Below are 72,089 nucleotides of genomic sequence, written 5' to 3'. Positions count from 1 at the left end.
TATCCCAAAAGTTTGAAAGTTAGCAGCAACAGACTTGGTTTCTATTGAAGTGGAAATTTTTGGGTTGTCACAATCCTCCATCCTGAATTCCCAACCAGTTACTAACCATCTTGATTACATGAACTAACTGTTGGGAAGTTTCTCAAACTCCTAACCCTGAACTCCTCAATCCATCAATCGTTATGTTACTTTCTTTCCTTCTCAGAGGTCGTGTACTCATTCCGAATCTGCGTGCTCTTACCCTTGTACACTCAGAGGGTTCTCCCCCACTTTGATCCTACTTATTCCTTACTGCTCAATGCTTGAGAAGAACTCCCAATCTTTTCTACCATCCCGCAATCAATCCGCTGAAAAAAAACCCAAGTTTGTCGCAGCTAGGGATCTAACCAATCCGTCACTGAGAGATTAAGGAGATGTAAATCGCTAGTGTTAATGAATGTAATGTCTATTTATGCTTATGTTTTTGTATTGATGATGACATTCCAATGTTTTAAAAATGAATAAAATACATTTTTTTCATAAGCGCTTTGATAATGTAATTATCATGTTTTTCTGGGAACAATTCCGCAACATTTTCTTTAAAAAGGATACTCTGATTTTCAAATAAAGCATAAACAAATCGGTCTTTTTCTGGCCGTGAGATTGGGGATGTCACAGTTGGTATCTGTGTATTTAGAATGATAAGCGATGATTGTGAAATGAGTGTCTACTATATTTTAGACACGAGTACTAGTTTATTATAAGGAAGATGCCTAAAATATTTTTATGTGCTAAATGAGTTATGTGATAGCTATAAAGATGCCTTATATGCTATTATTTGTTCGGATCTATGGTTTATTGCCGACCGGATCTTGAAACCTTACGTGTTCAAGATTCTAAGTGTTCGACTACGATATTAGAACTAGCATGTAACGTTTCGGGGTGATAAGGAGGATTTAAACATCTATTGTAAATAAAGATCTAAATTCACCTACTTTGGTGTATAGATCAACATAGTGAGAACCCAAAGTGGACTCGGAAACATAGATAGGAACAGAAAGCAGCAGCCTTATCCCCAAGGGATTGAGCAAGTGTCGATAGTAGAAGCTGCACCTGAGCCAGTCAGGATGGCTGGAGTACAAGCTATGATGGCCGAACAGAGGGAGGAAATGAGGCAACTATTGCTGAATAATAGGGGTGAACCTACGATGCCTGTTGAACAACCCGAACTGAATGATAGATAGTCGGAAGAAGGGAACTATAGTAGGATTATTGTTCAAGCTGAACCGCCAGTGGTTAGAAGGAATAACCAAGATTGAGGAAATGACAGATGTGGATGCAAGTAAAAGGATTTCATGGCATCCAAACCACCATGTCTTTCTAGAATCCCAACATCAATGCAAGTTATAGAATGGATCTCCGAGATGGAGACAATGTTTGATAGTTGCGAATGTAGCAACAGACAGAAGACCGCTCTTGCAAATCCCCTGTTAAAAATCTAGAGTACTGAGCTGGTGGAAGCTACTAGCTGATTCGATGCCCAAGGGAGAATCTAGCAAGATGTCTTGGGAAGATTTCCTAGTGCAACTGAAAATGCAGTACTGCTCTGAGCAGGATCCTCTGGAAATCAACAATGAGTTTTAGAATCTGAAGAAGGGGAGAATGAGCATCACTGAGTATGCTGCAAGTTTTACAGAGAAGATGAAGCTTGTTCCTTACCTAGTTCCAACCGAACTCTCCAAGGTCAACAATTTTGCCCACGGATTACCAGCGGACTTTGGTCCGATGGTCAAGCAAGCAACCATTTTGAAAGTCGACATCTGGGGTTCTAAGAGTGTTGAGACCCATATAAGAGAGAAGGGTTTGGAAAGAGCAGAGGTTGGGGAGAAAAGGAAGTTTGAAGGATCTTTAAGGTCCAATGAGAAGAGAAAATTCTTGAAGTATGGAGGGGGGGGATGAAACAAGATGGTGCGATAAGTGCAAGAAGAAACACTTTGGAAAATGTGGCGAGGAGGTACCATGTTTCAAGTGTGGAAAATTTGGACATCACGCCAATGAGTGTACATCCAGCAAGAGGGTGTGTTATGAATGCAACGAAGGAGGGAATATTTCGAAGAACTGCCCAATGAAGAATAAAGCAGCAAGGCCAAATGCACTGCCACAGCCAAGGGCATTCCATATGATCCTTGACGAAGCAGCTGACAATGCAAGGAATCAGGAGTGAGGACTGATATCCGAAGATCAAGTTATGAAGTAGCCATGTGGATATCATCATGTGGCGTAGCTTATTAGAGTCATAGTATAGGATAACTTGAACATCAATGTAATCGTTTCAAGAAATAATATAAAACCTTGATTTTGTTAACTGATGTGTTAAATGATTATGTGAAATTCTTGAATGGTTACTTGGAAAACTGCGAGACAATACTTGGGACGGGTATGATTAGGTGTGAATGGTAGCAAAGGCCTATACTACCGGAAGCACATGACTCACTGTGACAATAGTCAAAATCGGGTCAAGTCTAAGCCGGACAAGGTCAACGAGTCAAACCGGTCAACTCAATTAAAACCTTGTATGATAGGGTTTATATTATGTAAATACTATATAACTCACTATTTTAATGAGAAAACACCACTTGGAAAGTTCATGTGTTTAAATTTCCTTAGCATTAGTGCTAAACAATGAACAAAAATAATAATACAATGTTGCATACTCATAGGGAGTGCGTAAGATCCTAAAACATGGCACAACGGGGTCTAAGGACCTTGCATTGCGAAGCCGGACACTCTCATTCATCACACACGAAAACACTCTCAATCGCTTTCACTCTATCTCTTTGTATGTGAAATCTCTCCAAGTATGTCAAATCTCTCCCAAATCTCTCTAAGTAAGTGAAATCTCTCTCACATATCTCTTTGTATGTGAAATCTCTCCAAGTATGTCAAATCTCTCCCAAATCTCTCTAAGTAAGTGAAATCTCTCTCACATATCTCTTTGTATGTGAAATCTCTCCAAGTATGTCAAATCTCTCCCAAATCTCTCTAAGTATGTGAAATCTCTCTCACATATCTCTTTGTATGAGAAATCTCTCCAAGTATGTCAAATCTCTCCCAAATCTCTCTAAGTATGTCAAATCTCTCCCAAATCTCTCCCAGTATGTGAAATCTCTCCCAAATCTCTCTAAGTATGTCAAATCTCTCCCAAATCTCTCTAAGTAAGTGAAATCTCTCTCACATATCTCTTTGTATGTGAAATCTTTCCAAGTATGTCAAATCTCTCCCAAATCTCTCTAAGTATGTCAAATCTCTTCCAAATCTCTTTAAGTATGTGAAATCTCTCTCACATATCTCTTTGTATGTGAAATCTCTCCAAGTATGTCAAATCTCTCCCAAATCTCTCTAAGTATGTCAAATCTCTCCCAAATCTCTCTAAGTATGTGAAATCTCTCTCACATATCTCTTTGTATGAGAAATCTCTCCAAGTATGTCAAATCTCTCCCAAATCTCTCTAAGTATGTGAAATCTCTCCCAAATATCTCTCTGTATGTGAAATCTCTCCAAGTACGTCAAATCTCTCCCAAATCTCTCTAAGGATGTGAAATCTCTCTCAAATATCTCTTCGTATGTGAAATCTCTCCAAGTACGTCAAATCTCTCCTAAATCTCTCTGAGAACGAGGAATCTCTCTCAAATCTCTCTCGAAATCTCTCCCAACTTTCTAAAATCACTCGGGGCATCCCGACCCTCGAATTTGGCGAAAAATAGCCAAAGAATGGAAGTCTACGCGAAAAACGGACTTAAGGAAACGAACCCTCCGAACCGAAAGTACTATTCATCAACCGAACCGAGAGTATTGTTCATGAACCGAACCGAAGTCACTGTTCATCCGAACCGAACCCGGCATTGAAGGAGGTCCGAACCGAACCCGGCATAGAAGGAAGGTCCGAACCGAGAGCACTGTTCATTACTATTCACAACAGCTCCTTCGGTTCTGGCCTCACTTCGGACCGAACCCACCCGCCTTCGCTTCTCGCCTTCGCTTCGGACAGCTTCTCAACGGACCGAGCCATCGCTTCGCGTCCCGCCTCCTGACTCAGCCTATCGCATCCGAACCGAGCACCAACTGACCGAACTTCGGCCCAGAGACCGAGCCTCGGCCGAGATCCGAAGGGTCTCGCTGGGAAAGCTCGGATTTCACCCATTTTTGCGTATTTTTGCGTTTTAAACCCATTTTTAATTATTTTAACATAGGATTTTCACCCAAAACTTTATTTTTAATTATAAGACCCCTAAATTAATGATTTAATCACATTTTAAGGATAAAATCTTATTTAAAAAGGAGTTGGTAAAGTACAAAAAGAAGAGTGTTGACCTTACCTTAGTTATGACGCAAGCAACCCCCACACCCACTCCATGACAACCCACACTCCTCCCCACAATACCTTGTACCTTTTACTCTCATTCACAAGTCACCCCCACAATCTAAGGGCTGATCATACACCCTCTCTCCTCATTCTCTTCAAACACTCTCAAATTTCACCAAGATTGAACTCCAACTCTTTCTCTCCAACTTCTCTCTCTAACTCACGATTTCAAGGCTAATCATCAAGTGTTCTTCCACTCTTGGTAAGTGTAATCCACCCTCCTTGTGATTCTCACACTTCGTTCTACTCAAATCATTGATAGCTCATACAAACTCCATAACTATCATGCTAGATTCTCGAAATCTTCAAGACATTCCAAGTGTCCTTGAGTTAAGCACCTCCATTCTTCATCAATCATCTACTGAAAACACTTAAGGTGAGTTCATACCCCTACATTTTCATGTTTTCTCAAGTTTTTAGGGGGGGAATACAAGCCAAAACACCAAGAACATATCTAAATTCTTCTAACAGCTTTCATCAGAAAAGTTGGACTCCATTCACGGACTGTTTTGGACACCCTAAACATTTTAGTTTTCAAAACTGTTTTAGGTGCATGTAGTTCCACTTCTTAGCTTTAAAATGACTACTTGCACATCTCCATACGATTTTTCTACAATTTATGGTGATTTTTACAAAACTGCCTATCATTTCAAACACCAATCCGGACCAGTCTGTGATTATGGACTTTTTCACCTAAGTTGCAGGTCATTAAAAATCATGATAAAAATTATGAGTAAACTAGACACATTTTGGGAACTCCCAAAATTTACGGATTTAGTTTTCGACTTCGTATAATTTTTCTATGAATTTCCAAAAACAGTGTAGAAAGGCTGAAAATTTGTTAATAGCTTGTAATTCTTATAACACTTTGTATTATGTTGAGCAAAGTGTATAATGTCAAGTTCTAAGTATTGAATGTGATACGTTGTAAATCTTCTCATCCTAAACTGAAAATAGGTCATTCATGATAAGATTATTCATCTATTTAGAACACGCAAATATATAAACTATAATAAGCATAGTTTAATGGATTTCATAATCCTAACGCTTTTTCATAAAAGAGTTCTTACATATTACAAACATTTTGGATAAACTATAATAGGTATAGTTTATGATACATCACATGACACACACGTACGAAAATGGTACATTCATACAGAAAGATTTTACACTCCCGCATACAACTTGTAAACTTGTTAACCTAAATTGTGAGACATTCTCTTTCCGTACGTCCGAGTGCGGGATATAAAATCCTGTTCGTTATAATCAGAGTCTCCTAGAGGGAGAACGTGATAGTTGTATATAGATCTATATTGGGTTTGACACCCCACACCTTGCTGCTAGCTACAGTTGGACCTGCAGGTCTACGGGTGACAAATGTCATTTCAGTTTTATTCGACGCCTGAGAAACGTCGTGGCAGGTTCATTTAGTCTTAAGTATGATTATAGCGGCTCACATAAGGATATAACAATACATAAAGTTTACGGGATTTTTATAAAACTTGAATGAGTTTTATGTCGATTTTAAAATCACTTTTATCTCAATAAATACAGGTATTACTGTACGTTTCCGGTTTTGGTATTTATGACTACACATCATGTGATACCACATTTATAACTTTAAGTATGGACAATACTTATTATTTTCTTGGTCCTGAGATTTTGGACTACTCGTACAGAAAATATTAACAAATTTAAGAAATTACGAGAGTTTCACTAATATCATATGCGTTTAAATTGAAATAAACATACATTATTTTCTGTAAATAAGGAAGATTACTCATACATTACAGTCTTTGGATACAAGACTACATTATTCATTTTAAGAAAAATATCGGATTTTTCTGGAACAACTAGGCCATTACTTGACGAGCTTTTTCATAAAGATATACAAAAACTTATGAACTCACCAACCATTATGTTGACACTTTTTCAAACTGCTTGTATTCTCAGGAAATCGCTAAACAGGTAACAAAGTACTTTTGAGGATGGGACGTTGAGGCGTCAAACTTATCATATTTTGTCAACATATTGTAATTGAATTTGAAACATGTAATTCATACAATGATGTAACTTTTTCAATTATATATATGTTGGTTGTGTTTACTTTCATCACTATTACCATTGTTGTTATGATACTACACATGAAGTCCTCCATCCTGGACGTTTCCGCCATCCTTGGTTCAGGGGTGTGACACTCACACTTGGATCAAGGAAAGTCACAAGGTTATCAAAAAGCTAGTAATTGATTTCGTTTTGTTCATGTCCGTCATTACCATCGTTTCGGTAATGACTAAGAAGATGATTGTTATTCTGACCCTAGTGGTCATATCAAATTGAGTCCCACTAAGATGAGTATGTTATGTGGTTCATATAACTAAGTTCGATGTAGCATCTGACTTAAGCCAGAAGATTGAAGTGAAAGATAATCGAATCAATCAATAAAAGTTTCGCGATCGTTGTTAAAGAAAAGAAGCTTGTAGCTAGAAATGCTATCTGCTAGAATGTGATTATATCATATTATAACATGAAGGAAGGTATATCCTGTTCTGGAATTTAACTCTAAAAATGACCTGAGTCTAAGCGTTGCATCATACGATCAGAGGTCATTAGAACATGACCCATCGGTCCATTATGGTAATCAAAGAACTTATCCTAAGTTTGTTAAAAAAGAGTCTCCGATAAAGATCGAGATTGTAACATGAAGGTCATGATCAAAAGTCTAACATAAGATAGATAACGGGTGCAAGGTTGAGCACCGCCTGCGGTTAAGAAGACCAAGAGTTAGATACCCATTCAAAGGAACATAGAAGTTTCAGTTATTACCTAGGATGAAGAGATAAAGTATGGAGTCAATATACAAGCCCTGTTTCGTTGATGATTCCGGGACGTAATCATCCTAAGGGGGAGATAATTGTAACGCTCGCAGATTTAGGCTAGTCAATTTAGAGACAATAAGTGTCAATAATGAATTTTTGATAGAAGATTATTTAGAATAAATAATGTTAACTAAGCTGTAGTATATGTTACAAGGGTTCCGTACATATAAAGAACATCGAAATCCGAGTTATGACGAAGAAGTTATGGCTCGTCGAAGTCTCGCAACAAAACCTGCACAACGCTGTGTGACGTAAAAAGTGAGTTTAAGATAAAATACTTTTAGCCTTGGTAAACTAAACAAAATTCATAGTATTCATTAAACCGAGAGCATACATGAAAAGAACGCCCAAATTTTACTTCGTATGAGAAAGTTATGAATTTTTCCAAGTTTCGGCACAACAGTGTGCAACCCGGAGTTCGAATTTTAGATCGACCAATTTTTACCGAAACGATCTAAAAGAGAATCGAATCTCGTTAATAGTAGCTCAAAGGTAAAAAGATTGACGAAAACGAACGTCGGATGACAAAGTTATGAATTTTTAACGGACTTTTCCTGTCCCGGCCTGTTAACAATATAACTTTAAAAATAAAGTCAAAATTAGCTGACGGGGTCTAAACGAAAGTTGTAGAGTACGATCCACCTACACGTGTGTGACATCCTAATTTTCAAGGCCAAAAATTTCATTTTTAATTATGAGATTCATAACATAGTTTACCAAACATTGCCAATGTCATATCAATTTATAAAAATAATAACAACGTGTCTGAAAACCATATCATCAAAAGTAACAAAAATCAGAGTACAATCCCAGAAATCTCCACGCGGAATCCATATGAGTGTGTGTGTGTGATGCGTTGCTACACCGCCGACTCCTTCCCCTTAGATGAAGAGGTACCTGAAACCAAAACTAAAACTGTAAGCACAAAGCTTAGTGAGTTCCCTCGTCATACCCATACCAAAAAATGCATAATCTTCGGTATCTTTCAACCGGTAACTGGGAACTACCCTCCTTTTCGGTATCTTTCAACCGGTAACTGGGATACTACTCTCCCCTTCGGTATCTTTCAACCAATAATTGGGAGTTACCCTCCCCGTCGGTATCTTTCAACCGGTATCTGGGAACTACCCTCCCCTACGGTATCTTTCAACCGGTAACCGGGAGCTACCTTCCCCTTCAGTATCTTTCAACCAGTATCCAGGGATGTGACAACCGTCAATCTTCGGTCAAGTCAAAGTCAACAAAAGTCAACAAGTCAAACCGGTCAACTCAATTTGCCGTGAGTACTAGAGTTTACGTTATGTAACTTCTAAACAACTCTCTATTCTAATGAGAGATCATAAATTGAAAAGTGCGTACATCTAGACCTCCTTAACCTAAAACGGTGGTACGTAGAGAGCCAAACCGATAAAACAATGTTACATACTCATCGGGAGTATGCAAGATCCCTAAACAAGGCTTAGCGGGGTTTACGGACCTTGCAGTGCGTAGCTGGACACTCAAAAAGGTCACCAATGAAACCTCTCCCACATATCTCTAAGTATGTGAAATCTCTCCCACATATCTCTAAGTATATGAAACCTCTCCCACATATCTCTAAGTATGTGAAATCTCTCCCACATATCTCTAAGTATGTGAAACCTCTCCCACATATCTCTAAGTTTGTGAAACCTCTCCCACATATCTCTAAGTATGTGAAACCTCTCCCACATATCTCTAAGTATGTGAAACCTCTCCCACATATCTCTAAGTATGTGAAATCTCTCCCACATATCTCTAAGTATGTGAAATCTCTCCCACATATCTCTAAATATATGAAACCTCTCCCACATATCTCTAAGTATGTGAAATCTCTCCCACATATCTCTAAGTATGTGAAACCTCTCCCACATATCTCTAAGTATGTGAAACCTCTCCCACATATCCCTAAGTATGTGAAACCTCTCCCACATATCTCTAAGTATGTGAAATCTCTCCCACATATCTCTAAGTATGTGAAATCTCTCCCACATATCTCTAAGTATGTGAAATCTCTCCCACATATCTCTAAGTATGTGAAATCTCTCTCACATATCTCTTTGTATGTGAAATATCTCCAAGTATGTCAAATCTCTTCCAAATCTCTCCAAGTATGTCAAATCTCTCCCAAATCTCTCTAAGTATGTGAAATCTCTCTCACATATCTCTTTGTATGTGAAATCTCTCCAAGTATGTCAAATCTCTCCCAAATCTCTCCAAGTATGTCAAATCTCTCCCAAATCTCTCTAAGTATGTGAAATCTCTCTCACATATCTCTTTGTATGTGAAACCTCTCCAAGTATGTCAAATCTCTCCCAAATCTCTCCAAGTATGTCAAATCTCTCCCAAATCTCTCTAAGTATGTGAAATCTCTCTCACATATCTCTTTATATGTGAAATCTCTCCAAGTATGTCAAATCTCCCCCAAATCTCTCCAAGTATGTCAAATCTCTCTCAAATCTCTCTAAGTATGTGAAATCTCTCTCACATATCTCTTTGTATGTGAAATCTCTCCAAGTATGTCAAATCTCTCCCAAATCTCTCTAAGTATGTGAAATCTCTCTCACATATCTCTTTGTATGTGAAATCTCTCCAAGTATGTCAAATCTCTCCCAAATCTCTCTAAGTATGTGAAATCTCTCTCACGTATCTCTTCGTATGTGAAATCTCTCCAAGTACGTCAAATCTCTCCCAAATCTCTCTGAGAACGAGGAATCTCTCTCAAATCTCTCTCGAAATCTCTCCCAACTTTCTATAATCACTCGGGGCATCCCGACCCTCGAATTTGGCGAAAAATAGCCCAAGAACGGAAGTCTACGCGAAAAACGGACTTAAAGAAACGAACCCTCCGAACCGAAAGTACTATTCATGAACCGAACCGAAAGCACTATTCATGAGGGTCCGAACCGAAAGTACTGTTCATAAGCTGGACCGAAGTTACTGTTCATCCGAACCAAACCTGGCATTGAAGGAGATCCGAACCGAACCCGGCATAGAGGGAAGGTCCGAACCGAGAGTACTGTTCACAACAGTGCCTTCGGTTCTGGCCTCACTTCGGACCGAACCCCCCTGATTCGCTTCTCGCCTTCGCTTCGGACAGCATCACCTCGGACCTAGCTTCGCTTCTCCTCCCGCCTCCTGACCCAGCCTACCGCGTCCGAACCGAGCCCCATCTGACCGAACTTCGGCCCAGAGACCAAGCCTCGGCCGAGATCCGAAGGGTCTCGCTGGGGCAGCTCGGATTTCGCCCATTTTTGCGTATTTTTGCGTTTTAAACCCATTTTTAATTGTTTTAACATGAGATTTTCACCCAAAACTTTATTTTTAATCATAAGACCCCTAAATTAATGATTTAATCACATTTTAAGGATAAAATCTTATTTAAAAAGGAGTTGGTAAAGTACAAAAAGAAGAGTGTTGACCTTACCTTAGTTATGACGCAAGCAACCCCATGTCCACTCCATGACAACCCACACTCCTCCCCACCATACCTTGTACTTTTTACCTCCCTCACAAGCCATCTCCATGCTTTGAGAGCTGGATATTCATCCTCTCTCCTCATTTTCTCTCATTTTCTCTCATTTGTTCTCATTTCACAAGAAAATCAAACTCCTTTCTCTCTCACTCTCTCTCTCTACAAATCCGAGATTCAAGGGCTGATCTTGAGAGTTTCCTCCACCTTTGGTAAGCATAATCCATTTCCTTTATGATTATCTCAATTATTTCCACTCAAATCATGGATATCTTACACAAACTCCATTATATTTGTGTTAGAGCTTCGAATCTTCAGGCGATTCTTCTAGTGTTCTTGGGTTGAACACTTCTCTTCTTCAACACTTATCTACTGAAATCACACAAGGTGAGTTCATACCCCTACATTTTCATGTTTTCTTAAGTTTTTAGGGGGGGAATACAAGTTAAAACACCAAGAACATAACTAAAATTTTCTAACGGCTTTCATCAGAAAAGTTGAACTCCATTCACGAACTGTTTTGGACACCTTAAACATTTTAGTTTTCAAAACTGTTTTAGGTGCATGTAGTTCCACTTCTTAGCTTTAAAATGACTACTTGCACATCTCCATACGATTTTTCTACAATTTATGGTGATTTTTACAAAACTACCTATCATTTCAAACACCAATCCGGACCAGTCTGTGATTATGGACTTTTTCACCTAAGTTGCAGGTCATTAAAAATCATGATAAAAATTATGAGTAAACTAGACACATTTTGGGAACTCCCAGAATTTACGGATTTAGTTTTTGACTTCGTATGATTTTTCTATGAATTTTCAAAAACAGTGTAGGAAGGTTGAATATTTGTTAACAGCTTGTAATTTTTACAACACTTTGTATTATGTTGAGCAAAGTGTATAATGTCAAGTTCTAAGTATTGAATGTGATATGTTGTAAATTTTATCATCATAAACTGAAAGTAAGCCATTCATGATAAGATTATTCATTCAAATAGAACACGTATATATATATATATATATATATATAAACTATAATAAGCATAGTTTAATGGATTTTATAATCCTAACGCTTTTTCATAAAAGAGTTCTTATATAATACAAACGTTTTGGATAAAACTATAATAGATATAGTTTTCAATACATCACATAACACACACGTACGAAAAGGGTACATTCATACAGAAAGGTTTTACACTCCCGCATACAACTTGTAAACTTGTTAACCTAAATTGTGAGACATTCTCTTTCCGTACGTCCGAGTGCGGAATATAAAATCCTGTACGTTATAATCAGAGTCTCCCGGAGGGAGAACGTGATAGTTGTATATAGATCTATATTGGGTTTGACACCCCACACCTTGCTGCTAGCTACAGTTGGACCTGCAGGTCTACGGGTGATAATTGTCATTTCAGTTAATCGACGCCTGAGAAACGTCGTGGCAGGTTCATTAGTCTTAAGTATGATTATGGCGGCTCACATAAGGATATAACAATACATAAAGTTTACGGGATTTTTATAAAACTTTAATGGGTTTTATGTCAATTTTAAAATCACTTTTATCTCAATAAGTACCGATATTACTGTCTACATTCGGTTTTTGGTATTTATGACTACACACCATTTGAAACACATTTATAACTTTAAGTATAGACGATACTTGTTATTTTCTCGGTCCTGAGACCTAGGACTACATATACATTAAGTATTAACAAACATAAGAATTTGCGGAAACATCATTTAATTCAAGTGCGTTTATGTCAACTTAAGCACATTTTAATTTCCTTTAATAAGAAAGGTTACTTATACATTTTGGTCATCGGTTATGAGACTACATTACAATACTTTATAAAGAAAATATCGGATTTTCTGAATACATATCGTATCATTTTTACAAGGAAAACGGTCTATTTCTCCAATAAAATCTCTTATGAACTCACCAACCTTTGTGTTGACACTTTTCAAAACTACTTGTATTCTCAGGAATTCAGTGAAAACGGGAAACCAACAACGTTTTGAGGATGGGACGATAAATCGTCAAACAGTTCATTTTGTTTCATAATGTAATTGATTCGAATCATGTAAACATATACATTGGTGTAACTTTTTCAGTTATATTTATGATGGTTGTATTTACTTTGAGCACTATTATACTCGTTGTTGTGATACTCTACATGAAGTCCTCCACCCTCGAACGTTTCCGCCATCCTTGGTTTGGGGGTGTGACAAGGGACTATTCCACCCCTGCTATTACTAATACATATCAATCACAACATGCATATCAAATACAATGATCATATCAAGCATAACAATCATATCGCACATCAATCCTAGATGATTATCACAAAGACAACCATCTACACAACGCCCTTGCTGGTGGGTCGACATTGTGACTGTAGACCCACCCCTACTAGAAGGAAACTCACCTCCAAGTCGCATAGTGTCTGCACTGTCCTCGGTGTGAAATTTGGCTCTCCTCGACTCCTTAATCCCTACACAACAACCCCTCTAAGTTATCAACTTGTACTCACAACCCCTACAAGGGTCAACATGAATCCAGGTCAAAGGCAAAGTCAAAGTAAAAACTTGGTCAAGTCATCTTTTGGTCGACCAGACTCGCCGAGTTGGTCGCCAACTCGTCGAGTCCATTCGTCCACAAGATACTACAACCCATCCCCACTCGTTGAGTCTAGCAAGAGCTCGACAAGTTCACCTTCAACAACACTTCAGTCAATCTTCATCCGACTCACCGAGTTCTTCCTTGAACTCGTCGAGTTCATCTTCAGCATACAAATGTGTCTAGTCTATGACTCGCCGAGTTATAAGAACAACTTGTCGAGTCCATCTTCAAAGATTGGGAGATTGCCTTGGACTCACCGAGTTTGCTCTAACACTCGTCAAGTCCCAAGATTCCTAGGTCCCTTAAGAGCCTAAAAAATTGAGGGACCTTCCATACTATCATATGGTCCCTCGACAGAAGGGACTTGGTGGTCAATACACCCCGACTCACCGAGTCCTAAGAACGACTCGCCGAGTCCATCCTTGACCATTACCATACAGTCAATTTAAATGGGTCTTAACACATCAAAACCATAGATCTGGTCTCCTACTGTCCATTTTACACGTAAAGCCTCAAGCTTAATGCACATGCATGGGTTCTTTGGCTCAAAAATCCATAAAAGATGGTCTACAAGGTGAATGGGTGTTTATGCCAACAAAGTTGGCATCTTTATGCCATAAAGACTCCCAATGGCCCCATATCTGAAGTCATAACTCCATAATGCACTTCACAACTCGAAAATGGCTTAGAAAGCCCCAAATATACCAAGATCCAAGCCCTAAAGATGATTAATTACATGGAAGATCAAGATAAGAGCTTTTTACCTTAAATGAGCTGGAAATGGAACATAATCTCTGGATCTCCAAGCTCCAACTTGAACTCCCAAGCTCCTTTCCTCTTTTCAAGCTTCACAATCCACCAAAATGCACAAAATGGCCTTAGAACACTCAAACACGGCTAGGGTTTCAAGATAATGCTTTCTAGAAGTATAAGGGATGATGGAGGCTGATATGGGGGAATATTGTTGGGTTTTGAGCATTCAAACACTCCTAAGTGTACATGCAACCCTAAATACATTGGATCTATGTTTTCTCTATTATACATGCAATTATGAACTTTCCAAGGTATTCATCCTAACTAGCATAATAACATTGATTCATATGAATATATTCAGCTAGAATTATATACCTCTTTGATGTAGAAAGTCTTCATGAAGCTTGAGTTCCTAGTGCCCCAAGTGTGACACCTCAAATGGTTCACACAACACCATGAACTCTTGGAATAACCTTGAGAATAAGGATACTTTAGTTCTCTCCAGTGAAATCGGCTAGCCCTCTTAGTGTACCCCCACTAGTGCCAATTTCACCAACCAAGGACCTCTTTATATAGTGTGGAGATTAGGATTAAACCCTAATACCCATGACCTTTCATTTCTTATGATCCATGGGTTAAACACTGTCACACCCCAAAACCGGAACAGCGGAAACATTCTGGGGCGGATGACATCATGTCAAGTATCACAACATATGCAGTATAGTAATCAAAGTACAACAACCAGTGCATTAATAGTAATAGTTTTACATAAGTTACATTTTATAGAGACATCAAAGTAATACAGAAACTAGTATAGATGCAGCTCGGTTCTAGGCTGGCTTCACAAAAGCTCCCGAAAATACCTGTCTATCGTTGACCTGAGAATACAAGTTATTTTGAAAGCGAGTATCAACATTTTTATAAATGCTGGTGAGTTCATAAGTATTTAGTGTAATTTGTGTAAGTAAGCATTTTATTCAAAATAACTTTATAAAAAGTAGTAGTTTAGAATCTACGGTATATTAGCGTCCTTTCCAGAAAATCCTATATTTTTCTAATTAAAAGCAGTCTTCTACCAAGACTCGACAGTGTTATGTTTTAAAGAGAACTTTTCCCTGAAATACTATCATTACCAAAATAAGGTATTTGACTTTGAAGAGAGTAGGAGAATATTACTAGTAAAAATCCTAAGGGAAAATAACATATGCCTCATCAGAAAGTACTGCTGACTAAGGCAAAAGAAATCATAGACTCCAGGAGAGTATCGAATGAATGATACGCCTGACTCAGTCTAACAAAAGGAAACACAGACCCCAGACTGTATCAAATGTACGATACGACTAGCAAGGTCTAAAACAAAGAGTAATCCTAAGAGTGTTGTTTTAAGAATACAGTGTTAACTCTTGTTACCTTAAGGCCATGAATTAGAAGGTAAACATGGAGATACTCGTAGCCATACTGACTGACACTAGAGTACTTGATGCCCTGCAAGCGTCGGAATAAATGTGACATTTGTCACCCCTTGGCTTGGTAGGCCGTGGAATGTAGCTAGCATTCAGGGTGCGGGAGTGTCAGTCCCGTATAGATCTATACACATAATGCCCGCTCTCCCTCCAGGAGACTCTGGTAACCAACTTGACGACGGGGAGATCCGTGTCTTGAAGATGCATCTCGTATTCTGAATTCTATTAGAGGCGCTGGAGAAATGATATAGACTCGCGAATGAACTGACTCCTCTGGAATTCTTGTACTAGAAAGAGTGAATAGAACCTCCTAACTATTCCTATAATAGTTACTAGTGTCTCTGATCTATGAGTGACGAATGGACGGATGCCCTTGCTACCCAAGGGAAATGAACTGCCGATGGAAACCTTTATGTCCGTATATGTATACATGATATATAACTAATGTTTAAACGACCTTCGGACGGATAACCGATACCTACCAGACCACATCCAAACAACGAAAAGGAAATGGGGCGAACTAGCCTTCCTAAGTCCTTTAAACATTATTTATATAACTATACAAATACAAGCATGCATTTAACGGAGTGGAAGCATAGAAGTAAAGAAGAAAACTTTGGTAAAACCTTTGGAAACCTTTAAAAATAAGAATTTACGACTTGATATATTTATGTAAAACAAGTTTTGAAAACCGTTCATAAACATGTTTTGAGTGTAATTTGATAACACAAAATGAGTAAATAAAATCTTTGTTTAAAACACTGCTGTAATTGGTTTAGATGTAAAACATACAGCGCGAGAGACAATTTGAGAAAAGACTTAAACAAGTAAAGACGTTTTGGAAAACCATCTATAGTATTATACTTGGTAAAGGAGTTGAAAATGTGATAAATCCTTGTGCATGCGGGTTATTAATCACATATGATTGCTATGATAACTAGCATGTTTTAACTTGTATTCCCCCCCCCCATAAAAGCATGTAAAAACATTTAAAAGGTTAATTCAGGGGTATGAACTCACCTGCTGTAAGTGGATCGGATGGAGGTGCCGGTTGGGTGCTCGGTGTCAATTAAAGACTTGAACACACTTAGTGACCTATTAACATATGATGACATATGTTTACATACAATTAGTAATTATAATACTAATTAAACACATAAACGCATCCTAATGAGTGGAAAACACTTTGGTCAAGTGCTAGGAGTGCCCCGGGTAACATCTAAGGGAGTGTATGGCCTAGATAGGGAGTTTACTCTTCAAGAGTAAACTATTTATATAGTTTACAACCCTAAGATCATATACCCATGAGTTTATGGCTGTAAACTCATGGGTGGTGTGCTCTTGGATGATTTAAGGTCTTATTTCACTAGTGGAATTAGGCTAGGCTCACATCTAGGGCTTATGAAGGGTTTAAGGCCTCAAATAGACCATTCTTGGGAGTTTACAGCAGTAAACATAGAGTTTACGGCCGTAAACTCCTACTATCCCCTTCCTTTTGTGTATTAAGGTCCTAGAGAATAAAGTTCTATGCATTTTTCCAAGTCAAATGGAGAAGTTAGGGCATCATTTGGGCACTTTTTGGGAGTTTACGGCCCATGGACCAATCCTAAGGGGGTTTATGGCCGTAAACTCCTATGTCCAAAGTTTCTTTGATGTTTAATGCCCTTACTTCAATGATGGTTGCTTCTAGACATTTTCCCAAGTCATAGGAGGTGTTTGAGGGCAATTCTAACACCTTATAAGATGTTCACGACCCTTGAAGTGGGCTTTACGGTCCAAGAGTGTTCTTGGGCCATAAACACAAGTTTACTCTCCATATAATAAGGTTTTGGTGTTCTAAGCTCGTACATGTAAGTCTACAAGTCATATCCAAGCCCTAGGAGTGATTTGGAAGGGTTTTGGGGCTTCAAAACCCCACTTATGGGTGTTCACAGTCCAAGAGTGTTCTTGGGCCGTAAACACATGAATTGGCCCCTAATTGATGTCTTAAACACGAATTTGCATATTAAATGAGCTAAACAACAAGTTAGGGTGGATTACTTACTAGTTTGGGGCTTGAAATGGGCGTTTTTGGATCAAAAGCAAGTTGTAAAGAGAGAGTGTAGAGAGAGTGAAAAGGTTGTAAATGGAGTCCACTCCCCCTTATATAGGGGTTGAGCTTGTAGCTCAGTGGGAATCTACCCGATACTGACATTAAATGGGGCTTTTGGTCGCACCCGATTAAATGATCGTATTTTGATTTGGTTGTAACTAAAACTTTTCAAGGAATTATTGAGGGTGTTTCTAATTTGTCTCAACCCAAAGTCATTATAAAAGTCCCAAATTAATTAACCTCTTCCAAAAGGTTAACAGACAATTAATAAAGCGGGTTTTATTAACAAAAGATGTGGTTAAAATGACAGGATAAATTTTGGGTTGTCACATCATCCCCCCGTTAGAGGGAATTTCGTCCTGAAATTTGGGTTTAGGCATGGAAGTGGCATAAAAGATCAGGTGGAGGTATGAGGGCACTTCATATTCGGTTGGTCCTCGTACTCCCAAGTGAACTCTGTCCTATGCTTGGCGTTCTAACAACCTTCACTTACGGGATGCGGATTCTAATTCGTTCAGTTAGTGATTCCTACAGGTGCGTGTACGAGGTTAGGGTTCTCCATGGATTCTATCAAGATGAGTGGGATACAAAGAGTGACGTCGGCCAACACTTTTCAAGTCTAAGAAGTGGATTTGATTTGGGGTGAACTGATGGAATTCCCGAAGGTAGTTGTGGTCTGACGAGGGTTGGACCAATTGTGTGAAGAATCTCGGATGGTCCGAAGCTCTCGGAAAGATAGAGCTTTTCAGTACTTAGAACATAGTGTACTTCTATGGAGAGATCATCACTGGCATGATCGCCATTTTGAAGTTCTAAAAGTTCTCTCTTACTAGGGGTGTAGTCCTTCAGGTTGGTTCTTAAAAAGCTCGGGTTGTCCTTGAATTCGTGTTTCCTGTCGATTGGCTTTCAGAGGTTTTCTGGGTCATCAGATGAATTGGATATCTATGGGTATCTATTTGCTGTAGGCGTCTATCTCAACCTAGTGCGAAATGATCTTGCACTTCTGGTCCTCGAGATGTTTCTAATGGAAAACTCTCAGGGTTGGTGAGATAGGGTTCAACCAGACGATTGTTTAGGAAGTTTTTAAACTTTTCATCTTCGTCTAGTCGACGCTTTCACAATATGATTCCTAACGGGAAAGAATCATGCTCTTACTTGCTTTGATATTTCATGAATAGCAAGCTCTGCTCAGGGCTAACTCAATCCTTAGAGATTTTCTAAAGTGTTGGGCTACCTCGGGAGGTGGTTCTACTATTTCTGTGTGAGATAGTATTCATGGAACACCTAGTAGTCCAATGAATCTCTAAGACATGCTCTTATCTCTAAGGAGTCGGTTTATTCTAGTTGCAGAAAGCGCGTGCTCTTGTATAACCCATCGCTTAACACCTAGACTGCTGTCAAGTCTATAATCTCTTCGGGATCTGGGTTATAAGGCTTTACGCAACCTATTATCACACTTTATTCAAGTATTCTAGGCTGCGGAGGTTATCCTGTGGTTCTTAGCATTCTAGTATTCACTTTGGAGAATGTAGTCTATCGTTTACAGGGCGACGGTGACTTCTTCCTCGTGAGGAGGCGGAGTGTCCAAGGCACTACTCGCCGGTGACGGGGTGGACGAAGTGCCTGGGTAGTGCAAGCATCTTTCTGCAACTACTCTTCCGGGGGTTCTGAGTTTTCTTGATTTAGGTTAAGTCTAGAAGTATAGGGTTCCCTCACTCGGAACGTCTAATCTCCTCATCCACTCTCTTCAAGGTTTAACTTATAGCAGCTTCCGGATTTCTGGGATATCCGCTGAGATACTTAATTCGGGGGATTAAGCGTGAATGGATGGTCGTAGTCAATGTACTTGACTCTTACGACTCAGATTTCCTTACCAACTGAGGGTATTTGCTACTATGTTGGCTTAACCGGGATGACAACAATTTCGGATTTGTGGTCATTATAGTAGCTCAACCCGCAGTGGTTCTCTTGACTCTAGCTCCTATTCTATGGGATTGGATGAAGGGTTTTACTATGAGGTTCGGGGTAGAGCTCATACTCGGCTTAACAACTAATACTTGGTGTATGCAAGCCGTATATAATTGAGGTCGGCAGGATGTTCAGTTGTGCGACTCCACCCCAGACCCACAACCCAACGAGGAACAAGGAGTAGGGAGGAAGCACACATCTTAAATCTTTTTTATCTCAATTATATACCACCCTTATGCATATACTCAGTTATAGTAGTCAGTCCCATGAGTTCTATCCGCTTGATTCACGAACCTGATTGTGAGGTGCGAAGGGTCTTTCTGGGGGATCTACGGAGTAGGCTTCGGGTGGTTATCGTCTTCTGGAATACCTGCAGTGTCTTTTGCTTCGGGTTCTATCTGTCTAAGAAGGGGTTGGTTAACAGCGTGCGGTACCCTTCTCCTGGGCACTTCGGAAGGTTTGAAATAAGAGACGACTGACGGATCGCATTAGTGTTCATTATTTTTAGGTTCGAAAGAACCTTTATTTGCCGAAATGGCTACGGTGAAAGTTCTTTTTACACAGCACTAGGGATTTACACATGGTTACACTAAGTCGAACCATGATTGATAGAGGCGTCGAAGTTGGCATACATCGACATGATATAGAATGAGGGTCGATAGGGTCATGTGCTGAACGGGCACACAAGTTCTTGGCGTCTCGGGTTTCGTCCCGTGTATCACTGTCGCGGATACTTGGACCGATAGAGTCGACACGGAACTATAGAGGGTCCTGAGTGTTTCTAAATAGGGTACCTTTCATGAATGGATTCTCACGAGGCCTTTCTATAGTCGCCTAACATATACTAGTCATGTATAATTAAGGTGGGTAGGACTATTGACTGAGCAACTCCGCCCTAAATCCACAACCAAACGAGGAACAGGAAATGAGGCGGCATCACTCACTCTAGGTCTGTCCATCTCAATTATACATGGCCATAACGTATATATCTAGCCATTATAGTTTTACCTGATGAAATTTTTTAAATTTTATAACAGTGCTGCGACTTTCGCCTTAACGGGGAAGTAATTACATTTAGAATTAGCCTTTTAATCTTTTCGGTTAGTTATCTAGGACGGAGACACGTACCAAAATCTATCGGGTTCCTTGATGCTTCTCCCTAAGCATTAGAGTTAGACTCCTCCTGTGTCCTTGTCGTTTATTTCAGTTGGGCAATCTCGCTTTAGGTGCCCAATCTCACCACATAGATGGCATACTGGATTGGTAGCCACATTGGTTGTTGATGTAATGAACTCAACCGGGGTTCTGCAGGTACGAGCGGTATGCCCCTTCTTGTTGTACATCAGAGTTCCCGACATATACCATGATGATGGTAGCTGCATTTTCTACAACGGGGGAGGTTTCCTCGGTATGGTCTCCTAAGTGTAGGGATGGAAGGGTTGGCAGGGGTATTGATTGTCTCAGCTCGTTGCCCTTCGAAAGGTCCTTGAGCCGAGGTACTTCCTTCCTCGTTCTTGAGCTTTCTCTTTAGTGGAGTTGGCTAAGGTTCTTGGGTGGTTGGGTATGCAGGTGTTGGTTGCCGCTGTCCATTGCTAGGATCGGGAATCCCGATAGGGCTCTTGCTAACATTGGCGTGGTTAGCATTCATCTGAGCCATGATAGCTGCTACGGCTGCCGATACTACAGCTTGGAACGTAGCTTCATCGAATAGGAGAGAGTAGATTTCTTGCCAGTGGATTTGTTACGCTTCTTCGGAGGCATGGTTTTCCTACACGGAAAGGAATACAAGCCGATGAGAGATGATGGTTAACCCTTAGACATTTCTATCCTTACTATATTAGGCATAAAATTTTCCCGCGCCTCGGATATTGGTTGTCTGAGTATCGACCTACATCCCTATGATGTAGTCCGGGTATTCAAGGTAGGGGTATGAGTATCGGAAAAGCCATAAGATGGGAGTCGTTCCTACTAAGTTACATTTATACTGGGAAAGGTTCACTCTCCGGCTTGGAAAGATTTGAGGGAAGTTCGGAACGAACATCACAGAAGAAAAGGCTCATGAAGACTTATGGCTAAACATGCTCAATCAAGGTTTTGAGATCCGATCTAGTCGTATTACTTGCGACGGGAAAAGGCGATTTACTTAACACATAGTGTGAGTAGTGTAATCACTAACTCACTAAATTGTATTATTTTATGGGTGTATTAGCGCGAAAATAACGAGGGAAAGACACCTCTCGGGTTCGATGTACTGGCTCCCTCTGTCTAGCTCATATGCTTGACTGGGACCAGCATTGGTTTTCTTCAGATAGTTACCTAGGGTTCTTTTCTCGTGAAGGCATATTGAATTTCTATTCCGCCTTACTTCCGATCCTGACTTTGAGTGTCATCACTTCATGATGGATGACTGGAAATCTCAGAAGTTCAGGCGAATTTTCCTACCGATGTCCCTAAAAAGGTATAGGCACTTGGTGGTTTCAATAGTCTCGTCCTAGTTCATTTATTTCCGAACTGGAAATCTTCTCAATGAACTTCTCCTGGCTCTGAATCAACTCTTCTGGCGAGCACTAAAGTGGATAGGGTTTTCTACAGGGTGCGTGCGAGAATGGAAATATCTAAAGAATCCTAAGAGATTATTAACATTTCACTGAGTAATCCATATCGAGTCCTGCTAAAATTACATAGGGTTCACAAATCATATATAGCTTAGATCCGATAGGCCTTCGAATATGTGATACTACTCTATATCCACATCCCAACGAGGAAAAGTAAATAGAGCGAAACCACACATTCTCAGTCTATGGGATCCTTATTATATATAACCTTGGAAGTGTACCCTTTGTAATCATAGGTATATCAATAAGGGATCTTTTTAGTTGTTCACATAGGGTTATCTATGGATCCTAAAATACCCCTATGGTATTTTAATTTCTTGTTTGATTCTTAACTTCTGAATATGATTCTGGGATTAATGTGAGTCTTTTAGTATTCCAAAAATACTCCCATAGTATTTTAAACTTTATGTTTGGCTCTAGAATTCCTAGTTGGTAAGTTTCAGACCTGTTGCAACACCACTATCATTCCCAAGCACACGTTCATCGCATCTCGAATAAATGTAGTTGATCAGGTTACATTTATTCCAGCTTACGATTACATAACTGCCCAGGTTTGACGGTGATGCTCAACATCCGAAGACTTTTATTCTTGTTCTTCTTGTGATACTTGTGTTCGAGTGTTTAGATTCTGGATGTTCTTATACTTTGGTAAAATATGGTTATATTTTAAAGTATAATTTTTGGTCAGAGTGTTTTATCCCTATATATTTATAGGCAGTATATCTTTTATGAATTGATATACTGAGCTCACTATAAACAATGCTCTGATACCAATCTGTCACACCCCAAAACCAGAACGGCGGAAACATTCTGGGGTGGATGACGTCATGTCAAGTATCACAACATATGTAGTATAGTAATCAAAGTACAACAACCAGTGCATTAATAGTAATAGTTTTACATAAGTTACATTTTATAGAGACATCAAAGTAATATAGAAACTAGTATAGATGCAGCTTGGTTCTAGGCTGGCTTCACAAAAGCTCCCGGAAATACCTGTCTATCGTTGACCTGAGAATACAAGTTATTTTGAAAGCGAGTATCAACATTTTTATAAATGCTGGTGAGTTCATAAGTATTTAGTGTCATTTGTGTAAGTAAGCATTTTATTCAAAATAACTTTATAAAAAGTAGTAGTTTAGAATCTACGGTATATTAGCGTCCTTTCCAGAAAATCCTATATTTTTCTAATTAAAAGCAGTCTTCTACCAAGACTCGATAGTGTTATGTTTTAAAGAGAACTTTTCCCTGAAATACTATCATTACCAAAATAAGGTATTTGACTTTGAAGAGAGTAGGAGAATATTACTAGTAAAAATCCTAAGGGAAAATAACATATGCCTCATCAGAAAGTACTGCTGACTAAGGCAAAAGAAATCATAGACTCCAGGAGAGTATCGAATGAATGATACGCCTGACTCAGTCTAACAAAAGGAAACACAGACCCCAGACTGTATCAAATGTACGATACGGCTAGCAAGGTCTAAAACAAAGAGTAATCCTAAGAGTGTTGTTTTAAGAATACAGTGTTAACTCTTGTTACCTTAAGGCCATGAATTAGAAGGTAAACATGGAGATACTCGTAGCCATACTGACTGACACTAGAGTACTTGATGCCCTGCAAGCGTCGGAATAAATGTGACATTTGTCACCCCTTGGCTTGGTAGGCCGTGGAATGTAGCTAGCATTCAGGGTGCGGGAGTGTCAGTCCCGTATAGATCTATACACATAATGCCCGCTCTCCCTCCAGGAGACTCTGGTAACCAACTTGACGACGGGGAGATCCGTGTCTTGAAGATGCATCTCGTATTCTGAATTCTATTAGAGGCGCTGGAGAAATGATATAGACTCGCGAATGAACTGACTCCTCTGGAATTCTTGTACTAGAAAGAGTGAATAGAACCTCCTAACTATTCCTATAATAGTTACTAGTGTCTCTGATCTATGAGTGACGAATGGACGGATGCCCTTGCTACCCAAGGGAAATGAACTGCCGATGGAAACCTTTATGTCCGTATATGTATACATGATATATAACTAATGTTTAAACGACCTTCGGACGGATAACCGATACCTACCAGACCACATCCAAACAACGAAAAGGAAATGGGGCGAACTAGCCTTCCTAAGTCCTTTAAACATTATTTATATAACTATACAAATACAAGCATGCATTTAACGGAGTGGAAGCATAGAAGTAAAGAAGAAAACTTTGGTAAAACCTTTGGAAACCTTTAAAAATAAGAATTTACGACTTGATATATTTATGTAAAACAAGTTTTGAAAACCGTTCATAAACATGTTTTGAGTGTAATTTGATAACACAAAATGAGTAAATAAAATCTTTGTTTAAAACACTGCTGTAATTGGTTTAGATGTAAAACATACAGCGCGAGAGACAATTTGAGAAAAGACTTAAACAAGTAAAGACGTTTTGGAAAACCATCTATAGTATTATACTTGGTAAAGGAGTTGAAAATGTGATAAATCCTTGTGCATGCGGGTTATTAATCACATATGATTGCTATGATAACTAGCATGTTTTAACTTGTATTCCCCCCCCCCATAAAAGCATGTAAAAACATTTAAAAGGTTAATTCAGGGGTATGAACTCACCTGCTGTAAGTGGATCGGATGGAGGTGCCGGTTGGGTGCTCGGTGTCAATTAAAGACTTGAACACACTTAGTGACCTATTAACATATGATGACATATGTTTACATACAATTAGTAATTATAATACTAATTAAACACATAAACGCATCCTAATGAGTGGAAAACACTTTGGTCAAGTGCTAGGAGTGCCCCGGGTAACATCTAAGGGAGTGTATGGCCTAGATAGGGAGTTTACTCTTCAAGAGTAAACTATTTATATAGTTTACAGCCCTAAGATCATATACCCATGAGTTTATGGCTGTAAACTCATGGGTGGTGTGCTCTTGGATGATTTAAGGTCTTATTTCACTAGTGGAATTAGGCTAGGCTCACATCTAGGGCTTATGAAGGGTTTAAGGCCTCAAATAGACCATTCTTGGGAGTTTACAACAGTAAACATAGAGTTTACGGCCGTAAACTCCTACTATCCCCTTCCTTTTGTGTATTAAGGTCCTAGAGAATAAAGTTCTATGCATTTTTCCAAGTCAAATGGAGAAGTTAGGGCATCATTTGGGCACTTTTTGGGAGTTTACGGCCCATGGACCAATCCTAAGGGGGTTTATGGCCGTAAACTCCTATGTCCAAAGTTTCTTTGATGTTTAATGCCCTTACTTCAATGATGGTTGCTTCTAGACATTTTACCAAGTCATAGGAGGTGTTTAAGGGCAATTCTAACACCTTATAAGATGTTCACGACCCTTGAATAGGGGTTTATGGTCCAATAGTGTTCTTGGGCCGTAAACTCAAGTTTACTCTCCATATAATAAGGTTTTGGTGTTCTAAGCTCGTACATGCAAGTCTACAAGTCATATCCAAACCCTAGGAGTGATTTGGAAGGGTTTTGGGGCTTCAAAACCCCACTTATGGGTGTTCACAGTCCAAGAGTGTTCTTGGGCCGTAAACACATGAATTGGCCCCTAATTGTTGTCTTAAACACGAATTTTCATGTTAAATGAGCTAAACAACAAGTTAGGGTAGATTACTTACTAGTTTGGGGCTCGAAATGGGCGTTTTTGGATCGAAAGCAAGTTGTAGAGAGAGAGAGAGAGTGTAGAGAGAGAGAGAGAGTGAAAAGGGTGTAAATGGAGTCCACTCCCCCTTATATAGGGGTGGAGCTTGTGGCTCAGTGGGAATCTACCCGATATTGATGTTAAACGGGGCTTTTGGTCGCTCCCGATTAAATGATCGTATTTTGACTTGGTTGTAACTAAAACTTTTCAAGGAATTATTGAGGGTGTTTATAATTTGTCTCAACCCTTACAAAGTCATTATAAAAGTCCCAAATTTATTAACCTCTTACAAAAGGTTAACGGACAATTAAAAAAGCGGGTTTTATTAACGGAAGATGTGGTTAAAATGACGGGATAAATTTCGGGTTGTCACATCACTCCATGGACTATCCATGAAAGCTTAGTCCAACTTAAATGATCTTGGCCCATCACGCATATATATGTAAGAGTCCATATTTAATTAGTTCCTTTTGATCACTTAATTAATTCCAAATTAATTCTTGATCAACACTAATTAAATAGTATAATTATATATTAATATATTAGAACTTATAATATATTAATATAAATCACTAGTATCCTTTTTCCTCATCTTGTCAATCCAATTGTCCCGATGCCATGCAACCCAAATGGACCATGTCGGGTCGAGTCAAGTCTTACCAATTATAGTTATAGTATCCCACTTGGATAAGTCTAAAACTATTATGGCGTATGACTTTAAGAACCGACTGGAAATCGTAGCTCTCAAAAGCTTTTGTCGAACTCTGACCTTGCCGATGATCTCTGACCTTTGTCAATGACTTGTCCATTCGATAAGAGATCATATATATTCCTCCATTCTAGATATCATATGGACTGAGACATGGATTATAGATCATTCTCTCTATCCATTTGTTGTTTCCCAATTTCCGATTCATGATGACTGACTGATTGAACAAATCAAATCAATCCTGGCTTGGCCAAGCACTCACATGTATCATCATTAAATCATCGAGGTTCCCACATATATCGCTTTTATCCCGAAGGTATAAGGAATGGATACACTTCGACTCATATGGCTTGTTCTACTACTTGTTAAATCATACACAAAGGAATGTTTTATAACATCGAGTTACCAATGCGTTTTCGTGCAATCAATGTACAACCAACTCATAGTAACAACTCATATCTCTAGGTTTGAAGAATATAAGATATTATCATCTCATGATCACTCATGATAAAATCCAAGAAGTGATTCCAATGAGCACGGGTTGAATCCAATACTCAGAACTTATGAGCACTCATGAGTGTTGTAGCACCACCTTGTCCAATATCTTAGACCTCTACAAGCTCAAATCATGACAGTCTTGATTCATATCTACTTCCAACATATGACCGATTGTGGATAGTTTGAATAACTTAGTCATTCAGGAAGGACGACCTAGTTATTCTGGAAGTCAAAACATGCAAAATGAAACACAAGAATAATTGAATCCCATATGGTCTCAAAACTTATGAACACCTTTTATTTATCACTGTATGATTACACATTATTCATTGCATACTGTTTCAGCAATCAACTTTTTCTTGAATTAAAAACCCTAGTTGTCCCATGCTCCGAGCATGTACACTATGTTTTTTCTAAACAATAGTTTTTCCATACACCAAGTATGCACTCTATGTTTGTCCAAACACTAGATATGCCATATTCCAAGTATGCATACCAAGTTTGTCTATGATCTTTACTTTGTGACATAAATCAATTGAACATAATTTCAACGATTCTCTTTTCACACTCCCAAATCCTTATCGAAAATGTAAGAATTCCAAATTCTTATCATTTATCGAAATCTGTTAGATTCTCAACTTATATGCATTGATCCTCTTGTAATGGTTATGCACAAAGTCATAAAGACTTGACAACAACATTACAGAGCATTCCAATGGAGATCAACTCCATGGAAACATCCTTCTTGCATTAAGTTTTCTAATCTTTCATAGATTTAATGAATAACTTCCACCTATGGGAACATTTCCATATTCTCATTTTAACTATCACTCCTGAACAAGAGTTGCCTCTTTTCAGAATATTTCAATATGGTCCTTCCAAAATAATAGTATACTTCCAACTGTCCCTGAGCAACCAATCTTTGGTAAAACCTTAGATTGTTCTCGACAATTGCTTAATCACTTTAGTCAAATCCAATTCTAGACCTTTTCCCCTCTTAATGCCCCAGACATTTGGAAAATTTAGAAAGGATAAATATTATAGCACATGCAATCGATCCTGTACCCAAGGCAAATGGGACATGATTCATGATGTCTCACATAAAGACATGATTCTAGACCAGTCTTTTGCTAGAATATTTTTTATTTGCCATGTTCTCAAGATTTGACTATGAAGAGGGATGCCGTAATCATAATCAAATTTTGAGAATGCAATATATAAAATTTCCTTATGTTGAACCAATCCAACATGAAATTCACACATATATATATATATATATATATATATATATATATATATATTCTTGACTAAAGATGATTAAAATCTCACTCTAAGCCTTTTAGAATTGACATGAAGTATAATTTCCTCTCCCTTAATTATAGCAAAACAACTTTTTCAACCCCTGCAACCTCACGAATTGAAACTTTTGTTTTCTATAATTAACATTGCTGACTTGCAATACTTATCATAATTATCATGCTCCCACTAACATGATGATTATTAGCATAACACTTATGCTCCCACTAGCTTTGACATGTACTCAGAAATCAGTGGACTTCTAGAAAAACAATACTTAATTGACTTTCTTACCAAAGTTTAGATTTTTGATACTAGATTTCTTTGATATAACTTTATCAAAATCACACACCTTTTCTTAGATAGCTCACAGGTGTGTCTAAACAATTTCAGAACTATGAAAAGGGATGCCGTAATCATAGTCTCAATTGTTTAGACCTTTGCTATTTCTCATAAGTCCATGTTAGTGTGCTCTACTAATGACTTTGAAGATGAAAAGATTGCTATCTACTTAAAATCTACTTGGTTGAAGTGTTTCCTCACCATCATTTTCATGAATCAGAAAGAAACCTTATGACCCTTAGATTTTATGGTGTATGTGTTCTAATCCATGTGACTTTGTCAAAACCATAATCATAACTCATAAGACTAGGTTAGTGACAAATCCTAACTCATATGGATCAAACTTGTGCAATCTAAACTTCTTGCCACCTGGCAGCACAAGGGCCTGTCATTGCTTCCAAGTAGTTATGCAAACAATTGAGAACATGTAGAACTCAAATGTATAGCCAACTTTACTAGAATGGGCACAGACATGTCAACACGATAGATTATAAACTTCTAGTCGTGTGCTAGTGTCACACCCCAAAACCAAGAACAGAAAAATACGTTCTGAGGTAGTGGACGTCATGTCAAGTATCACAACAATGCAAAGTAGTAAACAAGTAACAACATCATCCATTGCATTAATAGTATAATTTTAATTACAAGTGTGTTCTTTCACAACATAAATAACATAATGAATACTTGAAATAAAAGAAGAGTCTTGATTTCTCCATCTTCTCTAAACCTTGCATCGGTACCTGTCTATTTGTGACCTGAGAATACAAGTTATTTTGAAAATGACTATCAGCAATAAAGCTGGTGAATTCACAAGTATTTTAGTAACATTACTTTGTGAAAAGTGTGTATGAAAGACTCGTAAAAGTCTAAGAAAATAGTTTTGTATAAGTGTGAAAACCCTAGAAAATCCCATATTTTCTACTAGTATAAAAAGTAATCTTCTACCAAGACTCATGTGTTTTGAAAGTATGAACCTCTACATAAGAGAAAGTTTTACCTTATATAACTATTATTATTCAAATCTAATCTACCTCATTGATTATATGAACGTGACATAAAGTAAAGGAAATGAAGAAGATAATATAATAACAGAGAGTGTGTCCTTCTGTATTAGGATATTCACGGCGTGGAAAATCGTCGAACAGTACTACCATAGCCATCTGCCGATGCACATTTTCCCTACTGTTGTTAACAGGCCTGGGTGCGGAGTGGTAAGTCCCGTAGTGTATATAATAGTATCTTCTCATATAATATGTAATAAAATCTAACCATATAGGATCTATATAATCGTATCTATATACAAGTATCCATGTAATAGTATCTCTACGTACAACACATATGTAATCGTATCTAAGTAAAGTATCTAGGTAATAGTATCTCTACAACCAACATGTATTCGTATAGACTCATGAATGAACTGACTATTGTGTGATTCTTTGTACTAGGAATGGCAAGTAGTATCTCCTATGTATACCTATTCTAGTTATTAGTAATGTACGAGTATAATCGGAAGTATACCTTTGCAACCCAAAGATACTGAACTGATTGATGGAACTTTTATGACTATATATGTATACATGATATATAGGCATGCATTTGACAAATAAAAGTATAAAAAAAGTTTTGTAAAACCTTTGAATAGTTTGATAACTAAGAAAAGAGGACTTGATGTCCGTTTATAAAACAATTTGAAAACGTTTTGATAAGACAGTTTAAGTGAAGAAAACCTTTGTTGAAACACAGCTGTTACAGATTTGAAAGGAAGTATACAGAGTGTAAGACAGTTTGATAAAGAGATTTAAACTAGTAAAAACGTTTTAGGAAACCATTTAAAGTATTATATTTGGTAAAACAGATAAAAGTGTAGTAAATCCTTCTGCATGCGGGTTATTAATCACATGTGATTGATATGATAACTAGCATGATTCAACTTGTATCCCCCCCATAAAAGCATTTAAAAACATTTAAAAGGTTAATTAAGGGGGTATGAACTCACATGATAGATTGAAGAAGGTGAGACGAAAATCGAGCAGAACTTTGACCAGAGAAAGCGGATTTTTCTCGGGATCCTTGGGAATCTCGGGAGCGTAAAACTTCCTTCCAAACTTCGATATGAAAACCGGGACTTCGGGATGGCTTTGGGGGTTTAGACGCAGAGCTTCGACACGAGAAAGAGGAGAAATGAGCAAAAATGGCCGGCACCCTCGCATTCTATTTATCGTGGCTGGAGGTCCTCGGTACGCTGGGCGTACGAGGGTACGCGGGGCGTACTCGTGCGTCATGCGTGACCGCATCCTCGGTCGAAGAATCGGAGCGACGTGGACGAACCGGAGCCTATCATCCGAGTACGCTGGGCGTACGAGGGTACGCTGGGCGTAAATCGTTTCGGTGTGTGTGCCACAAACTTGTAAAATCCGTAACTTACGCATACGAGCTCCGATTTTGACGTTCTTTATGTCCACGCGAAGGTGAGAAAATACTCTACAACTTTCATTTAGACTTCGTCGGCTAATTTTGCCTTTATTTTTAATTATATTTTGTTTAATAGTCCGGGACACGATAATTCCGTTAAAAATACGTAACTTCATCATATGATGTCTGTTTTCGTCAGACTTTTCGCTGTTGCACTACTATTGTTGAGATCTTCAATTCTCATTTAGGTTGTTTCGGCTAGGAGTCTCTCGATCTCTATTTCGAGTTTTTAGCTATCTACTGCTATATCAGGATCTTGGAAAAATCATAACTTCCTCATACGAAGTCAGATTTGGGCGTTCTTTTTATGCATGCTCACGGTTTAACGATATCTACGACTTTCATTTAGACACCAAAGGCTAATTGTTATTGTATTGAAACTTCATGCTTTACGTTTATCAGCATTTTCGGTTTTGTCGGGAATCTTAGAATGGTCATAACTCCTTCGTTATAACTCAGATTTTAGGGTTCTTTATATTTTTCGAAACTTTATCACGATATCTATCTCATAAGGTACTAAAACGGAGCTTTTTGAATGCTTCATTTTAGATAATATTCTTATTAACTTAGAATAGGTTACGAGGTTCGACTGAATTCGTTACATTGGCTTGAAATTTCAGGTTGTCACATCATCCCCCCGTTAGAGGGAATTTCGTCCTGAAATTTACATGTGAGGTACATATCTGAGGATTAGGGAAAGAGATGCAGGTACTTTTGTTTCATCCGATCTTCGTGCTCCCAAGTGTATTCAGGTCTTCGCATGTCACTCCAGCGAATCTTTCACTAATGGGAAACGACTTTGATTCGTTCTCCTGACCTCTTGGTCCATGGTCACTACGGTTCTTCTACAAAGGTGAGGCCCTTGTGGAAATCGATCTCATCGAGTGGGATTACAAGATTCTCATCGGAAGGATACTTTTGCATGTTCGAGATGTGGAGGGTAGAATGTACGTTGCTAAGTTCGCGAGTAGGTTGAATTTGTTAGTTATAGGGCCGATTTTGGCAAGAATCTCGGAGGTCCTAACTATATTGGGTTTTAGCTTTCCACGCTTTCCGAAGCGTATCAAGCCTTCCCAGAGTGAGGATTCCAAAAGAAATTGGGTCTCTCACCTGGAGTTCCAAAGGTTTCTCCCTCTTGCTTCTCTTCCTAGTCAAGGGCAACTCGCTTCTGGTACAAAGTCATAAGAGTTTCTGTAATTTACGAGGAGTCCTAAATAAATTACGACAGTAGGTTAGCGAGACCTAGAATTTGGCGAATCCCCGTCGGCGTCTTTGGTGCTGAAAAATTCTCAACGGTTTTGATTAATTGAAAAGGGTCCTCAAGAATTCCTACATTACTAATATTGTGTCTTAGGAATTTGACTCTTCAATTCTAAAACTCGTATTTAGAGAACTTCGTGTAAAGCTTCTCTAATCGTATTGTTTCTATGGTTTGTTGTAGATGCTCTTTATGATTCCTTTCTTACTACGAGAGCAGATAAGTAAGTCATTTACAAAGACAATGACGAACTGATCCAAGTAAGAATGGTGTACCCTATTTATTAAGTTCATGAATACTATGGGCGTATTCATTGTATCCGAGGGATATCAATACGGACTCGTATTGTCTGTATCGAGTTTGGAAGATTGTCCTCGGGACATCCTTCGCTGACACTCGTAACTGGTGATATTCAGATCTCAGGTCTATTTCTGAAAGGTAAATAGTTCCTTGCGGTTGGTCAACCGACTCATCTATGCGAGGCAGAGGGTAATGATTTCTAATGGGAATCTTGTCGAGGTCTCTAAAGATGAGGTACTCCTGGCATGAGTACTTCGGAGTTCTGAAATGATGGCTTCGCTAGAAAGACGATTTCAGAGAAAGAGATGTGCGCACAAAATTGGTATTGCGAGGATCAAGTTGACTCAAGTTGTATGATAATGTCGGAATCATATGGAAACTAAAGACATTAGATTTGAACATAATGCATTACAGACAAAACACAACAGTGCAACATTTAACAGAGTTACAGTACTTTAGATTTACTACAAGACTATTGTTGCGAACAAGGTATACTACAAAAGACAAGTATACGCAACACGAGGGTCCCTTTACTGATAGGATCTCACAAAAGATAAGACTCTAGTTGCACTTGTTTTAAACAGTTTATAAATCTGTTACAATGAACTGCCTTAATTACATTAATGTGGGTCCAGAGTAGCCTCTCCTGCGGCAGTGATCCTTAGTATTCTGCCGTCTGCGCCGGAGTTCTTTGTTATAGGGCAATCCTTCTTGAAGTGCCCTATGTCACCGCATTGGTGACATGACTGGATAGTACTAGCATTGGTGGTGGGAGTGAGGTGTCGAGCCAGAGTTATGTGCACACGGGTGCCCTCCTCATTCATCCACTTTGAAACTTTCCTCTTATAGGGTCCGGTTTTACCACCACCTTTGTGTGCAGGGTTGGTCCCTATGCCATGGATTGGAGAAATGGGTCGTGCGGGTGCTGAAGGGGCAGGAGTTGCCACTTTCTGTTGTTGCATGGCAAGTCTTTGGGATCACTTGCGCTCACTTCTGGCTTGGCGATATCGTCTCCTCTTTTCTGTCTTACGGCTTCGCAAGTCCATGACTGTTGTCATTTGTTGGCTTCCCAAATTGGTACTACAATCGGAACTTTCGACTCCCTTGCCAGTCTTGTTTGCATTGTCAGAGTTGATGTGTGTAAGGAAAGTTGTCACAGCAGCTGCTACCGCGGCTTGTAACGTAGCGGCGTCGATATGGAGGATAGGGGTTTCGTTGCTCGGCTGACTATTTCCGGGTGACGACATGATTCTGTTACGCGAAAAGAGAATGAATTCGTGAGTGAGTATGGTTGAACCTGTATCATTTTGATTCTGGCTAAGAGACGAGTCATTATACATGAAAACTTAGCTTATACACGTTATGATATAATCAAGAATGGGCGGATAATAAAATGTGTGATTCTACTCTAGTCCCACATCCCAACGAGGAAAAGAAACTAAATTAGAAATCTCACATTCTATTGTCTACCAGGTCTTAGTTATATATAACTCGGGAATGTATAAGCGAGGAAAGTCATAATAATAATCTTCTTATGAATCCTATTTGATGAACTAGACTTTCTAGTAACGGCTACCATTGACCCTAGATGTACTTAGATCGTTCAATTGAAGAGTAAGAGTATGATCTCGAAGGTTTGACCTACATCCCTATGATGCAGTTCTAGTACGGAATGGAAGTAAGTTCGTAGACTAGTCTCAAGACGATTGTTGTTCGCGCTGAGGTGTTATAGATTGGTGAATAATATGATCCAACCACTGAAAGAGACTTGGAAATGATTCCTTAGTCAGATTACTATAGTCCAAAGACTTGACTAAAGAGAGTTTCAGATAGACTCCAATGAAATCATGATGAAAGGTAATTTGAACAACGAGTGACACAGAAGTTAGGCGACTACCAATATCATTGATGTTTAAGATGTAACAAGTTTGGGAAAATTGACCTTGTAGAAGGTCGTACATCTTAACCGGAGTAGAAAAGTTTTGGCCGCATAAGGTCTAACTAAAAGTACTTACAGTACAAGATAATTACATAGAAAATGCCACGTAGGATATAGACAGTAAAAACGATTCCTTTAACAAGGAAGGGAAATAAAGCATTTCCTATTGGTGACGGTCATCCCTCTGGTGAACTCTCAATTCATCCAGTTGTCATTCCATATCGAACAGGTATCTCTCGTACACTCTCTGGCGTACTCGGAGCTCTATGACTTCGGCTCAAGTTTCAGCTAGTGCTTGCAGCAGGGTCTCATGATCTCTCTCAGATCTCTCACGAGCATGCTCAAGGCGATTGGTGTGAAGGATATGCATCCCTCCATTGGTATCAACTTCTGCGACACTACGTAGAGCTGTCCTGCCCTGAATTTTGTTTCGGGAAACTCTACGGATTAGGATTGGTAGAACTCTGTTTGCTGATCTCCCTTCATTTAGGTTGTAGAAGCTTCGGTCTCCATTAAACGTCATAGGTTGATCTTGCTCTTCACTCCATGATTCCAAGCATTCTACCCAAGGAGGCGTCGGGCCATGAAAAGTCGGACGAGAGTTAGGATTTGGAATGGAAGCTACCTGGGGTGGGTTCTCAACTTCGGGTTCGGAGTTAGCATCATCCGAAAGGTCTTCATCATGGTGATCATTCAAAGGTATCGGATGATCATTCTCTGGTTCTTCTCCAAACCATCCAGCAATGTCTTCGTTCGGAAGGTATGGGTTGCCGTGGGGATGGAGTCCAGCCATGTTATCTATGCGATAATTGGGGTCAAGAAGTAGTTATTAGACGAACTAACTAGATAATTATAAGAAAATCTTTATTAGTTACATCACTAATTGTAAAGTGCATACCGATTATATGTCATCAAACAGGATAGGCTTTCGAATAAGTGACCTTAACTCCAAATTCACGAGGAATCGGGGTAAAGCAAAATTTCATAGATTCTGAGTCTCTATCATCCTAGTTACATATAACCTTTAACGTATCCACTTAGCAACTATTGACCTAGTAATGAAGATCCTTTTTAGTTCTCAAGTAAGCAATTATAGTAACACCAAATACCCCTATGGTATTTCAGACTTAGGTTCTGTTACGATGTTCTCATTGTGGTAGTGTTGGTAAGTTGTTAGACTTGTTGCCATATCACAACCATTCTTGGGCATATGCTAATCACTCCTTGGATTAGCATAGTTGATCAGGCTATGCCACTCCCAAGACTGACCATACATCCCCGAGCTTACTTGTGATATTCAACAATCGTAATACTTTTGTTCTTGTCATTGTGACACGGATTTTAGTATGAATGCAGGCACGTATACTTAGTCAAATATTTTATTATTTAAAGTATAAACTGTTGGTCAGTGTGTTTTTTAATCCCATTGTATTTATAGTCAGTATATCTTTTATTGGTTGATATACTTAATTCACTATAAACAATGCTCTGATACCAATCTGTCACACCCCAAAACCAAGAACGGCGGAATACGTTCTGAGGTGGAGGACGTCATGTCAAGTATCACAACAATGCAAAGTAGTAAACAAGCAACAAAATCATCCATTGCATTAATGGTATAATTTTAATTACAAGTGTGTTCTTTCATAGCATAAACAACATAATGAATACTCGAAATAAAAGACGAGTCTTGATTTCTCCATCTTCTCTAAACCTTGCATCGGTACCTGTCTATTTGTGACCTGAAAATACAAGTTATTTTGAAAACGACTATTAGCAATAAAGCTAGTGAATTCACAAGTATTTTAGTAACATTACTTTGTGAAAAGTGTGTATGAAAGACTCGTAAAAGTTTAAGAAAATAGTTTTGTATAAGTGTGAAAACCCAAGAAAATCCCATATTTTCTACTAGTATAAAAAGTAGTCTTCTACCAAGACTCATGTGTTTTGAAAGTATGAACCTCTACGTAAGAGAAAGTTTTACCTTATATAACTATTATTATTCAAATCTAATCTACCTCATTGATTATATGAACGTGACATAAAGTAAAGGAAATGAAGAAGATAATATAATAACAGAGAGTGTGTCCTTCTATATCAGGATATTCATGGCGTGGAAACTCGCCGAACAGTACTACCATAGCCATCTGCCGATGCACATTTTCCCTACTATTGTTAACAGGCCTGGGTGCGGAGTGGGAAGTCCCATAGCGTATATAATAGTATCTTCTCATATAATATGTAATAAAATCTAACCATATAGGATCTATATAATCGTATCTATATACAAGTATCCATGTAATAGTATCTCTACGTACAGCACATATGTAATCGTATCTAAGTAAAGTATCTAGGTAATAGTATCTCTACAACCAACATGTATTCGTATAGACTCATGAATGAACTGACTATTGTGTGATTCTTTGTACTAGGAATGGCAAGTAGTATCTCCTATGTATACCTATTCTAGTTATTAGTAATGTACGAGTATAATCGGAAGTATACCTTTGCTACCCAAAGGTACTGAACTGATTGATGGAACTTTTATGACTATATATGTATACATGATATATAGGCATGCATTTGACAAATAAAAGTGATAAGTTATTAATTAACTTGATGATTGATTAGATCTTCTTAACAGGTAATGCGATGAAGTAAAAACAGTAAATAACACAAGTATAGATCAAGATGTGTCGAATGATTAGATCAAACAATCCTCAGTAGAGCTCGACTAAGAACTTCCGCTGTAGAGGATTTTAGGGTTACAAGAACGATAATAATAAACTTGCTGAATAATTCTCTGATCGTTCTATTCTATCGTTACTATCTAGGATGCATGCAAGTTCCTATATATACTAAACCCTACTAAACTCACGGATGGACAGGCCCATACCGGAGATACAAAATGGACTAGCTAACGAGCCCAATGGACGCAATACTTAACAAAAAACACAACCCAACAATCTCCCCCTTTGCGTCAAATTGGAGCGAGACTACTTCTTCTTCTTGCTTGGGCCAGCAGCGGGAGCCTTCCTTATAGTATCAAACAGACGTGTGATAAGAGAAAGGATAGTCTGTCTGAACCGAATGTACCATTGAATCATATCATCAAAGTACTTGATATCATCCGTTGTGTTCTGCTTGCATCTGTGGATGATCCCCAAAACATGCTCCAAACAGGCAGTGGTGTATAGATGTTTGTCAGCCAAGGCGAAAAGACATTTCTGTCCTTCGTTCCTGGTAAACATGACCGAATTCCTCTTCGGGTCAATCTTCCCCATCTGCATCATGTTGAGATCACTGGCAGAGCCAACAGGAGATATTGTAGGTTTCTTCTTAAATACGCTCGCAATCTCCTGATCCATCAATGCAACTTCCATGATGTAGCACACGAGCATCCTCTTGAAATGGTCGATGATCGAACCGTATTCAGCTTCGTTGGTGAGGAGGATGTTGTGCAAGATAATCCAATCATGGGGATTAAGGTTGGGAAGATCTGCAAGGGAAATAGCATGTTCTGTTTTGGTAGATCCCCGAAGTACCTTGAACCGAACGTTGATGAAGTTACCTTCACTGTACGACTTCAAGACCCGAACGTTGACAATTTTCTGAGCGCTCCAAGTCTGATATTGGGGTTAAGCAGCCTTCAGATAGAAATTGATTAAGTCCCGATCAACCTGTGGATGAGGATGAGGGATCTCTGCAACGTTGGAAAAGGCATGAAAGATAAAAGCCTTTCGGGTCAGTGGCATGTCGAACTGTGAGTCGACAGTGTTAGACCGATCTAAAGAGATCACAGGTTCCAGCCACAAGATACTCGGTGTGTCGATGGCTTCTTTAATCATCCTCTCAAGAGTCCAGGAAGGAAACAGAGTTTTCCTGCTCTCAAGAAGGTCGTGGGCTTCCTTCTGTTTACGTTCGGCTTCTTCAGCCTCTCTTGCCACACGAGCACTGATGTCAGCCTCATTGTGTCGACTTTTATGCTTCAACAAGTCGGCGATTGTCTCATTATCTTCTTCTTCTTCCTCCTTAACAATCTTTTTGCCTTTGTCTTTCACACCAGAACCAGAGGCTTGGCCTACTGGAGGAGGTTCGTTAGTGTGAGTTGCTGTGGAAGTAGGAGGTGGTTGAGACATTGTTTCCTTCTCTCCCCCTTGTTTCGGAATGGACACGAAATCAAGGAGCCCTTCGATATTACTGAGTAGGGCGAGGGCGGGAGCGAGCTTCTCTGCAAGGTCACGCCTCACAGTGTAGTTAAGAATTGGATCATGTGCTTCTAGGATGTTGGAGATGGCAGAGTGGGCATCCGAAACACACGATTTGATGACCTCCCTTTCAGATCGAAGAGATTCAATCTCCTGTTGAGAGTTGGAGAGTTGAATGCTCTTGACCTTCAGAGCGGTAGTCTTCCTGGCTAGAACATCCATGAGAGTGTTCTCGGCAGCCAAATCTTCTTGAAGCTTGGAGAGACGCGCTTCGATGGTTGTTCGGAAAGCTGAGTTGTCGTCAGAAATTGTTTGACGAAGAGAAGCGAAGGAATTCAACTCAGTTGCGACTGATGTTGCCAGCTGGTGGATAATAGGTTCCAACATAGTCTTGGCGGCGTTGGCACTCTCCTGTAAAGACTTCAATAGGGAAGAGGCATCAGTAAATAGTTTATCGACTTTTTTGGTCGCAGCCTGACAGGCTTTGGTAGAGGCATCTATGGCGGTGGTTGCAGAAGCAAGTGAAGCTTGTTGAGCTTTGGAGAAAGCATCAACAGTTTTCTGAACTGCAGCTTCAGATAGGGATGACTGAGAAGTGGAAGAGGAGGCGATGAGTGAGTCAATTTTGTCATGGAGCTCCTGGAGATGCCTTTTGGTGACAGGAGCGTCATCATCGTCATCGCTTTGTACTTGAAACGGGCTATAGTAGACCGAGTCAAAAGTCATATTCTCTCCGCCAAGGAGTGGTTCTTCTCCCTCTAATGCGTTACCAGGAGAAGATGGTGGTGGTGAAGCTGGTGGTTTGGTAGTATGGGTAGGTTCGGGTTGTGTTGTTTCGGGTGTAGGTGTGGGCTCGGGTGCTGGGGTGGTTTCGGGTGTTGGGGTGGATTTTGGTGCGTCAGTATGAACCCCCGTATCAGATACGTTGGTTCTAACATCTGCAGTGGTGGTTGTGGTTGCTTCGGTGAATACTGGTGGAGGTATTGGGATGGAGGTGGGTGGTATTTGAGTAGTGGAAGTTATGGGGGGAATAAAAATAGGAATGGTTTTAGGTGGAGAGGAAATTGGAGAAGTAGATACATGAACTTCAGGGGTTGGAGATCTGGGTGGAGTGTTGCCACGTGGAGAGTCATCAAAATCAGAACTCTCACCCTCAGATTCGCTTGAGGAGGAAGCGATAACCAGCTTTCGCCTCGGCTGAGTTTTTCTCCTCTTCTGCTGGGGAGACTGAGCAGCCCTGGTGGGTTTCCTCTTCTTTGGAGACAGGCCTTTGGCCCCCTTGACCACCTGTTTTCTCTTATCAGCCTTCTTGCCTCTTGGAGCAGGCTTGTCGACGTCATGAATGGATTTCAGCATCTCCGGAGTAAGATCCCTTAGACCAGAACGCTTGAACTCCTTGTACGTCCTGATAATCCGGCTATCAGCGGGAACATCCCCATACATGGTTTCCGGAAGAGACCCGTTGAACGGTAACTTTGAAACGTCTGACACAATGATCTTCGTGGTATGAAAGGTACCAATCGAAGACATTGGAGCACCAGCGACAATGGGGACGTGGTACTTGTCCATCACCCATTTCGTGATAATGGTCCAGAACCGAGCATACGAAATCTCTGAATGTCTGGAAGTGGATGAGAGACTCTGAATGAGTTGTTGCCACAGAACGAACCCGTAGTCCATGTTGATGCCATTGTAGATACCATACATTATGGAGAGAAATAAACGGCTAGCTCCATCAGACCTGACACTTCGTTTAGATAAACCCTTGAACAAAACAGTGAACATCCCATTCCACTGTGGACGTAGGCACGACTTCTTGAATTTCGTCACCGTAGTAAGCACCTCCGTGTATCCCATGTTGTAGAACATGTTGAACAAATGACCCATGGGGATGGATTCCGGATTGACCCTGGAAGAATCCACGTCAAACCCTAACAATGAGCAGAACCGCTGCTTTGAAATCGATGCCTTGTGCTCATAGACATCAAAGAAGATTCTGTCGATGACCTTGTCGAAGTGAGCGATGGCAAAGGTCTGTGACAAGAATTCCATCGGAGCAGTTTCAGCCCTGGTAAGTGCAGGAGCGATTGGAGAAAACTTCAGACACTCGATGATGGGGAACATGAATGCGTCGTAAGAATGAGGGGTTAAATCGATGATCAAGCTTTGCTGTGGGCGAATGGGCAAAATGTGGGATGTTGCGTGAACTGATGAAGAATCTGCCATTGCTATGAAGAAAGTAGAGGAGATGATGAACAGTGAAGGTTTAGGGATTTCTTGCTCTCTGGGAATTTTAATTGCAGTGAAGAGGTAAACGGTGGATGATGTTGCCTTTTATACTGTGGGTTAAGGAGAGAGAAAGATCTTCCCAAATCTTCGATTGAAAAACGAAGGGTTTTTTGGAGTTGACTGATGCGTGACAGTTGGGGTTGCCGATGATCACGCATGAGAGAGAATGTCAGGCCCCTAATAACACGCCTTCCCATCAGGCGCCGTTTGGAGATGAAACGGTTCAGATTCGCACAATTCTCTCTTGCGCCGTTTGAAATCAAATCGATTAGACTCCCGCCTAAGTCATCATGTCGTCATCTTATCCCTTTTAGAATAAGACAACATCTAAAAAAAAATTCTCCCACGTGGATCAATATTTACCACATCCTTTAATAAATCACCAATCCAATTAAAACGCCTTGTAATTAATAGAACCTGAATTTTGGAAAATCAAAGATTTTAGTGCTTAGGGTGTAAAAGAAAAGAAATAAAGCAACACTTTTGGGAAAATATGTGATGTCAATAAAGACACGAAACAAATGATCCCGGGCACGAATCTCTTCCTTCAAAGTCAAGAGAGACTTTAAAGTGTTTGTGTGGTTTCCCGTTGAATATCGATCAGACACTTATTAAGAAGTTTTGAAAGGCTTCTTTTAATTAGGCTTATGAGGGTGGATATCGCTTCGATTCAAAATTCCTAATCTTGATATAAGACAGAAATCGAACGAAGTACTTGTGAGACCGGTGTAGTCTGTTGAACAAGTAGGTTGGAGATAATTTAATTTGGCTAGGGAATGTATAAAATCTCAACAAAAATTAAAACTAGACCCCTGGGAAGAAATGTTATGGTTTTTAACAATTTCATAGGAATCACACAAAATAGAAATAGAGATTTCATGTTGTACCCCCATGGATAAGTCCGTCAATTCATCAGTGAAAGCTAGAACAAATTAATTGTTCACCGTCAATGCATCTTGGGTATTTGAATGTTGGGTTTCACTTAGCACATAGTGGCACGAAACTAAGATCATAAACACAGAAATTGTGCAACCATAAACCTCAGTGGTAATTTCTGAGAGTCTCAAGGGTTACGTTTGTGAAGCGAATGTGATGGAGAGATGCAATGTAGATGGTGTAAAGAAATCAAAGTACCTCTGCTATAAAAAAATAGGACCAAGCAGAAAACTCATATCTCATGTGAGAAGAGAGTTTGGTAGCTCATGATTAGAATAAATAAGAAAGCCTAATTGGGAAGACAAGGTTTGTTTATACCAAGTCAGTAAGGCCTATTATTCAGAATCAGGTGAGGCTTTGGACACATACAACAGCATGCTTCTAGGGACACTTAGCTAATGAAATTATATACCCACAAGAGAAGAAAAAAATAAAAAAAATAAAAGCCAAGCTAAATAAGATAAAAAAAATAAAATATTTTTGGAGTTTTTGAATTTATGAAAAAAAAATACTTTTGGAATTTTTGATAAAATAAAAAAAATAAGACACACAAAAAAAAATTGGAACCGAACCCGAGCGTTCGGTCTATTTCGGGTGAGAAAATTTTTGGAACCGAGCCCGAACGTTCGGTTGATTTCGGTCGCCAAAGAAAATAGATTTGAAAAAGAGAATAACTTTGACAATAAGAGAAATGGATTTGGAAAATTTATACATAAGATCTACAACCAAGGAAACTACCTTTGAGTGATGAGCGAAAAGCAGATAATGCAACCAAACCCGAGCATTCGGTTCATTTCGGTACGTTAGCACAAGACCCGAACCCGAACGTTCGGTCTGTTTCGCTTCTTGCTTTTGAGCTTGAGAGGTAATTTTTGGTACTGACTCTGATTCCATCATACCAAGCCCTTGTAGTATTTTGTTAAAAGATGCTTCAGGAAGAGCTTTGGTGAATTAACTGCTTGATAAACATCTTTAGCTTGAGAGTTGCTTCAAATTTGTGCTTCAGAAAGAACACCCATGTAAAACGTGAAAAGTCATCAACAATGACAAGAATATACTTGCTACCGCCGATGCTTTCGATAGATGATGGACCACACAAGTCAATGTGAATTAACTCTAATGGTTCAACAACTTTAGTGTTTACAATCGATGGGTGACTTTGACGACTCTGCTTCCCCATTTCACACGCAGCACATAAATGTTCTCGATCGAATTTGAGCAATGGAAGACCTCGAACATGACCACCTGTGACAAGTTTGTTGATATCCTTGAAGTTGAGATGAGAGAGCCTTCGGTGCCACAGCCAGCTTTCGTCAGATTGTGCTTTGGATAACAGGCAGATAGCTGGATTTCCTTTGATGGGTTTGAGATTCAGGGGAAACATTTCGCCTTTGCGCTCCGATTTGAGAATTACTCTTTTTGTTTTCTTCTCTATTATTTCCGAACCCTCATCATCGAATGAGACCTTGAGACTGGTACCTCCAACGAGCTGAGATACACTAATGAGGTTGTGCTGCAGTCCTTCAACTTATGCAACCTTTCTGATTGTGAAATCTCCATTTGTTATCATTCCATAACCTTTTATCGTGCCGAATGAGTTGTTCCCGAACTTGACATTTCCACCGTTTCAAAGAGACCAAAATTCCCTCAGCTCTTCCTTCCTTCCTGTCATGTGACGTGAGCAGCCACTGTCAATATACCATTCTTCGTCAAACTGCTCGTCACTGATAACCTGCAAAAATTAAGAAGATTTAGGAACCCAAAGTTTCTTGGGTCCATGTGAGCCTTTCACAGGAACAGGAATAGTAAGAGAGATGTCAACAAGATATGTTCTTTTTATTAAAGTTGTTTCATCTTTCTTTTTAATGGTGAAAACCTTAATTTTGTTGAGATTTGTTACAGTCGGTTTGGATTCAGGTTTAGGCATTTGGACTTTGGAATGATTTTGATCAGTCTTGACTAAGGAAACCTTCGATTTTCCTTTCAAATCTGTTGAAGATTTTGGATTTTGAGAATGAACAAAATTGGATTTAGAATGAGGTTGAGAGGAATTAGAAGAATTAGAACGAGAGAAGTTAGACTGAGAAGTTTTATTGATTTGAGGTCCTGAGTGACCCTTTTGTTTTTGGTCATTTGTGGGACCGAATCTTGAACTTTGGTCGCTTTTGCTCTCGGAACCGAACCTATGCTTTCGGTAGATGGTGTTCTCTGAACCGAACCTATGCCTTCGGTTGTCATATTTTTCAGAACCTAAGCACTTTCCTCTGACTTCAAATTTCTGTCATGATAAGAGAAATGGGCGTTTTGAGATTGCCAAAACTGTTTTCGTTCATGGAGATTCTTCTTGTATCTCCGATTCCTTTGCTGTTTTTGATTCTTCACTTGCTTTGGGTGTCGATGGATATTGGCTTTTTACTTTTGCTTCTTTTCAGTCGGTGCACTTTGCATTGATGATGTTTCGCTTGAAGGAAAGACATCTTTTGCAGGAACTCCTTTTTCTTCAGGAACATCTTTTGTACCACTAGTACTTGGTATGTCGAAGTTGTCAGGCTTGTTCAAAGGCTCTGGCACATATCTGCCTTTGGTTTTCCAGGACGTCCGTTCTGACAGACCAACGGTTTCATCAGCATTGTCGATGGGGGCGGACCAGAAGAACTCATCACAACCATCAACATTATCTTCATTTACAATGGCCGTGAGTTCGGCTGTCTGATGTTCGGTTACTCCTGTGACCTTATACACCTGATTTGGAGTCGTCCTTACCTTTTGGTATACAACAACTTTTTCTTCAAGGATCGGGGACTTTTGTTGGGACAGACGAGCAAACTCCACAGAATTTTCTGAAATAAGATTTTTGTGGTTTTCGGGTTCGCTTTTGACAAACTCAGAACAATCCACTTCAGCCTCTACAGAAATTTCACTCGTATCATCATCCTCATTAAGCTCAGATGCATTTTCAACATCAATTTTAGTTTCTGAACTCAAGTTGGCATTCAATGAGTCAAACTTTTGTATGGTTTCGGTCCTCAGTTTCAATTTATCATTTTCATCAAAAAGGTTTTTTAGCATGTCCTTATGGTCCTTGGACTTTATGAAAGATTCGATTTTGTCTAGTCCATACATATAAGTCGGATTTACATCCTCAGATGAGACTACGCTTTCGCACTTATATGCTTCAGCGTCAATTTCTTCTTCCTTAAACTCAAGAAAGGGCAAAATCATGCGATGAATTTTCTGTCCTATTTCACAGTTAAGATGAAGTTGAGTGATGTTAGAATAAAGACGCTTAGCAATCAAACAAAAGACATTTCTTTGTTTCAAAAGTTTTAAATTGTCTCTTTGTAAATAAATGTTTTCGTCTTTGGATTTGATCAACTCCGACTCCTTCAGCTCTATCCACATCCTCCGTTCCTCAATCTTTGAAGACACCCTGCTTATTTGGTCAGTTAGGTTAGAATTGGTGAGCCGTTTTTTAATTTAAACTGCTGTCTAGATATGAGATTCTTGAATTTACATTTTTTAATTCTTTTTCATATGAATTTTGTGGTACTTTGAATGAAACAAAAATGGATTGTACCTTCTTGATTAATTCATCAAGCTCATTAAACTGCACGCTGAGAGGTTTTGCTGTGAAACACAAGTCCTCTCGCTCCTTCTTGTCTTCATTCCCACCGTCTGTGTTGTATCCCCTTATTTGAGATACATCCGACACCATCAGACACTTTCCACCGCTTCCTTCACCTTTCGCAACATAAGCCTTTCCATGAGATGGCTTTCTAACTTCATCATCCTCAGCATCGGTTGACCAGACTTCCACGCCACTGAACTCATCATCCACTACCGAACCCTGCACAATTAAAGCATTCATAGAAGGGTTAGCAGTAGTTTTCTTTCTCTTGATCTCTTCCATCTTTTTCGTCAACACAACTTCTTCATCTTTTTCTTCATCCTTTTCTGCCATTTTCTTTAGGACACAGTCTTTGGCATAGTGGTTCTTTCCTCCACAATAGTAGCAGTTCACACCTGAATCTCCTTCAGCTTTCGGCTCTTTCTTTGGTTCTTCAGCCTTCGGTTCCTCCCTCACTTTTTCAGAACTATAGCTTCCCTGCCAATTCCGGTTCTTATTGGTAGGAAACCTTTTCTTAATAAACCTCTTTGGATTTGACACCATCATTGCATAGTCTTCAGAGGTAAGTTCATAGTCTTCTAAGTTAAGGTCTTCATCTTCCATCACACTTTTGCTTTTAGAAAGAAGGGCCAAGGAACCCAAGCTTGAAACCACATTCTTTTCCTGCAAGACAATCTTTTCTTGGGATTTCAAAATTCCTACCAGCTTAGCCAATGAATAAGATTTGAATTGCTCATGAGCTTTAACAGTGGACACAACCGCTCTCCACTCAGATCTAAGACCATTCAAAAATGTAACTTTTTGTTCAATCAACTTCCTTTCAATATCGTGTTTAATCATCTTACTGAGAAGATGATTGAAGCGATCGAATGTCTGAGTAACAGTTTCCTCGGGATTCTGCTTAAATTCGCCAAACTCAGATAAACGTAAGGTCTGAATGGAATGCTCCAGATCTTCGTCTGTGGAATATAACTCTCGCAGCCTATCCCATATTTCTTTGGCAGTGCTGCATGAACTAACTAGCCTGAAAGTATCCGATTGAAGAGCGAATCTGATTAGTCTCAACGCTTTAATATTGCACTGAAACTTATCTTTTTCGTCTTGAGCAATATCTTTTACGTCCTTCAATAGATCATTATACTCTTTCTGAGTTTTAATGATTTTAGATGTTGCTGAATGAGCGAATGGTCCAGACACGATTGCTTCCCAGATAAGATATCCATTGTCTTCAGATCCAATGACATAATCTTCAAAGTGATGTGCCCAGACTTCATAATCCTGGGTGTAAAGGATGGGAATCTTCGTCGTTGATCCAATGTTGTTTGAGATGTTTATGGGATTTGATTGTGACTCGTCCATGCTTGATCGTGTAACCTGTTTGAAAGATCAGACTTGTAATATATAAGATTAGGGCAAAACAAATAAATCCTGAGTTACGTCAATTATGGGATGACGACTTAATAAATATTAGTTAATGCGGAATAACCCTAATCGCAACCTTTTTCACAGAAAAGATGTGTATGAATTACACAGCCTCCTACTCTGATACCAATTGATAAGTTATTAATTAACTTGATGATCGATTAGATCTTCTTAACAGGTAATGCGATGAAGTAAAAATAGTAAATAACACAAGTATAGATCAAGATGTGTCGAATGATTAGATCAAACAATCCTCAGCAGAGCTCGACTAAGAACTTCCGTTGTAGAGGATTTTAGTGTTACAAGAACGATAATAATAAACTTGCTGAATAATTCTCTGATCGTTCTATTCTATCGTTACTATCTAGGATGTATGCAAGCTCCTATATATACTAAACCCTACTAAACTCACGGATGGACAGGCCCATACCGGAGATACAAAATGGACTAGCTAACGAGCCCAATAGACGCAATACTTAACACAAAACACAACCCAACAAAAAGTATAAAAGAAGTTTTGTAAAACCTTTGAACGGTTTGATAACTAAGAAAAGAGGACTTGATGTCCGTTTATAAAACAATTTGAAAACGTTTTGATAAGACAGTTTAAGTGAAGAAAACCTTTGTTGAAACACAACTGTTACAGATTTTGAAAGGAAGTATATAGAGTGTAAGAAAGTTTGATAAAGAGATTTAAACTAGTAAAAACGTTTTAGGAAACCATTTAAAGTATTATATTTGGTAAAACTGATAAAAGTGTAGTAAATCCTTTTGCATGTGGGTTATTAATCACATGTGATTGATATGATAACTAGCATGATTCAACTTGTATCCCCCCATAAAAGCATTTAAAAACATTTAAAAGGTTAATTAAGGGGGTATGAACTCACATGATAGATTGAAGAAGGTGAGACGAAAATCGAGCAGAACTTTGACCGGAGAAAGCAGATTTTTCTTGGGATCCTCGGGAATCTCGGGAACCTCGGGAGCATAAAACTTTCTTCCAAACTTCAATATGAAAACTGGGACTTTGGGATGGCTTCGGGGGTTTAGACGCAGAAAGGGAAGAAATGGACGGCACCCTCGCATTCTATTTATAGTGGCTGGAGGTCCTTGGTACGCTGGGCGTACTCGTGCATCATGCATGACCGCATCCTCGGTCGAAGCATCGGAGCGACGTGGACGAACCGGAGCCTAGCATCTGAGTACGCTGGGCGTAAATCGTTTCGGTGTGTGTGCCACGAACTTGTAAAATCCATAACTTTCGCATACGATCTTCGATTTTGACGTTCTTTATGTCCACACGAAGGTGAGAAAATACTCTACAACTTTCATTTAGACTTCGTCGGCGAATTTTGACTTTATTTTTAATTATATTTTGTTTAATAGGCCAGGACACGATAATTCCGTTAAAAATACGTAACTTCGTCATCCGATGTCCGTTTTCGTCAGACTTTTCGCCGTTGCACTACTATTGTTGAGATCTTCGATTCTCATTTAGGTTGTTTTGGCTAAGAGTCTCTCGATCTCTATTTCGAGTTTTTAGCTGTCTACTGCTATATCAGGATCTTGGAAAAATCATAATTTCCTCATACGAAGTCAGATTTGGGCGTTCTTTTTATGCATGCTCACGGTTTAACGATATCTACGACTTTTGCTTAGACACCTAAGGCTAATAATTATTGTATTGAAACTTCGCGTTTTACGTTTATCAGCATTGTCGGTTTTGTTGGGAATCTTAGAATGGTCATAACTCCTTCGTTATAACTCGAATTTTAGGGTTCTTTATATTTTTGGAAACCTTATCACGATATCTATCACATAATGTACTAAAACGGAGCTTTTTGAACGCTTCATTTTCGATAATATTCTTATTAACTTAAAACAGGTTACGAGGTTCGACTGGAATTCGTTACATTGGCTTGAAATTTTAGGTTGTCACAGCTAGTGATGAACTTTAGGTTTTATTCTTGATTAGTTCTTGAGAATTTCAAGATCCTTAAGACTCCCACTGTCTCCTTGACATATAATATTTTCTTGTTAGATATTCAAGAGATAGTGGGGATTTTAATCAAGACTAATACTTCACACAATTGGCCTAATTTGGTCTTTTTTTATCCAAAACATAACAACTTTCCAATTTCAAATGTACAAGAGTAGAAAACCTTTTACTCTTACATTTGACTAGTGTTAGTAAACCTTCTTTAAGATGTGTCACTCAAATTACAATCTTGGAGTATAACTCTAAGAATTGTTTTTGGAACGAAGCATGACTCATCTTCTTGATTTAATCATTTCAACAATTCAAGATTCCTCTTCTTAGTCATAAGAATACACTAAGATGACTTTAGAGGACTAATTTTGACATGATTTTTAAATCATTAAGATGATCACAAAACATGATGCTAAAGTACTCTCCCATTTTTTTTTTCAGATTTGAGAAACTTTTATCTTTCTGCCTAAGAATGTGTACTCGATCCCTTAGTCCTTTACTTGACTCACTTATCCATGTGGACAAGTAGTTAGTCTTAATTTTCCAATGCTTGAAAGTTCTCATTCATCATACTATACAACTTGCATGATTCCAAGTTTCGGTCCAACTGAAACTTGAGTGATGGGAATCTTTCATTATTTGGTAAATTTAGACACTACCACGAATTAAAAAAAAAAATCAAATTCATATTTCCATTATTTATATTAATGGAATCATATAAGCAACACCTTTAAATGCCATTGTAAGGATATTTTAAAATAAATAAAATTAAAACTTTTCTTTTTATTTTAAAACTTTGCGGAAAAACAAATCCTTACAATGCAAATGTATATGAAAACTTGTTGTCATCGATTCCTAAGCAATATATCATAACTCCTAAGAAGTAGCTCAAGAATCCGATCTTCAAACTATGCTATAGAAATCCATCTACGCAATCAGATTCAGTATACTCTTTCTCTAAGTTTGTTCCCTTTTCTTTGATTCTTAATACATCAACATGTAACCTAGTCACACCATGTATCAAGAATCTCAGAATAGAAACTTGACAGAGTTAGATAGTGGACTTTACCTGAAGTAGAGTCAAACTTATTGACTTTAACATCCTTAAGTAAAAATTGGCAGCTTCGCAATTAATGTCCGTTACTTTGGCAATTTAACATATGGACTCTGTGGTAATGGTACATGGGACTATCACAGACTTAGCATTTCTCTTTACCACTTGGTCAACCGAGTTGATTATGGTTGATCCCTTTCCATTGGGAAGAGAATATTTTTTTTTTTCTGAATTTTCAATGTTATCATTGTCAATGTCTATAAAGTTTTGGGAAGTTGATCTTAGCAAAAAGATAAGATCATTAAGGGTTTTGTCATAGTCTGTTTCATAGGAGTCCCAAAGGAACTCACTATGTGACTTAGAAAGTGATTGGACATCCAACTTTCTCAGTTTATTTGTATCACATGTGTCGATATGAAGCTACATTACATTGAGAGATTAAGGAGATGTAAATCACTAGTGTTAATGAATGTAAGTCTGTTTATGCTTATGTTTCTGTATCGACAATGACATCCCAATGTTTTAAAAATGAATAAAATACATTTCTTCCGAAGTGCCTTGATAACGTATTTATCATGTTTTTCTAGGAACAAATTCTGCAACATTTTCTTTAAAAAATATACTATGATTTTCAAATAAAGCATAAATAAATCTGTTTTTTTCTGGCCGTGAAATTGGGAATGTCACATGTAAGTCCTAAAGTTCATTTCTTTAATAAGATTCATGCTTAGATCTAGATCTTGTATGGGATTTTGGTCCCTTTTATCCCTTTAGACTTAAGGTTTTACAAGTATGAGCAACTCCAGAACTTTAGAATGGATTTGTGTAGTCTTTTGGATATTTGGGAGTAGAAAAGGTGTACGCATGGGCTTCCTTTAAGCCGTGCACGAGTTCTTGACCATTATTAGCATATAAGAAGTTAGGGTTTAAGATTTATCTTGAGTGAGTATTGGTTCTGGATAAGTTGGAAACTTTATCAATTAAAACCTTTGTGCGTTTCAAATTTGAGAGTTTGAGCCTTCATCTAAATGGATTAAGTACTTAACTTAAAAATGATTTATGCACTAGAAAGCACTACACAACCAAGGTTAGGTCATGACGTGAGTTTTAATGAGGTTTTATGACTACTTGTCGTCATGTGATTGTGATGCGACCATGATCTGGGTCACAGTGAGATTGATCGTTGATATTGACTTTGACCAGTTAAACATTAACTGTTGACTTTTTGACCAGTTGCACTTTTGGTCAAACTTTGAAGGATTTAAGATGTAGACTGGGGTTTGACCTCTAATTGCTATCTAGGTGGTTCGTGAGACCGAGTCTTATGAGTACGTGTGTGTAGTTGTGATTCTTTAGCTTCACGTTCAGGCAAGTTATCTTACTATACTATGTATTTCAATATATATTGTCACACCCCCAAACCAAGGATGGCGGAAACGTCCAGGGGTGGCGGACTTCATGTGTAGTTCCAATATATCGTCCGACCGGTGCTTGAGTGACAGGTGTTGTGGCTAATGTCGAGGCATGTGTCGTGATCAGTGTTGTAATTGCAGGGGCAGCCATAGATTGTTGTCTTTTAGCGAGTTTTTGAGATAGAATGCGCGTCTTTTTGTCCTAAAACTTTCGTTTCTTGTTCTTAGGTTTGTGGTCTGAGGCGTCTTCATTGGTAGACACCCGCCGGTGTCCTTGATTGTTACAGCGGTTAGTATTGCCGGCACTCGCTCCTTCTCCACTGGCGTTGTTAGCATTGAGTTGCGCCATGATGGCTGACACGGCTGCCGTGACTGCAACTTGAAAAGTAGCAGAGTCTATCTGCAGGATTGGTGCCTAGATTGTTGGCTGGTTACCTCCTGGTGAAGACATAATCCTGTCGTATGGTGAGAAACGATCTAATGAGTAATGATGGTCATTATTAGTGGTTTTCTTATAATTTATATATATATATATATATATAAAAATTCCGCACTTTGTTGAGCTATTCTCAATGTTTCTGCTAACATTCTTGAGATGGAGTTATGGTAGTAGGTAGAAGTAGGTCTCGTACGACTATTAATTTTGTACATCTTAGTACTATTCTTGTCCATTCACGCTTAACTGCCGAGTTCTGATGGGATCTGGTGCATTAGTGCTGGCATGGTCGAACCATATAGGTCCACGAAAAAGGCACCTTTTTGACCATGATGTTTAAAAAAAGTGAGATGATAATGAGTCTTTAATAAGGGCTTATACGTCGTGAGTTATCTAACTAGGTTATCTTAGTTCTGAGTGTATCATGTTCCGGCTTTTATAGTATTCTGAAAACGATTCATAACAGAGGTTTATGCAAAACAAACTTATGATTTAGTAGTAGTTATCTTCTTATGAACATCTGTGAGCTAAATAATTTGTTACTATTTGTCACGAAATACAATATAAGCCTAACGCATAGTGTGAGAAGTGAAATTACTAACTCACTAGGTTGTATTAGTTTATTAATTATTAGTGTGATGCATACAGTGCTCGGTCTCTTCGCGTATCTAGGGAGTTGGTTTATCTGTTTTATGTTCATGATGTGATTATCCTAAGTTCGGCTGTAGAGATTTGTTGTCTTCGGGGCATTCCTAAGGTGTTCTTGTCCCCTGTAGATGTGTTAAATCTTTGCTATATCCTGCTTCAGACTTTGTTACTGTTCTCCATTATTTCGCAATGGAGGGTCGGACCCTGAATGTCCGAGCGAGTTTCTTATGTCTAATCTTGCTATAGTAAGGCTCAGTAGTATATACTCCGTTGTCTTACTCTACGACTGATCCCTTCCCAGAATCGTCTTCACGAATCTCTTCTCGTTCTTCCTTAACTCCTCTATTGGTTGTTGTGGTGAAGTGGCTATTCCTATCTATGTTGTCTTTGCGAGAATTAGGGGGGGGGGTGGCTAAAGAATCTATGTGATTAACTAAAACACAATTTTATCTTGTGGTGTGACCCTTACTGAGACTTCCTATAATCACGCAGTGTATACAGGTCGTATATATCTTAAGATTGAATAGGCCTCTGAATAAGTGACCCTACTCTAAAACCACATCCAAACAAGGAAAAGGAAGTAGAGTGAAAATCACCCATTTCTAGGTCTATAAAATCTTAATTATATATAACCTTAGGGTATATCTTGGTAATTATAAATCTACTAGTAAGGGTCTGTTTAGTTCTCACATAAGTTATAGCACCACAAAATACTCCTATAGTATTTTAAATGTTAGGTTTGGTTCTTAGTGGTTTTCTTGTATGGGAAGTTTTTAGGCTTGTTGCTCACTACGATCATTCCCCGACATACATTAATCACACCTCGGATTAAATACAGTTGATCAGGTTATATTCATCCAAAGTCTGATTACATATCCCAATGTCTACCCGTAATGTCACAATCCTCATTTTAATTTTGTATCGTCCTAGATATAACGCTATACTAGCATGTATGCATGTACTCATACTTTTTAACAAGAAACTATTTCATTTCTAAAAGTATAGTTATTTGAAAATGTTTAATCAGAGACTTTTAGTCCCAATGTATTTATAGTTTGTATATCTTATGTGGTTCGATATACTTAGTTCACTATAAACAATGCTCTGATACCAATCTGTCACACCCCCAAACCAAGGATGGCGGAAACATCCGGGGGTGGCGGACTTCATGCGTAGTATCATAACGAGTATAATAGTGCTCAAAGTAAATACAACCATCATAAATATAATTGAAAAGTTACACCATAGTATGGATTTACATGCTTCAAAATCAATTACATTATGATGACAAAATGAACTATTTGACGCCTTAACGTCCCATCCTCAAAAGCTGCGGGTTCCTGTTTTTACTGTTTTCTTGAGAATACAAGTATTTTTGAAAAAGTGTAAGCAATTAAGTTGGTGAGTTCATAAGCTTTTGGATGTAGAGTTTGAAAACCCTGGTTACTACCAGTATGTATAGTAGTTTTATTATTTGTAATAAAACCGAGTATGGTATCCCGAGGTTGAAAAGCTTTGTTTGTAAATGTAATGTATACCCAAGAAAAGTCCAATATTTTCCTTAATAAATGTTATGTAGTCTTAAATCCCAAGACTGCGAGTATGTGTATGTTTTGTACTTGTAACGATGTATGCAATTTTAAATAGATAAAACCCCTTTTTGAAGTAGAAATTCTCGTAAGCTACATGTGTCGTTATCTCCCTATGTGAGTCGCTATAACCATACTACGACAGAGATGACCTGCACACGACATTCTTCAGGTGTCGAAATAGATATGACATTTGTCACCCCTGACTGGTCGGTCGGGCTGTTGCAAGCAGCAATGGGTGTGGGTTGTCAATCCCAATATAGATCTATACACAATTATCATGCTCTCCCGACAAGAGACTCTGGTTATAACTAATAGGCATTTTAACCTGTACTCTAAGAGTACAATGAAGACTAGTCTCACAATTTACGATAACGAGTTTATGTGTAATTTACGTGTAAAACCCTTTTCTGTGGTGGAATTGAAATCCCCCTTTGTGTACTAAGTTTGTAGTTGTGAAATCCATAAACTATGCCTATTATAGTTTATCATGTGGTAAATGAAAAACCCGTTTATATTGAGAGTAAAACCTTTTCTGTGTAAGTAGTAGTTTAGCAAAACATAATTATACTTCTTATGTTTCATCTTGTATTATTTGTAATGACAAAGGACTTTTACAATTCAACGAGTAATTTCTGTTATTTAAATGTAACTCAACAGAAAACTTATGTAAAATATGAAGTCATCAAGGATAAACACTTTGCTCAACATGTTACAAAGTGTTATAAAAGTTGCAAGTAGTTTAACTAGTTTTTAACTTGTCTTCACTGCTTTAGAAAAATCACAGAAAAATCATACGAAATCGAAAACTAATTCTGTAAATTCTGAGAGTTTAGAAAATGTGTCTAGTTTGTTCATAATTTTTATTATGATTTTTAGTTATCTCCAACTTGTGTGAAAATGTTCATATTCACATCCCGAATTCGCAGTTACAGTGATAGACAGTTTTGTAAAAATCACTATAAATTGTAGAAAAATCGTATGAACATGTGCAAGTAGTCATTTTAAAGGTATAAACCTGAACTATTTGCACCTAGTACAGTATTGAAAACTAAAAAGTTTAAGATGTTCAAAACAGTCCGTGAATGGAACTAAACTTTCCAGTTGAAAGCTGATGTTTGAGTTTAGTTAAGTTTTTGGTGTTTTAACTTGTATTCTCCCTCTAAAACTTGAAGAAAAAATGAAAATGTGGGGGGGGGTATGAACCCACCGTAAGTGATTCCATGAGATGAATGTTGAAGAAAAGAGGTTTCCAAGCCAAGAACACTTGGAAGATGCTTGAAGATTTGAAATCCTAAGAACAAATATGTCGATATTTGTCTGAGAAATCTATGATTCTAGTGAAGGAGTGTAGAATACTTAAGAGTAGGATAAAGATACTTACCAAAAGTAGATGAAAAGCTTGGGATCAGCCCTTGAAATCTCGAGTTTGAGAGAGTGAAAATGACAGAGTGATATGTTTGCTTTTGATGAAATAGAGAACTTCTTGGAGGAGAGATAAGGATTTTCCAGCCTTTGATCAAGATAACTTGCTAGAGAAGAGTGTGAGAAGACAATAGTTGACTAGCTAGAGATGAATAGTGACTGGAGGTTGTCATAGAGTAGGTATGGGAGGTAGCTTGTGTCATTACTTTATGGGAAAGTCAACACTCCAAATCAATATCTTGTGCAAAAGATATTATTCTTAGATAAAGATTTCCCCAAAAACGTGATTAAAATATGAATATAAAGGGTCTTATATGTCAAAATATGAGTTTGGGTGAAAATCCCACCTTAAAATAATGTAAAACGGGCTTAAAATGCGAAAGTGGTCGAAAACCGGAACCAAGAAGCGAAGCTGTGAGGTTCGGTCCTTAAGAACCGAGAGGGAGGGCTTCGTCCGAAGGCGAACTTGCTGATGGGAACCGAAAGTGAAGGCAGGAGAGAAGCACAGGCGAAGGCGAAGACGGAGTGGGCTTCGGGCCAAAGGTTGTTTTGGTTCGCTTAGGGTTTCGGTTTCGGTCTCGGTGGATCGGTTCCTCAGCAGTTCGGTCCTCAGTGCTATTTCGGTCTTCAGGGATTCGGTTCTGAAAGGGGACCTTCGGCTTTGGCTCTTTGGGACTTTGGTTCTTAGAGCTCGGTTTCCAGGGTTTCGACCCTATATAGCTAATTTTCGCATAAACATCCCGCTTTGAGCGGTTTTTGACTAAATTAAGGGTCAGGATGCCCCGAGTGATTATAAAAAGTTGAGAGAGGTTGTGAGAGAGATTTGGGAGAGATTTGAGAGAGATTTGGGAGAGAGAGAGAGAGAGATGGAGCGAGAGAGATTGAGAGAGACTTTGTTTGTGACCTTTACGAGTGTTTAGCTCCGTAATGCAAGGTTTGTAAACACCATTAAGCCTCGTTATGAGTGTTATACATCCCCGGAGGGTATGTAATAATGTTTTATCGAGTAGTTCCATCACTTACCCCGATTAGGGTTTAGATTTTCTGAACAAGTGAAGACTCAAAGTGATACTTTGCATTAAGAAAGGGTGTTGTACAATAGTAAACATAATGTAAACCCTAATATACAAGGGTTAATTAAGTTGATCGGTTTGACTTGCTGACTTTATTTGACTTTGAATTGACCGGTAGTTGACGGTTGTCATATATATCATTTACATGATAGGATATAGATGTACTGTAGTATGTTGATTATGAAAGTAGGTTAGTATTGTGACAACCCGAAGTTCGTTCCGTCGTCGTAACCCGGTTCCGTTAATAAAGCCGTTACGTTCCAATTTTCCCGTTAACTTGTTTTAATTTAATTTAATTGCGACTTCTATTTAGGTTTCATAAGTGACGGGATACATTTTAAAACATTAAAATAATATTTATTTTCATTTAGAAAATAGTTAGTTTCATCTAAGTCATAATTACGGTAACCTAATCGGGTGCGACTAAAGCCTCGCTTAACGTCAGTATCGGGTAGAATAACACCGTGTCCAAAACTTGAACCATATATAAAGTTCAAAAGCCTTCCATTTGAAGCTTTTGCACCCTCTCTCTACTCTCTCTCTCTCTCTAACCTCTCTCCTCAAGTCCAAGTTCTTGATCCAAAATCACTCATTTGAAGCTCCAAATCATCAAGGTAACTATCCTAACTCCTAGTATAACACCTTTAGCCTTCAAATTCGTGATTTATATGAGAAATAGGACCATAAACATGTGTTTATGGCCCTGGAACATCCTTAGGCCGCGAACACATGCAAAGGGGGTTTTTGAGCCTTAAAACCCTTCTAAACCTCATTTGGAGCTTAGATATGACTTAGGGGCTTACCAAATTGGACTTAGAACACCTTGAACTTATCATTTTGGGTTAAACATGAGTTTAAGGCCCATGCACATGCTTGGACCGTAAACACCTATTCATGGGGAGTAAGCTCAATTTAAAGTGTTAAGATGCCACTTAAACACACCATAAGCCTTGGAATAAAGTCTAGAAGTAACCACAATCAAGTTAAGGGCCTTAATCATGCTAAAACTACCCCCATAGGAGCTTACGGCTGTAACCCCCCCCCCCCAAGAATGGGTTCTTAGGCCGTAAACTCCTAAAACTTAGTCAAATGGTGCCTTAAACTCATTCCATGGCTTGTAGAATTAGCTAGAAACACTTGTAAAGACCTAGGACCACCAAAACATCAAAGGATTAAGTGTGGGGGAGTTTATGGCCATAAAATCCTAGTTTACTACCGTAAAAACTCCATTAGATGGTCCATATGAGGGTTTAATCCATTCCTATGCCCTAAATTTGATCCTAGCTGATTTTCCCAAGTGATATAAGGCCATTTAACACCATAGAACATCCCACCATGAGTTTACGGCCGTAAACTCATGGGGAGTGGGTTATTAGGGCCGTAAACTCTCTTGGGAGTTTACTCTTGAAGAGTAAACTCCATATCCAAGCCATACTTGTCCATAGATGCTACCCAGGTCACTCCAAACACTTGAATTGAAGTGTTTTCGCGTCTAGAAGTGTTTACTCTTATCTAATTAGTGATTTGAAGTCTAATTAGATACAATTATGTATCATTTCATATTACATAGGAACCTCACGCGTTATCAAGCCCCGAACTGACACTTAGCATCCTAGACGACACGTTCCTCGACTGGTGAGTTCATACCCCTACTCTTTTTCCGTGTTTTTCAAATGTTTTCAGGGGGAATACAAGCAAAATATAAATGTTTTCAAAACCTAAAACTGATGTATTTCTATAAATATCTGGCAAACTTATAGATATCTTTACCCCTTATGTATTATGATGAGCATAAGGGATGTTTTATCGATTATAACTACATGGATTTCAGTAAAGGAAACAATCAAACCAATCAAATTATTATGGGAATAATTTGGGATCTTTAGTTCTTGTTTAACGAGCACAAATTTATGTAAAGTTATTAGATAAACTAGGGGTGTGCACCAAACCGCACAAACCGCTTAAACCGCCCACACCGCACCACACCGCACCGCATAATGCGGTTTTGGACATTCGTGGTGCGGTTCGTGGTTTGTTATTTTTGCAAACCGCACTATGCGGTGCGGTTTGCGGTTTATAGTTTCAAAACCGCGGTTCAAACCGCACCGCACTGGACCATATATATATATATATATATATATATATATATATATATATATATATATATATATATATATATTTGAATTTTTATTAACTATACCAAATTATCTAAATGGTTAAAGCTCAATAATATGTGGCTATAAAAATTACTTAACGTGTGGCTGTAAAAAATAGTTTAGCATGTGGTTGTAAATAATTCTTACTTCCTGTTTGTTTAACATGTGAATGTAAAAATAAAAAGAGACAATACAATGAATAAATATTGTAAGTTATAACTTACAACTAATAAATTATCTTTTTGGAATTATATAATAGACGTTGCATGCATCTAGTAAAAGCAGAAAGAGACAATAAAAATGATTAATTATTATAACTAATAAATTATATACTTGAAAATATCTAATAGACGTCGGTTCTTTACAATACAAATTGAAAAAAAGCAAGGCCAAACCATAGGGATTAGGGCATACTGATCAAGAATAACCACAAAGACGCAAAGACGCTTCTACTTTAAAATTGATATTTTCTTCTTTGATTCCCGTTTCAGTAAGCAACGGTGATTCATAATCGATCAAGGGTTACACATCACACAGGGTATTAATCAGTTTGTTCTTCTTCCCTTTGATCCCTTTTGAAGTTTTCTAGTAACTTCAATATATTTGAATGATCAATAACGCTATGATTTTATTTATTTGTATTTTTTGTTTTGTTTTTCCTGTAGATGGAGAAAAGTGCACCAGAGATTGACTCCCCATCATCAATTCCAGTTTCTACCGAACATGTAGTGAGTTCACCTCCATTTGATTCTAGTAATGTTTCTAAACCTCATCCAGAATCTAAGAAAAAATCAAGAAAAAAATCAGATGTTTGGCAGCATTTTGTTAAAAACAATGACGATCCAAAGGCTCCTAGGGTTGTATGTAAGCTTTGTGATAAGTCTTATGCTGGTGGTGACAGAGCATATGGAACAAGTACCCTTAGGAATCATTTGCTTAATCAGTGCCCACACGAAAATTCACTCAGAATGGAAGATAAAAAACAAAAAACTTTGATTTTCCAGAAGAAGTTGTGTGGGGCTAAGAGTGGAAGTGTTGAAGGAACTAATTTAAAGGTTGTTGGGTTTAGCCAATCTGATTGTAGGCTTGCATGTGTTAAGATGATTATCCTTGATGAATTGTCATTTAGATTTGTAGAGCAAGAAGGCTTTAAGTTATTTTGTAGTGTCGCATGCCCCAGGTTCGATATACCATCACGCACCACAGTTTCAAGGGATATCAAGAATTTATATCGTGATGAGAAGAAAAAATTAAAGAATTACTTTCTTAAACATTCACAAAGAGTTTCTTTGACCACTGATACATGGACTTCTATTCAAAAATTTTGCTATATGGTGTTGACAGCACACTTTATAGATCATGAATGGAAAATGCAAAAAAGGATTTTGAATTTTTGTCAAATTCCTAATCACAAAGGAGAAACGATAGGAAAAGCAATTGAGATGTGCTTAAAGGAGTGGGGTATCGAGAAAGTATTTGCCATAACGGTTGATAATGCATCCTCTAATAATGTGGCTATTAGTCACATCAAGAAACGATTGCAAATATGGAAGACTACGATTTGTAATGGAGAGTTTGTGCACATGAGGTGTTCAGCACATATTCTTAACTTAGTTGTAGGTGATGGGTTGAAAGAATTAAATGCTTCTATAGTTGCGGTTCGTAATGCGGTTAGATATATCAGAGCATCTCCAGCTAGATTAGGAAGTTTTCAGAATTGTGTGAAGAGTACTTGTAAAGAAGATAAGGCTATTATCTGTTTGGACGTATCAACAAGGTGGAACTCAACCTTTTTAATGTTGGATAGGGCAATAAAGTATTTAGATGCTTTCAAGTTGCTAGAAGAAGAAGATGAACATTATGTGAAATATTTTAGTGATAAAGATCAAAATGGAAGGAGTTTAATAGGACCACCAGTTTCTAAAGATTGGGATAACTGTGCCATCTTTTGTAAGTTTTTGAAAATATTTTACGAAGCTACTCTCAAGTTTAGTGCCTCTTTATTTGTTACTGCAAATTCTTATTTTCATGAAATATGTACTGTACGTGGGAGAATATTGAAATTATGTGCTAGTGACCAGTCAATCTTGAAAGATATGGCTTCTAAGATGAAGACTAAATTCGACAAGTATTGGGGCTGTGTGGAAAAACAAAATGTGCTTCTTTATGTGGCTGTTATTCTTGATCCTCGGTATAAGATGAAATTTGTGATATTGTGTTTGAAAAAGCTATATAGTTTAAAAGAAGTAGACACAATAACCGCTTCTGTGAATTGTTGTTTGTTAAAGTTGTTCTCTCACTATGCGGATGAATTTAAACTGAGAAATCCAGAAGTTGGCGTAACGCAAAGTGGGTCATCTATTCCAGAAAAATGTTCAACGTTGAATAACTTCATGGTTGAAGACGATGATGACGATTCATTTAATATGTTTGAGAGCGAATTTGAAAAGGAGTGTGAGAAAGATGGGGCATTTGATACATCAAACGAGCTTGATAGGTATTTGGAAGAACGGAATGATGGGGAGAGAAAAAATAAAGATTTTGATATACTGGAATGGTGGAAAATATCTTCATCTAAATATCCTATATTGGCAATGATGGCTCGCGATGTTCTCGCCATTCAAGTTTCAACCGTAGCATCCGAGTCAGCTTTTAGTACAGGAGGAAGGGTGCTTGATTCGTTCCGAAGCTCTTTGAATCCTAGCATGGTGCAAGCTTTGATATGCTGTCAAAATTGGTTAAGAACTTCAACTTTGGCATTAGACATGGGTTCACTACTAGAGGATATAGATGCGTATGAATATGCTGATTCAGGTATATTAATTGATTTTTTCATTATATTTATTTTTTTATATAATTTAAATTTTATCGTCTTGTAGATAATGTAAGTGAAGTTGTTGATCTGGATTAAGATATTTTGACGAGTAAATAGACAAGTTAAAATGTGGTAAGTATTTGGTAGTGTCAAAATTGTTTTCATGATTACGTTATTATTAAAATTTAGTTAACTGCATGCTCACAAACTTTGAAGTTTAATATTTGCAGAATTCACATGGAAAATCACAAGAAAGGAGATCCAATAGTGTAATGGAGATTGAAAATATCTTTTGGTGAATATGTGGAATATATCTTTTGGTGAATATGTGGAATATATCTTTTGGTTATTTCTACTATTTAAAACTTTAACTTTTGAAGATGTTTAGTATATTATGAATTTTGGTGGCAACCTCGTTTAATATACTTAGTTATATGATTTTGTTGCATGGTTGTAAATGAAAGTTGCACAGTTCAATAAACCGCATTTAAACCACAAACCGCACAAACCGCCCGCATTAAACCGCACCGCAAAACGCGGTTTAAAACCTTCGTGGTGCGGTTTGTGGTTTCAAAAAAACTCAAACCGCATATGCGGTACGGTTTGCGGTTTTGTCTCAAAACCGCACCGCACCGCACCGCGAACACCCCTAAGATAAACTATGTCTGATTCAGTTTATCTCTGTTTAATTTAGAGTATATTGTCAGATAATTCCATTATATTTAACTGTTTTCACTGTATTATGTTTCAAAATGATTAGTATGTTTGATATCGTCTGAAAACACCGTGAATAATTTAATACTAACTTGTGAGATTCATCATTATTAAACCCTTTGGGTTATCAGTAAATCCTCTCTAGAAGTGTAACCAGAGTCTCCTGTAGGGAGAGTGTGTAATTTGTGAATAGATCTATTCGGGACCGACAATCCCACACCTAAACTGCTAGCTACAGTTAGGCGGGCACGCCTGGGGTGACATATTCTAGATATCGTCCGACGTCTGACGAACGTCAAGGAGGTCTCGGTGTCGTATCAGCATGGTTACCCTACTCACAATACATATTAATATAAGTTTATTCACGGATTTGATTTTATATCTATCTTCAATCTATAGTTCTTATATCTAGTACGGGATGGTAGTCCTATGGTTTTCAATCTATATCTAGTACGGGATAGTAGTCCCATGGTTTTCAATCTATATCTAGTACGGGATAGTAGTCCCATGGTTTTCAATCTATATCTAGTACGGGATGGTAGTCCCATGGTTTTCAATCTATATCTAGTACGGGATGGTATTCCCATGACTTTCAATCTATAGTTTTGTGTATTAAAAATACCTTATCTCTAGTACGGGATGGTATTCCCATGGTTTTCAATCAATATTTTTATGTATTAAAAATATCTACTGTTGTACTGGATGGTAATTCCCAGTGGTTTTCAATATATAGTTTTATGTATTAAACTATACACTGAGGTATTTAACTAAACTTCACTTTTAGGAAAATAAGGGTTTTTCCTGGGATAACTGAATTGTACATAATCGGATCATATAACAAAAAGATAACTAAACTATACTTATAAGAAAATATGGGATTTTCTTGGATAACAAACTTTTTCGGAAAATCAAAGGAAACATGTTCATTTTCAGAAAACAAAACACTTATGAACTCACCAGCTTTATGCTGATTTTCAAACTGCTTGTATTCTCAGGTCCACATTAGACAGGTACCCAACGATCCTTTTGGCGAAGACGGAGTATGTAGAAGACACATTATTACTTTTTTTTCATATGATATATATATGTACAACACATGTAACTCTTGTTTTCAGAAAATGTAAATGAATCTATGTAATGTAATGTTTTGTGTTTACTATGCTTACTATGTACATTGGTTGTGATATTCATGACGTCCTCCGCCCCGGAACGTTTCCGCCTTCGGTTTCGGGGTGTGATAGGTATAGTCTTTTTCATGTTGATTGTTTGATTGTTTGATTGTATGATATGTTGATATATTATGTTGAGGGGTTGATAGCGGAACAACACTAGAGTTGTGAGCCTAGAATACTCATTGTTGATGAGTAGACAACACCAAAGCTATTATTTGTCATTGATGATACTACATTCGTTGTTGATTAAATGTTTTTCAAGTAGTTATGTCGATCGTGGGAAGGACCCAACTGATTGGACCACATGCGCATCACTGTTGATCTATGTTTTTGATTTCCATTGTTTTTATGACTCTAATTCAGATATTGATATGGTTTTTGTGATTTTGGAAAGAATTGATACTTGGATTTTATGAAAACTAGTAAAGAACCCGTAGCTACGCCGATTTTGGGGTAATATGGAAAAAATCGGCAAATTTTAAAAGATATATGTTGAAATTGTAAATCATCACAAATAGGGGAGTAAGTTGACAGCTCCTAAAATTTGTACAACCAAAAAAAGGGACACTGATGGAGAAAATCCAAAAATGTTGTGACAATAATGTTAAAGTTGTCAACGTTTGGAAAATATGGTTACGAAATTCTAAAGGAGGTTTTTTGTATTTTTATGTCAAAATGTAAATTTTTTGATTACAAGCACAAAAAGTGTCAAATTCATTAAAGATTTGTGGCAAAAACACCAAAATGTAAAACTTTTCACTGCAAGGACTAAAATTGTCAAAGTCACTGGAGATTTGTGGTAAAAAACTAAAGACACCAAAACTTAATCAAAACATAAAAATATAAAAGTTTTGACTTTAGGGACTAAAAGTGTGAAATTCACTAAATTCTTGTGGCAAAAACATAAAGGTAAAAAAAGTACTATTGCTATATATATATATATATATATATATATATATATATATATATATATATATATATATATATATATATATATATATAGGGTTAGGTTCATGTGAGACGACCTAATTTTGTGAGATCATGAGACGCAATCCTAGCCACTCATTTAGTAGATAACACAAAAACATTTTTAATATGCAAAATAATTGAAATTTTTCAAATTTTTTTTCCAATATTATTTTCGAAATATATATTTTCCAAAAAATACCAAAAATAATAAAAATAAAAAATAAAATACATTTTTTACATATTCTACTAATATTCTATTAGAATATTTCACGTATTTTTCAAAAAAAAAAAAAACAGGATTTTTTTTAATTTTTTTAGTTAATTCAAGTTCCGAAAATAATATTTAAAAAAAGAATTTTTGGATTTTTCCATTTATTTTGTATTTTAAAATTATTTTTTAGAATATGTACAGTGTAATATTCTATTAGAATATTTCAGGTATTTTAAAAAAAAAAACAATATTTTTTTATTTATTTTTATTTTTTTAGTTAATTCAAGTTCCGAAAATAATATTTAAAAAAAGAATTTTTGGATTTTTCCATTTATTTTGCATTTTAAAATTATTTTTTAGAATATGTACAGTGTAATATTTTATTAGAATATTTCATGTATTTTAAAAAAAACGGGATTTTTTTTATTTTTTTTAGTTAATTCAAGTTCCAAAAATAATATTTAAAAAAAGAATTTTTGGATTTTTCCATTTATTTTGCATTTTAAAGTTATTTTTAGATTTGGTCTCACAGTCTCACAAAATTAGAATGGTGTCAAATGAACCTGAACCTATATATATATATATATATATATATATATATATATAATTGGTTTTGGTTGTAATACACTTTATTTTAAAAGAAAATTTGGGTTTGAAAATTTGGGACGTTATAGAGGTAGTCCCTTGTATGTGAAGAAGAAGATGGGATGTCTCAACATGCGAACGCATGCATCATTAGCGATCCATACCGGATAATTTGGATTGTCTCCCAGTTATGCCTTGGGGTCGGGGACATGGAATTGAGTCTTCCACATAACCAAATAACTTGTATGTGAAAAGAAAGGATGATTCATAACCTTCCAATAGCCATAATTGGTTGGTGTAAGAGGAAAAGTAAATTTGTAGGCGTTGTGAGTTGTCTTCTCGGCGATGGTAAAGTTATCGAGAAGAGCCATGGTGGCAGATGGTTAAGGGAGTTGGTGAATGGAACTCTAGTTGTTTCCTTGTAGTGGGCATAAAGAAACTTACGCTCTGATACCATAAGCACTCGGTAACTGTATTGTGTATTATATATCGATATTAGGTTCAAAAGAGATCCTTATGAATAAATGAAAGTATTTACACTTAGGTAAAAGTTTAAGCTTATTATAAACGTGTCTAATATGGCCAAAGTGTATATATACAAGGAGCCGGACTTAAGAGCATGTAACACTAGATTCTTCGTGTTGCCGAGTTGTGAGAAGCACATATTCATGTACAATTCTTTTGCAGAAATAGCAAGAGAATTTTTAAATTATTTTTCAAAATATATGCCCACAATTAGAGGCTAGTGATTGATGTGCATAATTCCATAAAACTTAACATACAACTTAAAAATATTGTTAGTTATCCATAATTCGTTTACTTTTTTCTATTTAACCTACTTTATCTTTATATGCTTAAGTGACCTATGGTGACCATGACAATGAACTCTTTTTTCATACAATAATGTTGCTAAATCTCTAAACCATGCACAACAACATATGACTATGTTATCATATATAAGTTCACAAGTGTTTTTTTTTCCCGCGCAATGCAAAATCTTGAGAAGGTCATCGCATAAGGTTAACACTTTTTTTTCTTAACCAATTCATTTAAAGGGGCAACATTTTATCAAACATTCGTTTACTAAGACATATTTGTTATTCTTGTCTTGCATTAACAATAAAAGCAAGTAACAAAATTTCATTTACAGAAAAAGCATATGTTTTGTTGGTATGTGTATTTGATCCTTTACTATTAATCATAACTAGATTATGACCCGCGTTAAACGTGAGAAAACATAAATAAAATACAAATTTATATAGATAATACAAAATAATTATAAAAAAAACATGGTTATTGGTATTATTGAAATGTGTAGAAATTACACTAAAATGAGTAAATATATATAGCGTTGAAGGACCATTTTATAGACAATATTTTTTGTTTTATTAGTTCAATGACCTTGCTTGTCACATATAAGTATCTTCAAACATTTTTTACTTGTGACACGGAAAACAACTATATACAGCCAACCATGCGTGAAAATGAGTCTAAACAAGTATAATCCAACATTTGACAATGTACTTTCAAAATATATTGTTATTTTATAGATATATTGCGAAATATAACTATTTATTTCAAAAAATAGCAACTTATTTATGTTCCTTCAAAATGAACCACATAAAACCCCCCACAAAGAAACTATAACCAATAAATCTGCAACGAAGCTAATCATCCCCTTTCACTTCATCTCTAATATCAGGTCTTTTTTTTTTTCCTTAATCTGAGTTGTTGTTACTATCATCGACAATATTAAGATTCATTGATGACTTTTTTTATTTTAAGGATAACTATGACATAAATCATTTATCAGGTCCATCATTTATGTTTATATCTTCGTTTTTTTTTTGTTGATTTTGATTTGCCTTCTCCGGTTTACCAACATCTTTTTTTTCCGGACTCCTTTTTTATGAAATAACATTTTTATTGTGAAATTCGTTCTACGGTTTTAGTATGTGCAAGTACGTTGATTTTTTTTTGAAGTAAAGAAAGTAGGGTTTTTGTTCGATGTTGGTTCCTAGGTTTGGTTCTTATTTTTTGTGATTTCTCATAATCCATTGCGTTTTATTTTCCATCTTTATCTACAATGTTTATGTATAGAACATTTTATCCCTATAGTCATTCACTACAGAGTTTAATAAAGGAAAAAAGAAACACCCCCTAGTTTTATTTATTTTGCAGATCATCAAGCCTCCATGCAAAGCTTACAACATAATGAAAAAAACAAAAAACCCTTATGACGCAAATGCCAATTACGATTCTACCCATTTTCCTCTTGTAACAATTATCTCACTTCAATACTTCAAAACATCTGTTTTTGCGTTTCAGCATATTATTGATAGCATGAAAGATCCAAGCATTGTTGCATTTTGCTTAATCACAATGCCTCAAATTATGGGAGGATTTAAATATGATGATGAGGTCAAACATAAAATATGATGGTAATACAAGGTTCTTCTTCTTCTTATTTATTTATTTATTTACTTATTGTTTAATTCAACTTTATTACAAAACAAAATAGCTTTTTTATTGATTTAGTGTTTCTTATTTAGAAAAATATGCGATATGATCAACTTCTTGATGCTATAGCAATGCGAAAACTTGGATGAGCGGGAAGTGAGATAAATTTATAATTTATTAACTTCAATGAGAAATTAATTAAACAATTTTGTTATTGAATTTGAAATACAACAGGGATTATATCAATGGATATTGAACGTGCAAGATATGATCCAGTGGTAGCAAAGAACATTTGTTACTATAAAGCAAAGAGCAAATTAGAGGCAGAAGTGATGAAGCTCTATCCACCACCATGATCTCAAAACAGTGTGTGTGTTGGGGGCGGGGGGGGGGGGGAATTAGTATAAACAAAAGTTTTTTCATTTATTTTTAGTAATTTACATATTTGGTCCATGTGTTTAGTTGTCGGTTTTGGTCCCTATAAGAATCAGGTTGTAGTTTTTGGACCTTGTTTCACTGTTTCATAAAACTTTTATGATTGCCTAAGTTAGCAGCCTAACTGTTAGTTTTTTTCAAATGAGCATTTTGCCTTTGAACAAAAACAAAACTAAAAAACATATAGCATAACAACAAATTATATATATATATATATATATATATATATATATATATATATATATATATATATATATTTACTTAAGTTTAGAATAAATTACATTTTTGGTCCTTGAGTATACCTGATTTTTTTTCATAAGGTTCTGAGGGGTGTTTTTGGTAATTCAGGGTCAAATGATGACTCTAATTGAGTACACACTTCTATTATACCGTGTGTTCTTACCTGCCAATGTATTGTACCGATTCTTTTTTAACAAAGAATATGGGAGCCTATTTTCATCATTCACAACATGCTTATATTTAACTTTAAAGCTTATATTTTCATCCTCGATATGGGGGCACTAGACCCCAGATGTATCGTTCAATCTTCTTGCTTTCGGATGGGATCATGTTGGGACACATAGCCGCCAAGTCGCAGAACCTGGCCGTGTAAGCTATTATGTCAGTCCCTACCATCTTGAGGTTCCAGAGTTCCTCCTCAAGTTTTTGAATTTCGCCCCTCGGGCAGTACTCCTTTCTCATGAGATCCTTTAGAGTGTCCCATGGCATTGGCTGTTACCAAGGAGAGTGCACTGATATGGCCGTTCCACCATGTCAAGGCTCTTTTAGTGAGGGTGGCAGTTGCAAACTTGATTTTGCTCTCTTCGGGACAAGAGCACATTTCAAAGACAGCTTCGGTTCTTTCGAACCATTGGGACAAAGCTAGAATTCCTCCGGTACCATCGAAGAAGGTAGGTTTACAGTTCATGAAGTCCTTATAAGTGCATCCATGTACTCTTTGATGGACTTCACCAAATCTAGAGTTACCACCGCTCGCATCCCCGGAGTTCATTTGAGCCATGGCTGCTGTCACAGCCGCGGTCATAGGCTCACAGCTGTTTGGAACAACACTGGGTCGAACTGCGGAGGAGGAGGTGGTGGAGGAGGGGTTTGAGTTGTTGGTCTTCCTCTGCTTGGACGCTTTCGTGGAGGCATCTTTTACTGGAAGATCATAGGAATGATAGCAATAGTAAGAGTCTATTGCGAATATGAGTAGAGTGTTTCATGGATTAATTCAACATAATCCAAAAATTAGAATGAGAGTCATAGCAATAGAATAGTTAGCTGCCAATATACTGGTATTGATGATGTAATACAAGTTCAGGAAAAATTGACCTAACAGAAGGTCTTACATCAAACCATAGGGAAAAATGTTGGCAGTTTAGAGGTCTAGTTAGGGTACTTTTTAGAGCTAGGAATGTTTACAGACAAGAGATCTACGGAACATTGAGAGAAAAGGCTAGTCCTTTAGACAAAAGAGTGAGGTAACTAGATGTCTTCTACTGGCGACGGTTACTTGTTGGGCGAACCCTCAGATCCGCTAGTCGACGCATAACTTCCTGAAGGTGTCGATCATGAATCCTTTGACGTGCTCGGAGTTTCCTAACTTCGGCTCAGGATGCAGCTAGCTGTTGCTGCAGAGCCTCGTTGGTCCTCCTTGTCCTGTCCATGGCTTCTTCAAGTTGGCGGATGTGAACAATGTTGAGATTCGAGTTTGCATCCACTTCTACAACTCGACCAATGGCTGCTTGACCCTGCTCGACATTCCTGGCAATCCTTCGGACCATGATGGGCAGAACTCGGTCCGCTGATCCTCCTTCGCTTATGTTGTAGTAGCTTTGGTCTCCATTGTAAGGTAAAGGTTGGCCCTGCTCCTCGCTCCATCGGTGCAAGGATATGGCCCACATAGGAGTGGGTCCCTGAAATGTCGGACGAGGGTTGGGGTTTGGAGCTTCAGGAGGTAGGTTGTTAACTTTTGGTTCGGAGCTGGAGCTATCCGAGAAGCCTTCAGCATGATGATCATCCAAAGGGATCGGGTGATCATCATCTGACTCCTCATCGAGCCATCCTCCATTGCCCTGGTTTGGATAGTACGGATCACTGGGATGGTGGAAGCCAGCCATGCTATCTATGCGATAAAGGGGAAAAGAAGATTAATAGACGTACTAGCCTAAAATACTTATAATGTGATCGTCACAAGTTAGACCAATACTTGCGTGATGCATACTAATTACATGTAACCGGGGCAGGATAGTCCGTCGAATAAGTGACCCTAACTCTAAATCCACAACCAAACAAGGAACAGGAAGTAAAGCAAAGATCACAGATTCTAAGTCTATAACGCCCTAATCACAGGTAACCGGAAAGTATCCATTTAGCAACCATTGCTCCACTAGTAACGACCCTTTTTAGTTCTCACATATGTATGTTTTAGAGATACATAATACTCCTATAGTATTCTCATACTAACGTTATTGTGGTAGTGTTGGTAAGTTTTAGACCTGTTGCAACACCACAACCAAGCTTAGGCACATGCTATTCACTCCTAGGAAAACGTAGTTGATCAGGATACATCCCCCTCACTGTGACTATATGTCTCTAAGCCCAATTGTGCTGTCCAACAATCTTAATACTTTTGTTCTGTTCTAGTGTGATACTGACTTCTGTGTTTTATAGAGATGTGTGCCTATATATACTTAGTTAAATCTTTTAGATGCTTAACAGTATATATATTCTTGGTCAGAGTGTTTTAGTCCCGAAGTGTTTATAGTTCGTATATCTTTTATAGGTTGATATACTTGATTCACTATAAACAATGCTCTGATACCAATCTGTCACACCCCAAAACCGGTAACGGCGGAATACGTTTCGGGGTGGAGGACGTCATGTACAATATCATCACAATTGTATAATAGTAAAAACAAGAAACATGCAACCAGTTCATTTACATAGTGAGTTTAATTACAAGTGTGTTCTGTAAAGTTCAACAAACACCAAAAGTATACAAAAATAAGAGATGGATCTTGTATGCTCCACCTTCTCCAAAATGTTGCACCTGTAGCTGTCTATCTTTGACCTGAGGATACAAGTTATTTTGAAAACGAGTATCAGCATAAAGCTGGTGAGTTCATAAGAGTTTAGTGTAAATTTTAGTATAAAATGTATTAGTGCAGATAGTGTGAAAAGCTGTAGTTTACATTCGTAAGTAGTAGAAAACTCTATAAAATCCTATATTTTCCAGAAAATACCTTGTAAGTGAAAGCCTTTAAGTTGCATGTACTTATCTTCATTTAAAACCATTTGTTGTAAAGGTATATTAGTGAGTCTCCAATAGGTAGTGTAATAAGAAAAGTTATGCCTGATATCGGTGATAGTGGGGCAAACTCCCATAAGAAATAGATACTTATTTACTTCGGGATTTTAACTTATTCTTTAGTGTTAGTATTTTAGTGTGAATGTAGTGTATTCCTTGTATGCTACTGATAGTGTGAGTAATAGAGTACCCCATGACCTTCCTGGTCATGCATAGTGTAGAGAAGTAGCGGCATCCCTGGGCCTGCACGGCTCGGACTGAGGTTAACAGTCGGGATGTAATAGTGTCTGCCCCGTATAGATCTATACATGTAGCGTCGTCTTCCTGTCGGAAAACTCTGGGCATAGTATGTAGCGAATAGCGTATCTCGTAGTGAGTTAGTGTG

The 72,089-nt window shown here is 37.8% G+C and overlaps 1 protein-coding gene across 1 annotated transcript; it reads left to right on the top strand.

Moving 5' to 3' along the window:
- The first annotated feature begins 40,992 nt into the window (after nt 1–40,992).
- On the top strand, nt 40,993–68,312 carry LOC145096066 (zinc finger BED domain-containing protein RICESLEEPER 1-like). The gene is made up of 3 exons (XM_079033839.1): nt 40,993–41,040; nt 59,696–61,844; nt 68,191–68,312. The coding sequence occupies exons 1-3, from the start codon at nt 40,993–40,995 to the stop codon at nt 68,310–68,312; spliced, it is 2,319 nt and encodes a 772-aa protein (XP_078889965.1).
- Nucleotides 68,313–72,089: the final 3,777 nt, after the last annotated feature.

The sequence above is a fragment of the Lactuca serriola genome, chromosome 3, assembly GCF_051521515.1.
Source record: "Lactuca serriola cultivar US96UC23 chromosome 3, Lser_US96UC23_V15, whole genome shotgun sequence".
Classification (NCBI taxonomy): Eukaryota; Viridiplantae; Streptophyta; class Magnoliopsida; order Asterales; family Asteraceae; genus Lactuca; species Lactuca serriola.
This window is presented reverse-complemented; position numbering and strand designations above follow the sequence as displayed.

What these genes read in the sequence shown, in the direction of transcription:
- LOC145096066 (XM_079033839.1), top strand. Translation starts at nt 40,993, where the DNA reads ATGGCAAAGGTCTGTGACAAGAATTCCATCGGAGCAGTTTCAGCCCTG. An exon ending in TCGGAGCAGTTTCAGCCCTG is followed by an intron (nt 41,041 to 59,695) that starts GTAAGTGCAGGA and finishes TTTTTCCTGTAG; the next exon opens with ATGGAGAAAAGTGCACCAGA. An exon ending in GTATGAATATGCTGATTCAG is followed by an intron (nt 61,845 to 68,190) that starts GTATATTAATTG and finishes GAAATACAACAG; the next exon opens with GGATTATATCAATGGATATT.